This window comes from Aphelocoma coerulescens, chromosome 1 (assembly GCF_041296385.1).
Source record: "Aphelocoma coerulescens isolate FSJ_1873_10779 chromosome 1, UR_Acoe_1.0, whole genome shotgun sequence".
Taxonomy (NCBI): domain Eukaryota; kingdom Metazoa; phylum Chordata; class Aves; order Passeriformes; family Corvidae; genus Aphelocoma; species Aphelocoma coerulescens.
This window is the reverse complement of record NC_091013.1, coordinates 35,207,423-35,279,511: the sequence shown is the minus strand read 5'-3', so window position 1 is coordinate 35,279,511 and position 72,089 is coordinate 35,207,423. Positions and strand designations below refer to the sequence as shown.

Here is a 72,089-nt window from a genome sequence, read left to right as displayed (position 1 = left end):
CGCCGAGGCGGATCTCACGTTCTCCGGAAGGAAGACCTCGAAGGTGTCTGCAACGAAAGAAAAGCGCCCCTTTTATTTAAAAGCCCGAAGCCCCACCGCCCCTCCCTGCCGGCAGCGCCGAGCAGCCTCCGCAGGGCAAGGCTGGGTAGCACCGCGAATCACACCGGAGCCAGCGGCCACCGCCGGCAGCTGCCCCCGGCGGGCGGAGCCCGGGCGGCGGGGGACACCCCGGGAAGACGCCAGCAGGGAAAGCGGCCCTCGCCGATGCCAGGGTGACCCGCACCCTCGGCCGTCGGCTCCTACGCGTCCCCTGGCAGGCAGAGCCCCGCTCTGCGTCCCTCGCTCCCGCTCCCCGGACGGGGCTCCCCGCGCCCGCCTCACCCGCAGCCGCCGGGACGCGTCACCCCGCATGCGCCGCCGCCGCTTCCGCTTCCGCGCGGCGCGAGGCCCCGGCCACGGGAGCGCCTCGCGGCGGCGTGACAGCGCCGCCTGGCGGCGGGGCGGGAGGCGGCGGGGCGGGACGCGGGGCTCCTGCGCGCCCGGGAGCTCCGGCCGCAGGGACACAGCCGGCACCTAGGGACAGCTGGGGCACGGCAGGGCCGCGTCCCCCTTTCGCAGAATCACCTAGGTGGGAAAAGAGCCTCTGAGTCATCGAGTCCAGCCTATGACTGTACACCACCACGGTAACAGACCGTGCTACGTCCAGCCTTTCCTTAAACAGCTCCAGGGACAGTGACTGCACTGTTTCCCTGGGCAGTCCATTCCAATATCTAATCGCCCTTTCTGTGAAGAAATTCCTTCTGATATCCAGCCTAAACCTTCCGTGGCACATCTTGAGGCCTTTCCCTCTTGTCCTGTCGCTGGTTGCCTGGGAGAAGAGGCCAACCCCCACCTGGCTACAGCCTCCTTTCAGGTGGTTGTAGAGAGTGATAAGGTCACCCTGAGCCTCCTCTTCTCCAGGCTGAACAACCCCAGCTCCCTCAGCCGCTCCTCATAGGACATGCGCTCCATAGGACATGCGCTCCATAGGACATGCTTTCCCTCTGTCAGCCCAGCACGCAAGGGCACAGCCAAGGCCAGCCTGCCCCTGGAAGGCAGAGCAGAGGTGACTGTGGTCACCTGCCCCTATTCCACCATTTTAAAACAGGCACCAGGTCTAGCCTTGGATAGACTTCCACCATTTGAGAAACTGTGAGTGCAGTAACCTTCAGCAGCAGGCTGGATATCAATAATGGCTTTGAAGCACCATTGACCTCAGTGCAGGAGGTCACCATCAATCGAGCAGCTGCAGCAAGACTGCAGCTGTTGCACAGAGGTGCTATTTCACACCGCAGATGCTGGAAACTGCTGGCCCTACCCTGTTTCTGTTACGGTTAAGTAGTACTATAAACACAGAATCAGGAGCTACTGCTACCATACAACATTTTGAAACAGTGTGGGTTTTATATTCTGAGAGTCTCTGCATGTCTTGCCTTCTTTTACAAACTTGCCCTGGGGAGCACACAGAGCTAAGCCAGATATGTTTCAGATATGTTTTGAATCCTGTGCATAATGATAGCCCCACTGCTCAAGACTGAGCCAGAAATCAATATTCTATATTTTAAACTCAAGGACTAGAACAATGCTCTGAAAAGTTACAAAATACCAGCATTGAGGTTACTTGTGACAGGACATCAGCCGCAACTTTAAAAATTATCACAGACTATTTTTCTGGTATACTTGAAAGAATGGTTGCAAGTATTATATTTAATGATATCATAAGATAAATGGGCAAGAAGAAGTATTGATAATGTACACAACTTTTAAAAGATGTAATCAAGCATCAATACTGCAGTATAGAGAGGGTAAACTGTCTCTGCTGAAATGAACTCCTTTGCGTTGGGCAGGTATGTTATTCTCTTTTTTTTTTTTTTTTTTTTTTTTGTGAAATATCTAAATGGGTAAATGAAATGTCTCCCTTTGGCTTTCAGAGTCTGAAGTGATGGTCAGTAAACCAAGGATATGACACCAACGAGACAGAAGGATGAACCAGCAAAGTAAATGTCAGCGAGGGACAGTATCTGAGTGCAACTGTGAATGTAAATCTGTTTTTACTGTAAGACATTTATTTTCCCCAACTCTGCCAAATACATTGCGCTATTGACCTTAAAAACCATCTACCATGTCTAAAAGCTTGTACCTTTTTTTCTGAATTCAGTAGATAGTCTTATGGGAGATCTCACTTCTACCTATGAACTTTCTCATCCGTACCTTCACTAGTTAAAACACCAAATCCCACAAAAGTTCACTAGAGGGAGTGCTTGTTACTTACATATATAAAAGAGAGCTATTTATAAACACAATTAAAATAGGCTATAAACAGCAGATACTAGGTTTTGTATTCATGCCAGAATACAGATTATTCTTTCTTTCTTGGAAGAGGCTATAATCCTCCCAACTACACACGGTCCTATCTGTGTACTTCTGCTCTTCCTGAAATGCACTGTTTTCTTGAACTTAGTGGTCATTTGCAGAAATGCATGCAAGATGTTACGTGGGTGTTTACATAACATAAAACAACAACCCAGTATAATTCCATTTCCTTACTCTCCATCTTCCTTCCCCTCCAAAACACACCAAAGAAGAAGAAGAAAACCTATTCTTAGTGTAAAACTTAGCTGTATCTTTTGGAGAATGATTTATCTCCTGTGTTTATCTAAATCTTTTCTACTACTCCAGAAATTCTCCTGGTACATATCTTTTTGGAAACAGAGTATGTGACACCCTGTAGTTCCTTTGGATATGATTTTTGTTTTCTGTTGTCACTGAACAGAGGATATCTCTTTATTCTCTCCCACAGAGGGAAAGCTGAATGATTCACTGTGCAGTTGAACCGTTTATAAATGGAGTTTGAAAGTGGAGGCAGAAGCACAGAAGACTCTCTCAGATGAAAAGATTGCATGACTGTTGAAGAGACATTACAATGCTGGTTTTAGGCTCTAAATAGCCTCTCCCCACCAAGCAAAATTAATCCCTGAAGTGGGTAGGAACAGAGGAATGAACCTGAAATATATTGGTTTTTTTTCCATGGTAAGAAACAGCTCCACAAATAACTCCATTTCCTTTCATTAGCTCTGCTCTTAATTGTTTGGATTTTTCTGTGTGTCAGTGAAGTTTGTGGGTGTGACAGATCATCTGCCTTGGAAACAACACACAACATTAGAAGTAATACATATGCTAATGTAGGGCAACTTCAATTAACTAGAATTAACAATCACTTCCTAGGCCTGATTCTCTACAGGTCTGACTACTGCATTCTGCTCAAAGCAATAGAATATGAAAATATACAGATCCAGTTTTACGCTCTCTAACTCAGCCTTATGGCAGAGAATTAGCCTTGTTAGCACTGTGTAGGATGCAGAACAGATAATTTTCTACTAATTTATCCCTCTGCCCATGCCCACTGCCATCTATCTCACACTAAACAGAAATGGCAACATTTCTGCTTTTTGCTTTCATCGAGAATTGGCATCTGTTGTGGTATTGGCTTATGAACCACTTTATGGTAAAACTATAGTGTGCTGTAGCCTATAAAACATAAAAATTAGATTTAATTGCCAAGACACATTGTACTGTACTTGTTAGCATGATGTGTTTTCTAAAAATTTTTAGTACTCTGCTGTCAGATGCATTACTGGTTATTTTGGTTTTTACACAGGCATCCATGAGATGCTTTCCCATACTGACAGATTTCAAAAACTATCACTTAAAATAAATCAAAAAGTAAAAGATCTAGATTTTTTTTTCCTATTTTTTTTCCATTATCTGTTTAGGGGAAGATATTTGAATGGAATTGAAATTAACACTTGAAAATTAAGTATTTCCTCCACAGTATTACATTTTACAGGTTGATACCAATCATGAAAGCATCTCATGTTTTTTATGTACACTTTTTAAGTCCAAAAATTTTCTTAATAATTTATGGAGTGAAAAGCAAGAGCTGTTGGCCTTTCTGAAGCAGAAGAGAGCAGTGGGTTAATAACACTAACCTTCCTCAGCAGTATATTTCTCTTGACAGATTCTGGAAGATGCATTGCTAGTGCAACTGTTGACACCCTAAAGAGTTTGTTTTTTTAAAGAGGTAAAACTGCATTACTACAATTGAAGAATTACAATTCTGAGGAAGACAAGATCTTTTAAGCAGACAAGGTCCCCTTTGTAGGTTCAGCCTGTCCTGCCCACTATAAATTTCACCTAATCCAGAAAGACCAGAGATATTTTGGTCGATCTGACATAAGTATAAATGACTGGTATCAATTCCATGTTTCAGCAGCAATGTCTATAGCCCAGCCTTGCTTCCTGTTGGGGTTTTAGTTTTGTCCTAGTTTTTTTTCTGTTAGAGGAATTTTCTCCCATATGCATGTTGCTAGGGGACAAATGACTATACTTAAGAAAGACAAAAGCAGCCCGTTTTGGGGGGTGGGGTGGGCCTGGCTACTCTTTGTTTCACCTGGGCGTGTTGGGAGTTCGCTCTCAGCGTCTGGAGAGAGAAGCCGCGGAGAGAAGAGCTGCTGGTTCCCGTTTTCGGCGTCTTTCCTTTCTGCTGGAAATAACACCGGGATCCCAAGGCTGCCTTCCCTGCCCTGCTGGAGGCTGGGGCTGGGGCCGCCCTGCACCGCTGCTGTTTCGAGCCTTCGCTACGCTGTAGCCGTGCTCGCCCTGCCTGCCTGGAGCCCCGGGGGGTTCCCCTTTTGGATACATCTCGTCTGCCACCCGGGATTTGTGTTTGTGCCTGCCATTCCAGCCTGCTGTTCCGGGAGTCCAGGACCGGCTGACCAGCCGGGATTTGTGAAGTTTTTTTTTGTTCCATCCTTCCCCGGGATCCCAGGGCACCAAAGCAGCCGCGTGCTCCCCGAGCTCGCTCCGGAGCGCCCCCTGCAGCCGCGGGGGAACCATCGCACCTGCCCTGCTCACCGGGAGCCGCCAGCGCCCCTGCCGGCTGCGAGCGGAACTGCACCCGAGGGGAAAGGGCCTGACAGCCGAGAAGGCTGGGACTGGGTTTGTGATTGCTGTTACTGTCATAGTTGTTGTTTTGTTCGACTGGTTATATATCTATCTATCTATCTATCTAGTAAAGAACTGTTATTCCTATTTCCCACATCTTTGCCTAAAGACCCTTGATTTCAAAATCATAATAACTCAGAGGGAAAGGGGTTACATCTGCCACTTCAAGGGGGGCTTCTGCCTTCCTTAGCAGACACCTGTCTTTCAAACCGAGACACTTCCCAACACACTCATCAGGGATGTCAGGGGAATCAGTGGCAGAATGCTCTGCTGAGTTTTCACTCTTTTTGCTCCTGGCAACCTTTTTTTTCATTTTCCAGGGCCTGATTGTGAAATCTGAAAAGCTAAACAAAGGAAGGATGACCCAGCCAGGTCACATTTGATTTGCACATAACACTGCTCTTTTCATGCAGACAGATACTGTCAATATGTTCCAGAGTGTGCTGCCAGGGCTCATTAATTATGTCTTTAAAAATGTCTTCTAGTCATTCCTATTACCAGATATTGAGTTTGCAGATGCAGATTAAGAGAGCTGGAATAATCATTAGGTGGCCCAAATCTATGACAAAGTTTTATCAAAGTTTGTTTCTGGCCCATTATATATATCTATATCAGTATACGTGTATGTATATGAATATGTATATGTATACATACTTCTATAGCCATCACTATACATCAATCTATTTATACAAACATTCATATATGTATATATATGTAAACTGATTTTCTCCTAAGGTCCTTCTGCAGATGACAGAGACACTCAGGTTTGTGTAGGGAGAGTCCTCAGGTGTCTGGTGATTCTGTGCTAGAGAATGACAAGTCACCCAAGATTAATTTGCAAATATTCTCCTCCCTTCCCTCCCCAGGTCTATCAGCAGTTAAAGAGACAACTTAGGTATAAAAAAAAGACTGGGTTGTCAGAATGAAATTCTGAAAGTCATGTAGGTGCTTCATATGGCTAATATTGGAGAGCAAACAGCTTCCAGCCAGAGACTGAAAGCTTCCAAAAAGATTAGGTTGTTGAACTTTGAACTTGCCACAAATGAGCAGATATTCAGGTACTGTTGCCTGTTGTGTCACCTGGAAGCAGGAGAAAATATAAAAGTAAGGAGACATAAGGCTGGCTTAGTGACATCACCTTTAGGTGTAGTGTGGTTTGTTTTGACCTGCACCACAGGAAAGTCTGACCCATATCTGTGTAGAATTTACTTATTCTGTCCACATCTAGACACTCACATAAATCCTGGGAGTTTCCAGTATTATGGCTGCAAGACCCACAACATCACTTTGAGTTATTTTTCCTAATAGCGCAATGACTGGATGGAATAAGCATTTTTTCATTATTTCTATTTAACTTGCACTTCTCTATTCTGTTGACAGTAATATTATGGGCATGATGGGAAGAGAAGACAGAGGGAGAAGGGAGGTTGCCATATATTTCATGTCTTTGGGCAGTAGTTATCTCTGATATAATGACAGTCCTGTTTCAAGGATAAAGTGACAGTTTTCCACAAGCGGACAGAGAATAAAAAGATTTTATCAAGTAATTTTAAGTATAAAAGAAGTAATTAATTCTAACTTAACAGTGTATTTTCAGCTACTTACACTACAGTTTAATTGTTGTCTTACTTCTTATTTGGTATGAAATAACCACATGCTGCAAGCTTTGCACCAAAGGAAAAGTTATTTAGGTTGGTGCAAGGGGACCTAACTATGAGTCATAAGGTATGATTTAGAAAGGGAAAATGTCATGACTGCAAGATCCTTTGACCTATAAAAAGGGAAAGGCATCATGACAGCTAGATGGTTTTATCTGAAAGACTTTGTGGGCAAAGCTGCAAAGCCTAAAAACTTTTGTCTTTAGCTTCAATTTCCTGCTTTACCCTTTGCTGGTAAGCATACATGGGTATGTCCACTGGATTTCAGTGATATTTCTCTGTCTTCACAAGCTTGCTAGTATTCCAGAGAACTTTTTACCTCTTTTAGAAAGCTTTTGCTTAATGAGCTGAGGGATGGCATTTTTTAATGTTTCTTTCCTTCTATCCTTGCACCAGGGTCAGGGCAACTCCAATCACAAATATATGCTGTGCAGAGAATTGATTGAGAGCACTCTTGAGGAGGACTTGGTGGTGCAGGTGGATGAGAGGCTGGACATGGCCTGGCAATGTGAGTTTGCAGCCCAGAAAGCCAAACATATCCTGGGCTGCATCCAAAGCAGCATGGCAAGCAGGGCAAGGGAGGGGGTTCTGCCTCCCTACTCCACTCGCATGAGGTCCCACACAGAATATTGCATCCAGCTCTGGAGCCCTCAGCACAGGAAAGACATGGATCCATGGAATGGGTCCAAAGGTGGGCCATGAAGATGATCAGAATGCTGCAGCACCTCTCCCGTTGAAAGCAGGCTGAAAGAGTTGGAGTTGTTCAGCCTGAAGAAGAAAAGGCTTTGGGGAGACCTTATAACACCATCTAAAGGGGGCCAACATGAGAGGTGGAGAGGGACTTTGTACAGGGGCATGTAGTGATAGTTCAAGGGGGAATGGCTTTAAACTGAAAGAACGTAGGTTTAAATTAGGTATAAGGAAGAAATTCTTCACTGTAAGGGGAATGAGGCACTGAAATAGGTTGCCCAGAAAAGTTGTGGATGCCCCATCCCTTGGAATGTTCAAGGCCAGGTGGGATGGGGCTTTGAACACCCTGGCCTAGTGGAAGGTGTCCCTACCTATGGCAGCAGGTTGGAACTAAGTGGTCTTTAAGGTCCCTTCCTACCCAAACCATTCTGTGATCCTATGATGTGTTTAAATATTTTATGTATATATGGCACAATGGCCAAAATATTGTATATTGTGGATTATGGTATTATAAGAGGACTTAAATTCTATGACAGTGATTATCTACAAGTTTATTACCCTTCCCTAAAGAGCTGGACTACCCCAATTTTCTTTACAAATATGGGTATCACTCCTGTGATCTCAATCAATTTTTCAGGGACCATGGCTCTTTTTAAGCAAGCTCTTCTCATCAGAAGATTGCAGAGAAGTATAGTTTTAGGCAAACAATTGCAGTTGCCCTGACTCTCAGCTCATCTCCTTTTTTGCACTCAGCTTTCTTTCACTGGCATTCTGGCATGTTCTTACTAAAATAGTGAGTTTAGGGATATGGCAGCACATCAGTTGGAGGATAAAGCAGCATGCTGGTAAGTTAAACTCTCAAGGCCTGCCAAGTCCAAGTTCATGGCAGCTGATAGTGACTATACAGTGCACAGAAAAAGCAATTTGATAGTTGAACTGTTTGTCCAACAGACTGAAACTGAATTTCTCTCCCTGTAAAAACTTCTTTATAAAGACTTTCTAGCTAAAAGAATTAAGCATGGTTGTGGTTAAATTTTAAGTGTGAAGCTATTGCTTCGTATAGGCACATCTGCATAGAGGAATTCAAACACCTCAGGTAAGGTTTTAAAAAGTCAGTTGGGAGAAGCTTAAATTACTCAAGGCTGAAGTCAAGTACAGATCTGAGGTCTTCATTTCAGCTCTCTGCAGGAGATGAGTGCTGAATCTCTCTCTCTCCTGAGGATCAAACAGTTGATTTTTTTGTTAAGGTCCTTTCAGTGAGAGGTTCACAGAACCTTCATGATTCATCAGCTTCTTCAGGTGAGGTAGGAAGCCTAACCTCATTTTCCATTTCAGCCCAGAGGGAAACAAGCCCACAACCAAAATTGTCAGGGCACATTTTTCCGACATAGTCAAAACAGGATGTTCTTAACACAGAAGCCACTGTTATGAACCTGAGGTGTTTGATTTCTAGCAAGCTTTACTTTTCAGTCCAGGCTCTGGGCACCAGAAAGGTGGTAGTGTTTGTTAACTGATGAGTTTAAAAGATAAAGGAAATTTGGGTTAGCACCTAAATTGTCGAGTATGCAAAATTTGTTGTGATGTCTGTTGTTCAGCCAGCAGTTACTGACATTGGAGCATGAATCTAGTGAGGGATATTCTACAACCTGTGTGAAGATGAGGTCTAAGTCCATGTGATGTTACTTGTAAGAAGTACTTGGGGAGATTTTCATTTGTATACACAGTGTTTTTCAATTATTTTCACATTGTCATAAACTCTTTAATGTATTTTATTTCAGATAAAAGTCCGGGTGTCCTGCTGAGCTCAGTGATGTCAAAGACAGCCACATCTGCTGATCTGTGCGTGAAGCACTTCCTATGAGCCCTTTCCCATGCAGAAGACCAATGCCAGTCAGCCAGCTCCAGCCTGGCTGACCTAATTGATTTTGTCTGTGGCCATGGGGAGCCTAGCCCCATGCCTTCGCCTCCCCAGACAGAGTCAGGCAGAAGCCACTACCTCAGGTTAAATGTTATCAGCTGCACAGATTTGTTTGGCCTCTCTGCTGGAGATTAAATACCACAAGTAGAAGAAGGAAAAATGAGTATTTGTTTACACCTCTGCTGCCCTCATGCACAGCCCAACTTGTTTAACTGTGGGAGCTGGGGCACATGCTGCACTTTAGTCTGCTGCAGCCAACACTTGTAAGTGCACTAAAGTGTACACAGGGCAATTGAGGTCAATGCTTCTGCATGTGACTTTGGGTTCTGCACTGCTGCCAGATTCAAAATCACATTAATTAAGTTGAGCACTAAAGTAGGTCTGAGAAACAGCAGAAAGACAAATCTTACATTGTTCTTTCTCCATCTCCCTCTCACAACTTCTCTATGCAGGAAGTTGGCTGCAAATTTTGGTGTTTCACTAAAGCAAATAAAATTTCTTGTATAGAGCAGCAGTCTTTAGAAAGGCTTCTGTACACAGAACATGTTTCTCTTTTTGTTGACCTCCATCTATAATCTAAAAACCACAAGGGTTCAAGCAGTGTGTTCCAGACTAACTAGGCTCGCACAGCAACAGGTGAAAAGAGGTGTATCTGAGTTATGATAAAACGAGAATCATAGAATATCCTGAGTTGGAAGGGACCCACAAGGGTCATCAAAGTCCAACTCCTCCACAAGCCTCAAGAGTCACACCTTGTGCCTGAGAGCATTGTCCAAAGGCTTCCTGAACTCTGGCAGGCTTGGTGCTGAGACTGCTTCCCTGGGGAGCCTGTGCCAGCGCTCCACTGAAGAGTGATGAAATACAGGCAAAACACAAAGGATGCGTAGATAGCTATAGTATAAAATTTAGCTTATATAGATAATGGCCAAGAAAGAAGACAAATATTAATATTCAGAACTGAAGTTTCACCTTGAAGGTCACTAACAGCAGAACAGCCTAATACAGGAAAAATGGAATGTAACTTAAATTGAGTGACTAAACTTCAAGAGGGGTGAGGAGTGCTAAACTTGGGTGCTGTAGCATAGACTCTAGCCCAATGAAATACTTGCAAGTAAAACACTTCTATTACTAATTCAGAACTGCACTGATTATGGGAAATTATTATTAGCACCACTATTTTTACCAGGTATTTCTAATTTTTATCGCAAATAATACACCTAAAACTAACATTGAGGTTTTGACTCTATATTAAGAACTCTGAATATGTACTGGTTTTAATCATCAGGCTTTCTGACTTCTGCTTTTTGGAAAGCCCCAGCTTACTTCTCACTTCTGATTCTTTTCACCTCTGATGCTTTCAGGTTCTTCTATTTCTTATTTGTGTGAACAAGGGCATGCTGGATGTGGAAATTTTTTTTTCATTTTTACTAATTTTATGAAGGCTGCATGTATATTACTACTCCAATCTGTTTTGCTTCTATCTTCTACTGCTTAATATATGACATTTCCTTAGAGAAGCTCTTGGTAAATGATCAATCTGCTAAGAAGCAAATGAATAGCTGAGGTATTAATTTCTTTCAGCATCCCAGCTAGACCTCGAAGAAGACAGCCTGTTCCCAATCTGAGACATTTGCACCAGTCAGAAAGGATTCTTACCTGATCTGTTCAGCATGGGGACTACTACCAGTGCAGACAGGTTCTCTGGTTTAATAAACAAGGAAAACAAATGCAAAAACTATCATTAGGAAAAAGCTTTAACATAGAAATGGATTTTACAGGGGTGACAGAGGTTTGCTAAGGACCCTGTAGGCATTGCTGGCATTACCTAATGTGATGTCTTTGCCAGTTGTCTCCAAAACAGGGTGTCTGTACCCCAAGGAGTGCGAAAGACAATTCAGTGGAGTGCAAGAGGAATATATTTTTGTACCATTAACAAATAAAATAAAAATATGATTTTTTAAAGTAGTGTTTCTTTCATCTTTACCTCATCCATTTTAGTTTCTATTTCTTGTAGGTTTTATAATGTACGTAATACATTAATACAATAGTGCATCTATATAACTTATTTATAAATAAACATACATATATTGAAGGGTTGTGCTTGAAATTTTTTTACTTGGGATACATGATCAAAGAAGTTTGGTGACCTGTGTCATATTGGAACCATCCTGCCCTGGTCGCTTGTCTGATCAGCTGCAGAGCATGAGCCTCAGTACAGATTAGAACATTAAGTAGCACTATTGAAACAGATTACCTGTTTTTTCCACTATGGAAAATTAATCTTATGGTTGAGTGACAGACCAGGCTGCTAATACGGAGACAACATATTGCTTCCCTCCTACTCATCTCCATCTTCTTCTTGGATATTACTTAATATTTTAAGAAATTCTTTGCAGTTCTCCTTTCTTTAAAAGGAAGGTACATATACATTGGAATTTCAGTGCTGCAAACCATATGTCAGTTCTGGAAAAATACCTCTGGTGATGACTCCAGCATTTGTGATACAAGGTGAGTGAAACAGCCGTACAGTGCTCCCTGAGTAACGGGTTCATCATCCAAATACAGGTTTTTGAACTGGAATATTTTAGCAAATATTCTAAAATAGCTTTGTCAGTGACTAAAAGAAATGAAAAGAGGAAATAGGTGTACTAGTATAACAAATGTTTGTATTGGCATCCTACAGCAGAAATGCATTCAGTGAGAAAAGACTGAAGAAGTTCAATGTATGTTAAAAAATCAGGTAAGACAATAATTTATTTCTTTATTTAGAATTGATAAAGTCATTAGGAGCAGAAGTAACCCCTTCTACAGTTTGCTTGACTGACAGGACTAAATAAATTGTGGTAGTATTTGTTCAGTATCTGTAGTTGAAAAGATTGAGTTTGTCTAGACTGGAGAAGAGGAATATTTGGAGGGCTTATGCAGGAAGGAGCTGTGTTCAGGGTGAGCTAAACAAGAGTTCCAGGCTCCAGACTGAGTAAAGAATCACATCTGGAAGATTTTTTTTTTCTTTTTTCTCATTTATAGGTGGCATTTGAACAAATTGCCTCAAAAACTTATACTTTCCATCATTCTGTCTAAGAAAATGTTGGATAAACATTTAATATTAGAAATTGAGCTAATTCTGCCATAGGGAAAGGATATGGAGAAATAAGACCCCATGCAGCCCTATTTGTTTTGTGAAACTGTGGCTGCTATTTCTTACATTGTTTTGAGTTATACAAGGCTAAATCTGGGTTTTGGTCTACCTTTGCTCCATCTGTCAGTGAAACAAATTCCAGAAGAGTAAACCCCTGCCCCCCCAACAAATATTTGATCTATAAATTACCCAAAGTCGCATGGATTGTAAGTGATGTGGTTTTATTTTGCTATATTGATTGTGTAATTATGTAAAGCTCTACTGTAACAAGCCACATTTTCTTGAAAGTGTCTGTATGGAATTCAGGCTTGACCACGGTTAAATAAAGTTGTGAAAGAATGCCTGTTTAAGGCAACAGTTCTTTTTTGAAAACAGAGTTTCATTGTTAGAACTACCGATCTAGTTAATTCATTTAGCTAACTATGTATTTTTGCCCTTGCTCAATTGTGTAATTCCACTTGTGTTTTATCATGCCAAGTACTTTGCATACATAAATCCATCTCAGGAAAAGGCTGAAGTTTTCAGAACTGCTTTCTTAATTTAAGAGCCCAAGACAGATTTTGCCTTCTGAAGTCACTTAGGCTTCATAACGAAACATTTTCCTCAGCGTCTCTTTCCAAATACCTGCTAGTGTGAAACGTGGGTGGGGTGCCTACAACACCAGAAGTGAGTAGGATGAGGACTGTGTGGCCAAAACCCAAACCTCAGAGAGCTGCTCATTTTATTTTGTTTGTTCTTCATGGGTTTGCTGCTGGGGGAGGGGCTGTTCTTGTCCACCTGCATGCACATGAATTCAACAAGCTGCTAAGAGGGAAAGTCAAATTGGGGTGATGACAACAAGGGAAGGTGGATGAGATGTGGATGCTGGAGGGACGGTGAAGTACAGGGAGATGACCTGTATTGGTGTTAACACACCATGGTCAACTGGTTAATGTGGGGAGAAAATTGACTTTTCTGTGGAAAGTTTTCACTGTCCTGGACAGACATCTGTGACTTTGAATGCTGTGAAGACGATATTGAATTAATACTCACTGCATGCAGAGCTTATGAATACTCAGATTGACAACATACAGAGCTTTTCAAGGATTTCAGATAAAGAAATCAACTATAACTTGGCAAATGGTTCTTTCCACAGAGAAAGGCTAATACAGAAGTGGTTTTTTTGGTGGCTGTTTTTCTTGTAAAAGAGTTAATGTGAAAAACTCTGGTTTCTGTCTTCCCTCCACTGTTTTCCTCACAGGACAGTTACTTGATAATTTAGGAGAAACCCCAGGGAGCCAGTGAAAAAGTCCAATGGTTTTCACTGTTTTTTATATGACTTTTTTTAGAAGGATAACATGTTATGTAAGGAAATGGATACCTTCTGTAAAAACTCCCATTAGAGGAGTAAAGCAGAGCTTGAAGTCTTGTAGATTCTGCTCTCCACTTCTGTTTGATATGATGCCAGAGCCAGTGAGTTCACATCATATCCTATCCTTGTACCTCTCTGCTGAAAGGGTAAGTCCTAATGAGAAATGTCCAAAATACTTCCTGTTCTGTTCAGCTGTGCTCTTTTGACCATGTGCTTGCATCTTCATGCACACACAGAGTAGGTGTATTCTGGGGGTTTTCCCTCAATTTTTTATTTAGGAAATTACTGGAACCTGTAAAACCAGGTATGTTCACAAATGACAGTAGCTCTGACGTGAGCAAAAGAGCATCCTTTGTGCTTCCACTGTTCCATAAGCGGCTGTGAGGGTGGGCTGCCCCACAGGAACAAGCCAGGAGCCAAGAGTGGCCATGAGGCTGGCGGGGCCATGCCCTCCTGTGCCAGGTCAATGCATCAGTGCCCAGCAAGGGAGCAGAGATAAGACAGGGATGGTGATCATGGCCAGCCCAGAGCCCTGCAAACATCTGGAAGGCCCTAGTGATGGGGCAGGTGCGAGGCCCAGTGGGGGCAGTAGGTGATGGCCAGCAGGTACAGGCTGGGCACAGACTGTGGTGTAGCTCAGGAAAGGGCCATGGCTGAGGATCTGGTCATGGATGCAGTTCCCAAGAAAATGGGAGCTGTAAAGCTACCCCAGTGGTACTCTTGGCTCTTTCTGCCCTAAGCCTTTCACAGCAGCGTGAACCCAGCCAGGCTGCAGAGCCAGGGCAGCACTCAGGGCCTGGGAGATTGGGGGCTCAGCAGCAGAGCTGGACTGAATTTTTCTTGGATCATTGAGAAATGCTGTTGTATTACCTGAAGAGTTTTCTTGGAAGCATATCACATTATCAGCAAAGTCTCTGGGTTCCAAACAGAGCTCTCTGGGTCCTGGAGCATGGGGCCAGCAGCATAAAAAAGCTTTAAGGTCCAGCAATGGCCAGCGCGGCCACGGCCTGAGGAGCCTGTGCTGGGGACAGAAGCTTCAAGGTGTTTGTGCAGCAGGCAAGGGGCATACTCAGTAGCTCAATAAAATCCTTGGGGGTTTGAAACTTTCAGAAACATCAACCTCCTGGAAGAAGGGCACCACCCAAGGTGTGTTTCCTCAGAGGAAACATCATAATTTCTTGAAATCTTTGGTTTGTGAGAAATGAAGGGGAAAAAGGATATCATTGTGTATATAGTTTTGTTCTGACTCAGACCAAACCCAAATTTTAAGAGCACTTGAACTTCCCAGAAACCTCAGAACCCTTTCTGATCATCTCAGAATGAAGGCTTGCTCTGCCACTCACCATTTTTTTCTCTAAAACAAAAAAAAAAGTTGATTTCTGCACGAGTCCTTTTCAGGAAGCACGTTGTTCTCTTGTGGTTGTAGCTGAACTTTACAGCACCGAATATATATTAAAAAAAAGACTTTCGCAGTAGAGAAAAGAGAGGACTCTAAAGCTGTAATGAGGCAGGGAAAATTGGAGCAAGGTAAAAGCCTTGAATGCTGAGATCACTCTTATTTACATTTACTTCATACAGCCACAAAGATAATGACTTTTTTATTGTGGTATGGACTTACTGGTACTGGTATCAGGTGGGGATAAAGGCAGCCAGTTTTAAGATCTCTCTCTCCAGACAGTGGTTAGACCATAACAGAAATGTTAGTAGATAACAGTGTGGCTTATTTATATTTCAGTACAAAGTTTCAATGTGCTACCTGATATTTCCATGTGAAAAAATATTGCTATGGATATAACAGTCATGAGCATGTGAATGAGCCTCATATCACTTGTTTTAGATGTTAAAGTCTCTTTCCAGGCAGTGATGGAGCTCAAGTTACAATCAGGTAAAAGATCTAATATAAACAGTGCAAGGCTTCTCAGTTTCTCATCAGAGAAGCTTTTTGATGCTTTGTATATTTATCCCTACCTCACCATGCACAGGCAAGTGTAGGGATATTATTTGGATGAAATCTTGTGGAGTAGCAGCTGCATTGCCAAAACCACATCAGTATAAAAGTCTTAATGGATTCCAGGAACTGGTCTCTATAGTCTGTCTGACCCCTCCTAAATAGCTTTGACTTCAGGCAGTTTGCCACAGGGATGGGGTTCTAGCCTCAGCTGGATACAACAAAGTAAAAATTAACATCATCTTGTTCCTGGTGATATCCTACAGGGAGGAAACAGAGCTTTGTTGACAGTGTAAGTGCAGTTTCACTTATGGATTGAGATTGTAGCCATGCCATAACATGAAAGCCAATAGATTTGACTTTCTATGCCCTCATGTTCATATGTACAGTGGAAACTCTCTTTTCCACTGTACCTGATAGGAAATAAGTCCTGCCTTAAATACGTTGGTCAAACGTTGAGCTTGTTAAATTGCGATGTGTCCTTTCTTTAAACAGCTTGAAACTGGTTCTGTGCCAGTGAAGCTGCTCAGAGATAAAGATGTCTTGATGTTTTTAACTGTTGGGTGTTTAACTGTCTTGGTAGTAAATCAAAGTCCTGGCTGCAATTTAGAGACAAGTCATGAGCTAGCTGTAGAGGTCAAAGACCCCATTGCTAAGGCACAAGGATGGGAAAAGGGAAGCACTGAATAATTCACAATCCAGGACTTCTGTTTTTCCTGCCTTCTTGTACAGGTGATACAAAGTCCATTTTTCAAATTCTGTTTGTGAAGCATGTGAAAAAATGCTCATGGTCCTTACCAATGTAGAACACCTAGCAAAAGGAAATGCAAAAGGAAGTACAAATGCTATTTTTTGCCTTGTGTTGTATGTATGAGTTTAAAGTTCAGCATAAAATCAGCATGAAGCCACGGCATTGAGATGAAAAGTCTTGAGGCTCCTGGTCTCAGTCAGAGTAAAAAAAGTCCCTTTTTTCAGAGGTGTTTCGGGTGTTTTATTACTATCACTAGAACAGTAGTATGGGAATGAGCTTTCAGTTACAACCCTCCACTTGGGGCTCAGAAACCAGACAATTCAGTCATACAAAAAAGCCATGGCACTAAACATATTCTTCCTTCCCTGCCTTGGTAGTAATTCCCTGGAAGTGAACAGGGGTTTTCAGCAGGTGCCACTGCCCCAGCCTCAGAAATCCAAAACTGAGTCAGCAGCACCTCTTGCTATGACTCCACTCAACCTGAGGCAGCCCTTGAACCAGCTGAGATGAGTGTGTTGCCTCTCTGTCCCTGAATCTCAGGCACCTTCCTCCAAGGATCTCCTCTGATGTGAAGCCAAGCCAGCTGCACTGAACCCTGGGCCCTGTAGTGTCCCAGGAGCTCTGAGGTAGGTGCAAGTGTTTTGCTTTCAGCATCTGGAAACTCTGTCACTCCTCAGCTGGGGATTTAGGGTCCTCCTTCAAAATGGCTCTGTGCATGTTATTACAGTATTTTGCATGACTGCGGATCCCTTGCAGCATTTCTGAATTGGACTGACTCCCTCTGAAGCTGTTCTTTGGGCAGTACTGAACTTTGAGAACTGTACTGTTGGCCATTGCTTCTTGGACTTTAAGATTTTTCATATAATTTTTTTAAAGCTTTTTGAATTATACTTCAGGGCTATCTGGGTGAAACTATCTGGACTTGTCAGTTTTTTTGCTCACTTCCTCTCGTTTGCATCAAATCTCCAAACAACCAAAGAACTCCCCCAAAGTGAGATGCATTGAGAATACTTTCTCACCTTCTGCCTATACTTCACTATTTATCTCCTGCCTTCAAAATTACCAGATTTTCCTGCTGCTTGTGGGTCCTCAGCCCTGAGGATCAGCTGTATCCAGAAAGGGATGCCAGACACTTGGGAGGAATGAGTCAAATGGAAAAGGAAGTCAAATGCTTGGTATAGATGAGTAAACAGTCCTATTGGGGAGTTCAGGAAGGAGATGGAAGGCCAAGGATTGAAGATAACCTTTTTGGTTTTGAAAAAAAGGTTGTTAAGGTGGGAGGAGGGGGAAGGAGAGGAAGAGTGGAAGGAGAGGAAGAGGGGAAGGGCATCCTAGTAAAAGTAATTGTGAGTTCAAGTGGAAGAAAGAGAGTGTATTACTGGATGTCAGAGCTCTCCTCCTCCTCTGGGACTGCAGATATACATATTTCTATCCCAAGCTGTGTTCTATCAGTCTTGATACCTGCTGACCAAACCCAAAACTTTTCCATTATTGTTACACCTGTGTTCCTGCTCATGGCTGATAAGCGCAAGCTTTTCAACTCAGAATCATCAACTGAAACTTTTATTTCAGGTCTGAATACATGTTCACCAATACTGAGGGAAGGAAAAGTACATGGAGATGGTGTCAAAAGGTTATTAATTATATCAATAATTTCTTTCTTGTTCTTTCCTTCATGATTACTTTACATTGTTTCTTGAAAAACAGAATACAGCTCCAAAGAGCAGGGCAGAAACAGATTTGCAAGAATTATTTCTTAGGGTTGATTTCTGCATTTTAAAAAACCAACCAAACAAAAAAATCAAAAACAAAACAAACAAACAACAACAACAACAACAAAAAAAAAAAAAAAAAAAAAAAAAAAAACAGAAACAAACAAACCAAAACCCAAACAAAACAAAAAGGCAAACCAGACCCAATCAAAAACAACAACAAAACCAAACCAAAACAAAAAACCCCCTCACATTTGTAGAGTATGGAGGAGCCGAGGTCCTGCTGGAGGTACCACGGTGAAGCAGGGATGGCAACTCCTGTGCTTCCATGGCACCACCTGGTGGGAGCTGTTTGTCCCTGCAGCTTCCAAATCCCTCCCATGTGATGGCAATTCCCCAGCGAGTTTTTTGCGTTTTGCCTGCACTTGGTCTTTCAGCGGAGCCCAGATACACCCGCACCCCAACCCATGATCGGGCACAGCCAATTCTTCTAAACTTTGTCCCAGTGATCCTCTCTTCTCCAGGTATCAGAAGGATGGGGCACAGGTGAGGTCAAGTGAACTCCAGGCTCGTCCCCTTGCAAATTGAGACCGAATATCTGTAGATACTGAGCCAAAACTGTGCCTAGTCTTGTGTGCAGACACAAAAGAAATGGAATTGTGAGGCTGGGAGTTCATTAATGAAGGTCCTGCTTCAATGAGCAGTATCAACAAAGCCTGCTTTTATAGCATGTATGATTGACATTAGTAGTCCTTTGCATCCATACAGGCAAGGAGAGCCGAGGTAGGCTAGAAATAGCCATCCTCCGACTGAGGTCAAGGGAAGAGGAGGAATATGGTTATGTACTTAAAGAGCAAACTTTCTCACAGTGTTTGTGCAGGGGGAGAGTGGTTTTCATCCTCTTATCTCCTAGTTTCCACAATTTGACATTCCAAGCTACTTTCAAAAGTGTAATTTTACATATAATGAGTGCTCACTTTCCTTTTGGCTTTTCCTGTTGTTCTGGAAACATTTAGCTTGCAGTCTATATCTCTGTGCTGCAGCTGCCACAATATCCTCCAGAGAAGGATTCTCCTACATCTTGCAGCAGCAGCATGACATGTCATGGGCTTCTTCCACCAGGGCGTATTCCACACTGTTGATGATGATGGATTTTTTCATTTCACTGGAGGGAAATCTTTTGTGGATAAATGAAAGTAGTTTAGGTTCAACTCCATATCACCTCAAATCCTTTTTTAAATTGCATTAATTGGTTCTTTTTAATTATAACTTGAACTTTCTTCTTCACCTTTTTTTTGCTCTTAAGACAAAGTTTTCCATCCCCATAGTTGCAGGAAAAGGTTTCAAAATATGTATCTCAGTGGATGACAACCCACAAAGTAATTATTTAAGAAATAAATAATAAATAAATAAATAATTTAAAACCATCTCTTAGTATTTATCACATCTAGGATTTCTAGATGCATGAGACTGGCTGTAGGACTTCCAGGTAAAAGTGTGAAGGAATAAAAAAGCGTTACTTTCTGGTCCCATTCTCTAATTCTGCCACATTTAATTTGAAAGATCTCTACACATAGCTAGCAATATTATAGATTTAATCTGCTAGAGCATCAGCTGCAGATGGTAATAACTCAGACTCTTGTTTCCATTGTTCTAATGTGTACACCCACAAAAATGTCATATAACTTTATGCGAAATGGGGGTGGGAGAAAGAAAATCACTTTTTTACTCATCTGTTATCATATTTCATCTAAGCTTCAGTCTAAAATAGTTTAGTTTAATAGACTGAGTATATCAAGGCTTGTTTTGGGAACCTACATCCTGAATATAAGCTCAGCAATGGCTGTAATGAGTTTAACTCATTAAAAAACCTGTAAGTTAAGACTTGCCTTTGTGGAGTAAGTCACAGAGGATGGGATTCAGCTCATGTGAATTAAACAGTCTAAAATGGAAGAGTCTGGATTAATCTTGAAAACTGGGGAGTGAGAGACACTTTTATCTAGACACTTCTTTCTAGAAAACAGATTTAATTTCTTGCCAAGGAGGAAGTGGAGGAGAGGGGGAGAGGAGGGAGGCAGGTCCCTGCTGGTGATCAAAGTTTTCTAGTTTCTGTTGTATCTGACAGTCAAAGCAGGGCCCAGACAGGTCCTTGAAGACATGCAGGCTCTCCAAGTCACAGTCTCAGCTGCCCTGAGAGAGGCACGCTTCAGTTTGGCACTGGGCTCATGGGGCAGCAGCTTGAAAATATATTCTGTGGGACAGAGCCCCACATTCCATCCAGTCAGAGCCTGTTGAAGGGATAAAAGCTGGGGAGTGTGTGGATAAAAAGAAAAGTCTTGGAAGTCAGCTAATTTGATTTTCCTGAAGCTGGCCAACAACAGAGGAACACTGCAGACACCTGGAGCAGCATCTGGCTTGGCTTTCCCTCCTGCTGTGTCCCTTCCCTTCCCTGGGACAGCATCTGTTTGCTCCTGCCTTGTTGTGGCAGGAACAGGAGGATGTTTGTGGTGCCAGCTGTTGCTGTAGGGAAGGGCAGCATAGCTCATCTCAAAAGTGGGGGGCTAGGAAGTTCTGCACAGAAGGAGGATCTTGCTGCAGGTGGGAGCAATGTTTCAGGGTTTGATGCTCATGAAGGTCCATGCTTTTGTACAGGGTGTCAGTCAAGGCTTCTACATGTCTGATTAGCCTACTGAATAATTAAATTTAATTGTATTCAGTGTAGCTCAATGAGTTGCAATTAGTGATGCACTAGCCTTATTTTTAATCGTGTTTGCTCACATTTCTCCTTTCTAAATGTTGGTATTCCCTAATGCTTCCTCATTAGGACGTGCAAATTAAATGTGTCATAAAATTGCTGATTTCAAAAACACATTTCATTTTTCTCCATTGTTACAAAACACAATAGATGGAGCTGAAACCTGCAGGAAGTATCCCTTATCATCCATGGCCATGGGCTCGTTAAAGACTCAGCCTCTCATATTTCCAGGTACGTTTCTAAGAACAGAGATTACAAACAGATCACTACATACATTAATGAAAGCTGAGGTAGCCTCTCATCTCTGTGTATGGAAGTTGAGAAAGAAGGTCAATAATGTATCCACATCTGAGGGGAAGCAGGAGAAATCTGCAGGACAGAAAATCCAGGACAAACTAGTTCATGCATTGGGAACTGGGGAAACACAAAATATTTTGGTCTTGTGGAAGCTTACATATGCTCAGAGATTTGAAAATCTACCTGCTGTCTAGCTGCCACTGTAAGTTCAAAAATCAAAATCCTTACATTTCCCATCAAGGCCTTAAATTAAGGTTAAAGATACATCAAGATTCGATGTGGAAAAAGAAATCAAACCTGAGAAAAGTTTGTTTCATATTTTAGCCTTTTCACAAAGCCATAGTGCCTGACTACAGGAAACAAAGAACTTCTTAAATATTTTCTTTTTCACTTTTCTCATTTGGCTTCTAGCCACTTCTTAGGAGTTTGGTTAGTGCTGAATTGGTCAATGAGAACCAAAGAAAATGCTGCTGGAGATGCTTTTGGACTGAATTTTTGCTCCCAGTCAGCCAAACAGGCTTGTCCTGCATCCCCAAAAGTGTCCAGGTCATGTAGGAGAAGCAGCAGCTTATAGTGGGCCAGCAGGTTGGCCACCTTAACTGGCGTAGCTATTGCTGCTTTCTGTGTCTACATTAGAGCTACAAAAATATGTTGAACAAGCCAAGTGACCTCAGCCACTCCTCACACAGCCTACCCTCGAGGCCCTTCACCATCTTCATTGCTCTCCTTTGGACACTTTATAATAGCTTTATATCTTTCTTCTATTGTGGTGCCCAGTAGTTAGTTGAGGACACCTGTGTTCATGGCTTCAGGAGCTCAGCATCATGGCAGAAGTCACCAGGATACACCATTACCTGTCTTCTCTCATGCTGGTCCAAGACTCCCTCTACACCTCACTAACCTTGCAGCAGCAGGAGCTGTGGCAGGTGAAAATGAGAATTTCTGAGGTAGCAAGTGGGTCCTCTTTGGAGGATGGATGAAAAAAGTGAAAACCCAAATAATGCACAGGGAGGAAACCCAGGGAGGGATGGAGGGAATTTCACCGCATTCACACAGGGATGGTGCTTTTCAATCTCCAAATCCTTATCTCTCTCCTCCAGTTTTTGTTGTGGCAAACTGTGGGGTGAGGAGCAGCAAGCAGTGACCCTGCACACCTTCCCAGGGGTGATGGCAATCACAGGAAAATGAGCAGTTGGGTGGTGTAAAAGCAGAGGCTGCCTTTAAGCTGATTGCCCATCTCTGCTCTTGAGAACGACACCTCCAGCACAGAGCAAGGCAGGTGCCACAAAGCTATTCCCAGCACAGTGCTAGCATGTGCTTCCCCACCAGAGAGAGAAAGAATAACTTGACTGGGGGTAAAAACGTGCATTAAAGGAAACATTTATCTGGTGGAACAGATATTTTGGGTGCCTAAGAGAACACAGTCTTGTGATGCATTATGTACCAATACCTAAATTGCTATTGCAACTAGGAGACATATTAAATACTGCAGAAAATAACTGTTAAAAAACTTCATGGGTGAAAATGTATATTCTTTTCTGAGATGAAAATGAAGAAGTGAAAAGGTTTCTGCTCTGTAAGGGTGCTTGTTCCTTAAAAACATGTAATATATAAATTTTAAAAAGAAATAAAATAGGGGGGTTATTCTTTACTCATTTGGCTTTCTTCCATTAAAAAAAAAAGGGGGGGGGAAAGAAGGACTTTCTTTTTTTACCTTGTAAAGCAATTTGAGTAGAGGTCACCAAATCCATCCTGCAACTGTAGCATTAGGTACCAAAACAGAGGAGATGCCCAAGACCAAAAGCTGCACACTGCCCTGCCAGCCCTCTGCTTGCTCATTCTCCTGCCAGCCCAGACTTCTGGCAGGATCTTGTAGCTGCCTGATGCCTTGGGCTCCCTTTGTGAAATTCCCCTGTAAACTGACCAGCAGCCCTTCGTTTTACAGCACAAGTGCCTGCATTGCCTGCTGTCCCCAGGAAAGAGCCAGGTCCTCAGCCCCGCTCTCTGTCACCTTGCAGGTCTTGCCTTCTGCAGAAGGAGGTGATGCTCCAGCTCAGGCTGCACACAGAAGCCTCAGGCACTGCCCAAGAACTGGTCACTTGACCAATTGAAATGTTTGATTACAACCATCTCAGGTGTTCAAATCTGCTCCTCTGGTGTGCACATTCTTCAACTCTTTAATTTAGTAAGACACATCACACTTTTCAGTGCAGGAATGACAGACAGCAGCTCACTTTGATGTGTTTGTTGCCCTGACCTACATTTCCTGAAGAAACACTGCTTACATTAAAGATGCTGCTTTTTCACAGGTCTCTGTGCTCTCTCCCTGCTCACTAGCAATGGCATCACAATTATTCAAAAACTTCTCACTTCCCCTTGTACACAGTTCAGGGAAACCAAAAAGCACACTGGTGCTTTTGACTTTGTTTTGTGTGGGATTTTTATGATGTGCTATATGCCTGAAACAGTGATAATAATAATCCAGTTAGCCTATATTGCCAAACTGAAGAGTTCGTTTGGGGTTGTATAAGCTGTTGTTGGCATTTAACAGTCTCCACTTTGATCCTGCTGTTGTTACTGTGCTGCAAAGAGTTTCAATGAAAGGCACAAACGAAGATCTGCAGATACCTTCCTGAGACATGCATTGGAAATGAAGATATGCTGAGAACTTCCCAAGAAAAGAATTACAAAACTGAAAATACATTTAATCTGGAATAGATGCACATTTCATGGTTTTTTTGGGACCTGAAAAGACTGCTACTTTAGAGCTCAGCTTGCAAAAAAGACAGCAAACTGCTCTCTGCCAGAACAATTGCAACTTCTTTTGAAGACAATTATCACAAAATAGCTCACTATGAATAGTAAGAAAAGAACTGATCTTCCTTGGCATCAGCATACTCCAGCATATGAATGTCTCTGAATTAAAAATGCAAGGTGTACATTAGTGCAGGGGCTCTGCACCCTGCTGGACTACAGTTCTTGAGCTTAAAAAAATTCTTCCAAAGCTTCTTTCCCTTTTGCATTGCTAAAGGAAATGACTCAAGACAATGCAATAAACATTCAGTCATGCAGCAAAGAAATATCTGGACTGAGAGCAAAATACATTGTTGCCTGGGTCAAGGGTAAGTGCAGATGAGTTGACAGAGCCTGCAGTTAAAAACTGAATGGCAGAAAGATCCACAGATTATCTTTAATCTGTCTACCTACATTTAGTTTCCTCTTTGCAATCAGTATTTGCGCTGTTGATGCATTGAGTGTTAACACATTGTGTGTACATTTCCTAATGGTGTTTGTGCTTTATCAGCCATTTCTGGCCACAGCCCATCATGTCATGTACCCCCAAGTATCTGAACTGTAGGGCAAAGCATGGCACAGCAGAAAATCAAACTGCTGCTCTGCATCTCTCCTCCCTCCAGGCACTGGCCTTACAGCCTCACCTGCTGCCCAAGGTTTGGTCCAGGTCCATGACTGCTGCCAGGGAGCCTCAGCCACAAAAGCAGCTCCATAGGGCCGCAGCTGTGCCCTATGGGAGCCCGAGTGGAGCTGCAGCTGGAGCACTGTGGGCATCCAAGCCAGCAGGTTTACATATGAGTCTGCCACTCCTCTGGAAACCTGCAGCTGAAAGGACACCTGTCACCCCAAGTGCCCCAGACAGCTCCTCCCCAGCTGCCTGGGCACTCCTACAAAACCACAAAACCTTCCCAAGCCGTGCTGCTTACTTCCTCACTTCTTTCCCCTCCCCACTGCCCTTCCATCACAAGAGCCATAAGCAAGGAGGCTTTTGCCTGAGTCACCTCGAACTACATGCCCTTGTGTGGGACCATTTTGAATGCACAGCTTTGCAAGCAGAGGCAATGAGGATGTCAGGAGTGAGGCTGTAGCCCCATGAGGATGTCAGGAAGACTGGAATCATTCAAGGAGCTGCCATGGTTTTATTTACACCTTAGCAGAGCTGGGAACATAATTTGACCCTCACTTTTTTTATGTGATGATCCTCCAGAGTAATTACAAGACTAAAAGTACAAGACTGAGGCATTTGTCATAGGAACAGAATCCAGATTCCTGATTTAAACTGCAACACAGAGCCCATTGGAAATATGCACGACCTAACCTCCCCGTCTCACACACCCCATTCCCGTTCTGCAAGAAATACCAAAAAATTTTCTTGTATCTTGCTGAAAAGATTTCTAAGCAAATGTGTGTCTGGAAAAATCAAGAGCTTTTCTGGGTGTAACAGCCATACAATAAATGATTAATGAGCAGTAAGATCATCTGGAGTTTTTTATTTTCCTCTCTTCTTTTTCTTAAAAAGAAGGGGAAAAACAGATTTTTTTTTGAGACACAGGTGACACCTTTAAGCAGTGGGGCATGATAATTTAAGAAATTGGGTGGAGTGCTTCCTTCCTGTAATCTGTTTGTAATCGGTACAAAGTTAGAGCCAAATAGGATGTCTTATGCAACGTCTGAAAAAGAACATTTTAACAGTTAAAAAAAGAAAGAAATGTTTTCCCACATCCTTGGTGGGCCTAATTCTGACTCCTCTTAAAGACGCAGATGACAGCCCCCTGTCTTGGTAGGTGGAATTGCTGGTGCTGGCCAGCTGGTAACTCTTCCACCTGTAGTTTTCTCTTCTTGTTCAGTAGGCAGGCTTGCTTCTTGCACACCTTGTTTTGGGGGTAGAAGTAGATGTGTCTTCAAGAGATTTTTGGTTGCAGTCAAGACCTGACAGCATCTGCTTGCCTAAACATGGGTGAATACATTTTCCCAGCAGCTGTGATGGGGACAAAGGGGAAAAAAGCGCAACCGAAACCTGCAGGGATCTCACCATCCTGTATGCAACAGCCACAGCCTCCTTTTTCAACACCCTCTGCTTGAGAGCAGATGGCCATATTTCAGTTTGTCACATCTACATCTGGGCAACAAAACAAAAAACACCCACTTTTCAAATAGCTTCAAAAAAACCCTTGAAACACTTTAGTTGATAAAACAAAAAGCAAAAACAAACCCAGAGCATTTTAAAAGTATTTTTTTTAACCAGAGAAGATACTTTGCTTCCCTAGGTATTGAATTTTCCAGGAGCTGACCATTTATCTGACAGCTTTGTCCAAGAGTTAGACAGAGTGGTTACAAGGATCTAGAAAGCTGGTCAGCCTGAAGAAAGGCTTTCCCACTTGCATGTCCTTCTTTTGGTGTTGGACTAGGTGATTTTTAAAGGTCCCTTCCAACCCAAACCTTGTATTATATCAATGGCCTTGGTTAATCAGGGAACAGGCAGACAGGAAGAAATGGTTTCCTGTCAGCCACTCAAGTGTCTGGGCTGGCTATTGAGGTCTGGAAGGAAAAAAGTCTTGTGGGTAAGGGACCAAACAGCCTTGGTACTGGGCACTAAAACCGGAGAACAGGGGAACAAAGTGCTTCCCATTGTAAGAGATCAGGTTTGTGACCACTTGAGGAACCTGGTTGTGCATAAGACTATGGGACCTGATGAGAGGCATCCCAGAGTCCTGAGGGAATTGGCCAATGTAGTTGCCAAGCCACTCTCTATGATATTCCAAAAGTCATGACAATCAGGTGAATTTCCTGGTAACTGGAAAAGGGAAAACATTATACCCATCTTTAGAAAAGTTAGAAAGGACTGTGGGAACTACAGACCTGTGAGCCTCATTCCTGTGCCTGGGAAGATCATGGAACAGATCCTCCCAGAGCAGACACATGGAGGATGGGGAAGTGACTCAGGACAGTCTGCACAGCTTCACCAGAGGCAAGTTCTGCCTGAATAACCAAGTGGCCTTTGACAGTAGTGACTACAGCAGTGGACAAGGGAAGAGATATTGTCTGTCTGGACTTCTGTAAGGCCTCTGGCATGGTCCCTCCCAACATCGTTTCTCTCTAAGCTGGAGAGAGATGGACTCGAGGGGTGGATTGTTCAGTGGAGTAGGAATTGTCTGGAGAACACGTCGTGTCCCTCGTAACACAGCTTTGGACCAAAGCCTTGCCCACACTGATTTCAGTTGGTCAGTCCCTAGGTGTTTCAAGGCATGATCCCAGAAACTGAGACCCAAGAATATGTCTACTTTGGTTGAGGTGGTTTTACCAGCATCACCTAAGAACTATGGGGCAGAGAGCCAAGACAGAGTTCAGTTCTGGGGTAACACTCAATTCCTTCTACAATAGAGAGTAGAGGGGCCACTGCTTTCTGCAGGACCACAGAGATTTGTCTCTTGAGCTGACCCGCACTTTAGGAGGGCTTTAGAGCAGTGGGGGTGTGGCCATGTCTGCCTGTTCTTACGGGCTCAGCTCAAACAGGTGCCTGGAAAATGGCAACAACTGACTACATTTTCTCCCAACCCAAGTTACATTGGGTAAATTTCTGATCACTCTGCTCGTCTGTCTGAGAGAAAGTTCCCTCTGTGAAATGCAGTAACCTGATAGACCAAGGTCTTGGATCCTGCCTCCTTCCAACACTTCTCCCACAGAATTAACACCTGAGGTTCTCAGTCCTGAGTCTGGGCCTTAGGCTGAAATTCAGATGCATTTTTTTTAAAATGACAAATGACAAACAGAATTGGACTTTACATGACTGGTGGAAAAATACCTCCAATAACTACACACTAGGTAAGAAATTCTGATCCCTGCACTTTTTTTTTTCTCCTCCTTTACAATGACTGGAAAATTAAGGGAGACTCATTTATGTAGGGATAACATCCTACATAAATGAAATAAAAATAAGAGTGAGGGGAAGTCAGTTTTAAAGGCTGACTGAGTATCAGGATTATCAAACTGAAATCTGCCTTGTAAGGGTTAGTCAGACCAGCAGTCTGTCAGCAAACATGCAATTTTCTGAACTATTTCAAAAGCAGTTAAAGGTTTTCTCAAAGCTGAGTCAATTCAAGCTCAAGCTTTAGCTGCTTCGTGCTATGCAGGTAGATTTATTCAGACTCAGCTTTTGAACCACCACAATGGAGACAGTGATCAAAACAGCAATGACAGAGTGACTAGAACCTTAAAAACCCCAACATGGTGAGGATCAGGGAAAAAAATTTCATTAATTTCTAGTAGATCAAGAAATGTGTACTTTATTTTGTGCTGATTAAATTTTCAATTTCAGTCCAGATGTGTTTTTTCATTTGGGATTTTTTTTTTCTAAAAATGTTTCTAGGGAATTTGGGGACAGCTAGATTCACAGGAGTGCTGTGAGGTGGCAGCTACAGACCTGAAAGCAGAGCTCTGGTGTTTCACAAAGTGGGGTTTTGTTTCAGCTGCAGGAAACTATACACCTCTTGGTTCTCGATCTAAGCATCATCTCCCTCATAGGAACAGTCACCAGACCACAGATTTATTCTGCACTGAGAGTAGCTCAATATTTTGTACAACATTGATGAGGAAAGACAAATGGTGCATCTGAACTTGCACTCTGATTCATGCCACAATGCACTGATGACCCTGGTTATTCCTGATTTGCAGTCTGTGCCCCCTGCTTCATCCTACCTAAGGGCATTCCCCCCTTCTCTCTGCTCCCTTTCTTCTCCATCCCCCTTGCACATCAGAGAGTATTAACTCTGCTCTGCCATCTGTCATCACTCTCCCTCTATTCCTTCCCAGACTTTTTCTCGCCCCTTGCTTGCAATAAGGTCTCACTCACCTGAACCTTTGTTGCAAGAAACACATATGCCAGGAGTCTATTTTGGAGAATCCCTCCAGTTTTGCGGAGAAACCAAGGTGCAAGTGTGAGTGTGTTTGGAGGGGAAGGAGATGTTGAGACTCTGAAAGTCTTGAGACAGTTTGGTTCAGGGGTGTGACTAGGACACTCACCTCAGTGTAAAAAGTAAGGAGTTTCCCTGGCTGTGGTAGGACAGATCTAGTTGGAGAGATCGTGGCCCCAAAAGACTCTGCAGTCCAGTGAATGAAATGGTCCCCCATAGGATGGAAGGCCCATCTCAGACAAAGCAAAGACCCATATCATGTACTACTACCATTGCCACTGAATTATGTAGCAGCACTCATTTCCTGTGGCAGAAATTTCCTATACTGAAATGAAAATCTGTCAGTTTGAAAACACTGACATGAATTTTTTTGCTTTGAATTTTTTTCCCATTCATTTGCTCTTGGGCGATATTACATGAACCTGCAATTTGGGGGTTGAATAACTGACAGACAAAATGTTTTGACCCTTGAAGGCTGTGGCATTGGTCAAGGAACCAGGTAACATCTCATGTGCAAGGAAAAACTGTTAGGTACGTTTTCTTTCCCACCATACCACCCCTCCATGGGCCTAGAATATCTGTAATGAATCTAGCTAGAAGTAGTTGGTCAAGATCATCTGCTTATTCTCTAAGAGCTGATAGCAATGTCTCCTTTCTGGAGAGCTCCACTGCTGATTTCACATTAGCGCTAAAATGAACTATCAGTGATAACTGAGGACTGGAGTTTCTTCAGATGTGTAATGGCATCATAGCACACAGGTCAACAGCACTGGGCAAAAATGAGTTTTGCCACCTGGACGATGAGCACCAAAGTCATGTATTCTGTCTGCCATGTATTCTGTCTTTCCTAACATTGTTGGCATCACAACTCGGTTCTGAGGGCGGGTGGGTGTTACACAGATTGGAGATAAACAGATTGGTTGTGAGTCAGGGGTCTCATTCTTTTCACTGCTTTCCTGCCTGCTGTTCATCCCTCAGAAAAGCTCACCTTGCTATGGGACAAGTCATGCCATGGTTATCTCACCTGCCTAGAACGGACCAAGCACCTGAGCCCTGGAGATCTGCTCAAGACTTCCTGGTGCTGGGTGACAGAGAAGCAGAAGCTCTCAGAAAACTCTTCTCCTTTCCTTCACCTTTGCTACTATACAGGATGGATGTCAGCAGACCCTCTTTCCTCCCTCTCTATTCTGCTTGTCTTCCTTCCACAGCTGAGGTCTCCTTTGCTCCTGCCACCTTCTCTCACTTCCATACAGATTTACCCTTCCACCTTCTCACTCCCAAATCACAGGACTTCTTTTTTGAGGTTGCCCACTGTCACAATCCCATATCACTGTACTTACAGACCTCTGACCACCACCTGTGCAAGCTGCTGATCTCTTTGTCTCCCAGTGCATCTAAAGCGGAGCTCCAGCCAGAGCTGCACAGCTCAGCTCAAGCTGAGATGAAGAACCCTTTGGAAAGGTGAAATGACAGCTTGCATCTCTCTTGTTTTCATGTCCCAGCTAACATTGTGCCATGTCCTCCTGTGGTTAGACCTTCCTCTGCTCATGTAATGACCGGCTAGGTCCATCAGAGAGACCCCAAAGCAGGTCCTGTAGGTAGCCTGCAATTCTGCATTCCTCCAGACCCTCCTCAACTGCAGAAGAGAATCTAGTGTTTGCTTCTCTGGGAATAACATTGCTGTTAATGAATGATCGCATTCAGCCTTAGTGCAGCTGCCCAAACCCGTTTATTTTTTCACCATTTTTTATGCAAAGAGTTGGTATGGCCTGAGGCTGGGTAGCCCTCAGGGCCTCGTGCAAATCAGATCCCCATCTGCATCTGCTTCCTCTGGGCTCCAGGAACCAGAGCCACATTCAGGTCAACCTCAAGGCTGTTGCAGATTGACCCTAGAGGAAAACCTCTGCACTGGAGAGATACTGAGGAGCTTTCTAACATCACTTAAAAAAAAAAAAAAGTCTGAAATGTCACCAGGCTAGTCTAAAATATGTTACACAAAAGTCATGTCCCTGTCTCCCAGGAGAACACAGTTGAACTGCAGATTCTTTACCAACAAAGCCAGGAACCCAAATGCTCATAGACTGCTTGAGACAGCCCCAGGGAAGACTCTCAAAGTGAACTCCGGAGCTGCTGAGCTGAGTGAGAAGCTATATGTGGACACCACCCAAAGGAAACACATCTATAAAAATGCACACCACTGCTCATAATCATTCTGAAAGACACAACCAGTCTTCAGAGTGATGCTTTCTTACCACCTAATTGCTTTCTGAGGAAATTTTAGCATGGCCAAATGAATGTCATCAAATTGATTACCTTGTAGACACAGTAGTTATTATTATAATTTAATTATTAAATAATCTTCTTTTCATAATAATATGTTATGATATGCCACAGTATATTGTGCTGCAGCATTAATTATTGCATGTGCTCATTATAATATTCCAAAACTGTAGAATTTCATGTTTTTTTACCAAAAGTACATGCTGGATCTTTTCATTCTGAAAGTTTCTTTCCCCAGTTTTAGAGGGGTAAGCTTCTTTAAAAATGGGAGTGAATTAAAAGTTGCAAAATTTTAAATATTTATAGCCTTTAGGATCAAAAAGTGGAAAATAAAGAGCTCTATGTCTAGCCTGCTATATTTGAACTGAAAATATTTTTATTAAAAAAAAAACAACCAAAGAAGCAAAGCAAATCTCATTTTTACAAGGAGATTTTGGGGGATCTGATTCAATATATTTTGTAGTTTTTGAGCCTATGAGACTGAAACTCCTTCCTGTTTACCTGTGGGCTCATGGTGAGAAGACTGACAGTTGGGTTTCAATTTTTTATATGTGGAAGTGAGAGAAGTTTAAAGCAAGAACTTGAGTCTCTGTCCTGCAACCATGTTCAAAGTAAAACGCCCTGGTGTTTCTGCATATGAAGCTGTATCATCAATAGCCATAGCTTGAGGAGCCACACAGATGTTTTGGCCTCCATTCCAAGAAAGCAACTAAGCACCTGCTCTGACCAAGGATCTTGAGTATCTTTATTGTTTTTGTGGTAGTCTGTAAAAGGATAAACTTCAGGTGCAGACCAGCCTCATCAGGGTCGTGTGGGAGCGTGCCTCTTGAGGTGTTGTTACTGGAAAAAATCACTGGGAAGTCAAAGGTAAAACTTAACTTGAAGAGAATAAGGATTTTATTTGTAGTTTTTATAAAATCTTGATTGCATAAAAAAGTCATGCAAGCCTATGTATCTATATATAGCAGAAGGAACTCTTATTTGGATGGTAAAACTCCCAGATAAACAATCTTGCAAAGGTCTGTTTCTTTCCACTGCCTATATTCAAGAGTGCCTTGAATGATGGGCTCTGGTGTAGACATCTGCAGTGCAAATGCCAAGAGCTAGGTAAGACAACTCCATCCCTGTCCCAGGAAACCCCAACACAGAGTCTCTCCACGGGCTCAGAAGCAGAGGTGCCACCTTGGGTTCTGTGTGGAGGTGTCCACTCCCCAGAAGTAGCCTGTGCTCCTGTGGGGCACAGGCCTTTAACAGCTTTCAGGCTAGTGGATGTTTATAAGCTCAGTCTCAGAAATGCCTTTTAGTCAAACAGATACATTTAGGCAAGGGAAACAGGTTTTCAGGCACAGGGGGGTTTTATGTGCAGAGGACTAACTCCTGATGCTCCAGGATGCCTGACTTTCAGCTGGAGACCCTTTGTGTATAAAAGTATCATACACTATACGTACATCAAATGCTTGTCCAGGCTGCAATGGATGCCATGCCTTCAAATAACCTAGGTTTTTTACCTTGCTCTCTTGGGCACCACAACACTGAAATCATGTTGAGAATATTGCTCCATTGCTCTAAACCTCTTCTATAAATGAGAGTTGGGAGGTCAAGCCATTACTCAGTCATTTCTAGACTTCATTACATAAGCATCACTCAGCAGTAAAATGTACTTGGTCACAATTATGCAGAAGACACTGCAGTTTTTCTCTTCCTCTGAGGTTATCAGAGTCTTCTCCTCTGGCCACCTGCATATTCTCACTGTGAAACAGAAATCATGTGTAGGGTAGAGCATTAGCTACAAAACTGCAGTGGAACTGTACTTGAAAGACTTCGAAGTGAGGAAGGAGTTAATCATTGCAAAATAGTCATTTCCTGAGCCCTCTGGTTGGATGAGTAAAAACTTTCAACTATTTCTATTTCTTCTGTGTCATTTAAGAGGCTTTCAAGGTGCACTGTACCTCTCAGACCAGGTAAGGAGTACAGCTTTTCACTTCTTCATTGTTTATTCACAATAGTTTTTCAGAGGAGCCAGAGTCAGTACAAGACTGATTTTTTCTCCCTCCTATTATTTACATCTGAAGGGAGAACAAAGTTCATTGCAGTCCAAGAAGTACATGTGTCTCTTTGTGCCAGATGACTGTGAGCTGTAGAAATAAAGGAAGAACTGTATGGCTTAATAATAGAGCAAAGATAATGAAGAAATTACTTTGCATATATTTAGAAGTCAGAATTATTACAGCAAATACTGCAGTAAAAGAGAAAGAAAACTCATTGCTAGTTCTAGGGAGTTCACTCTGCAAAACCACTATCAAAAAAAGGAGTTCTCAGGTGCACAGTTTGCTTTAGTGAGGAGAGTAGTAAAAATCATAGTGTTTCTTCAACTCTGTTTTTAAAAAGAGGAAGAATGAGCTTCTATGTATTGGGGGACAGAAAAATCAAACCCAGATAATTTTGGACCAGTTTTGGTTGTAAATCTGGACGTGATATCTATCTTTATCTATTGCAGTCATGTACTGTACTCATCCTGAGACTGCTCCGGAGGTTTGCAGCAGTCCAGCACACACACAGAAGTGACTGTGGAACCATATCATAAAATGATATAATTTCATCAGGGTCTTTTGATGTATAAAAACTGAACTCAGACAGACAGGCACCAGAAGGAAGTCCTGTAACACAGTGCACTTTTGCATACGGCATTTATTGCCTCTTAATAGACAGGGAGAGAGACTATTTGTGTGAAAAACTTTTGTTTTGTTTAATAGTTCCGAAACAAGAATAAAATAGCCATCAGTGGGGTAGATATTGTAATAATGTGCTGTCATCGGGCCACATACAGAAAGGGAAATTGTATGTGCTGTGCTGATTGCTGAGTGAAATCATACACTAATATGGCATTTGTGGGTTTTTTAAGACTTGGGTTTTTTGGCATTTGTGAGTTTTTAAGTCTTTGCTTGTAATCAGTTTTAATGTTTGGACATTGACTCCTTGAATGTTGGTATAAACACTTTCTGGATTTTAAACATAGTGGTTGGAAGAATCTAGGTAGGACTTTTAACAGCATGGGTTTGATTCAGACACAAAATTTCCATCCACATTGGGGCTTCATACTTAAATCATTTCCACCTTACTTGTGAGATTGCTGTTACAGCAGCAACTGGACCTCTGTAATGAATTTCACCCTCAACAGACTCAATGAGCCACTTGAAGTTTTGTCACTGCACCTACAGATGGAGAAGGAATTCAGATGAATCCCAGCTGGTGCCAGATTTGTGCCCTGGTTTTTGCAGCTCCCCAGCACAGGCAATCTGATCAAGAATCCTAGTCTTCCCCTGCAAACAGATGTGTCAGTTTAGACACAACCAGAGAGCATGTCACCATTCTGCTAGGGCAGAGGCTGTGGCATGGGTAGAAGCATTTGCATCAGCCGAACATCTTCTCAGTTTCAACATCAATGCCAAGCAATTTGCTGTTCCTTACAGGTCTGTGTGGCCTCAGTTGGTAAATACTTGCAGCCTATGCCATAGTTTGCTGGAGGAGAGCTGGCCAAAGTGTGCCTACCATCCTCCAGTCACATTTCTCAGTAACTGCATAGGCACGGCTCAAGGCAAAGTGCTCAGCAGCTTTGTGTGGGAAGAGCAAGGTGAACCCAGGCATCCCCTGTCACCAACCAGCATCTTACCCACTGCTTCTGCCTCCAGTTTTTAGCATCCCTTCAGGCACATTTATTGAAAATGTGTATTCACCTTCTGTCTTGCAGTGTGGGTTTGGGTTCAACTCAGATGCATCTGCCTGTGCAGATAATTTTGCTTTCACTGATGACTGTAAGTGCAGAAAAGGCCAGCTTAGGTAATTTAAAATGTTTGCTCTCAGTGCTCTCTTTCAGCATCAGTATCTTCGTTTGATGTGGGGAAAGGGTGCTCTCCTTGTCTCTCTGTCGCAGGGCAGCAGACGTTATGTGCAGCGGTTATGTGTAAGAGCACTGAAAACAAACAAATACTAGAAAGGTCTTTCCTTGTATGGTAGGTTTGGTCTGCCACAGTAACTGCTGCGTTCTGGACAAGTGGCCAGAGGGGAAAACCCAGACACAACTCAGCCACAAACAAGTTATCTTGTGGTAGACTCCTCTTTCCTGCTCAAAAATAAAGACACACCAAGACTGCGTGCTGGTGTTTTGCACATGTATTGCCACTTAAAAACTTTACTTCACATTTGCATAGTTTCCAGATAAAAAGTTGTTTTGAAACAGAAGTTCAGGGGGCTTCACTGCTGACAACTAATGTTTGCAAAGCTTTCAGCTGGACAGAAGGGAGGTTTTCTTATCAGGCATATTTATTGACACTGTTCCCATGCTCTTCACAGAGTGCAGAAGGAGCTTGAAAATGTAGCTCTCCTCTGAAAAATGACATTACAGAAATGACATTACAGTCTGGATCTTGACTACTGCTTCCAGAATTCCTGGATGAAATGAGCTCTATTGATAATTAAATGTCTGTGGGATTGTTGTTTTGGCTTGATTATTCTTACTGCCAGCTCTCAAATGGGAAAGTCAAACTGGTGTTCCTCTTGGGCTTACTATTTATATACAGGAAACCTGAGAGGGACTCAGCCTGAGAGCTAAGGTTGTTATTTAAAATAGGTTTAAAGTGGGTAATATAATCCAATTTTTTGCCTAAATTAGGTGCTAATCAATAAGAAATATCCCACAGGATTAATTTTCTACATCTTTGAATCTGGTAGTGTCAGTTTGATCCAGTCACTTTTCATATATTTCTGATTGGAAGCCTTCTGTTCTTATGGAAATTTTCCATTGGCAATCTTATTTTTCAGTGCTGACGAATATTTAACTAAAGTTAAATACTCAGAGAAAGAGGGAGAGAAATCTGTGTATGCTTCGTGCAACAGCTCAGTATTTCAATACTGGGTTTTAGCTCTTATTGATATCCTAACACAGAGATTCTGCCTTTTTGTGCACAGAGTGATGAGGGTCCAAGAGTTGTACAGGCTGGGGCCAGGGATCTGTAAGCTTGGTCATCAAGAGCTGCACATTTTTGTCACATTTTCACACTACTGCATGAGAAATTCAAGCTTAGCAGCTAGTGAATTGAAAATTCTCGCTCTCCCAACTGCTGACTAAGACTTGAAATAAGAACAGAAATTACACCTTGGTACGGTTGTGAAGAAGAAGCTAGGGCTATTTACTGTGAGATACACTGTACCTGATTGACATCTGCAAAAATGAGAAGGTAAAATAGAAAACCAACAAGAAGTATGTGCTCTTTTCTCTTCTCTTCATCTTCAGGTATCTGTATTCTGAAACTTTAGTAGTCCTGCACAGGTATGTTTTACAGCTAGTGAACCATATATTTAAGGCTATGAAAGAAAATGTTATCAGTGCTTGTCACTGAATTATCTTTAGATACGTTCCTTTTTTTTTTAGTTTTCTTTTGATTCTTAAAAGATTTCTTTTTTGTTCCTTTCTGCAGCTCTTACTCATAGAGGAAATCTGATCTGCTGCAGCACGGAAACATCAGCGGTGAGATGGCGAGACAAATTCCTTAGGGAGCTGCCTGTAAGTCTGGTCAACATTTAAGATGAAAAGTTTTGCATTTTCTTTGGCAGGATGTTGCATGCAGAGTTTAGCTGTATGAGGCAATTGCTGAGGCAATAAGGGAACATTGAGGAACACAAACCTCTGCTTTGAGTAGGTAAGCACAAAGGCAGAAATAATCTTGTTAAGACTTTTTCTTTCTCCCCTAGCCCTCTCCCCCCTCCTCCCCCTTCTAAAAAACATCACTGGTCTTTGAAACTTGCTAAATGATGCCCGATTGAAGTCCTGTTCTCCCAGAATCCTAGATACACAGTCCCGAAGTAGATGAGGTCAGAAGGTGGTTGGTATTGGGACGGCAGTTGACAGAAGGAAGACAGACCTTGGGTTACATGCTGCTGATGATTAAAGTGGATTTGTAGAGGACAGCAGGATGTGATTCTTTCAGCTCTTTCCCTCAAATACTCTGGAGAAATCCCTGAAATATCCAGGTCTCAGAAACATAATTCTTGGAGGCAGCACGGGCGTGTCGGCACCCTCTAGTGGGCTACACAGAAAATGCTTTTACCCAGCAGTAGCTTTCCACTTCATTCGCTGGGACCAGTCATATCCCGATCTTTAGCGTATTTGACACACCTGTAATAACTGTTCTCAGCCTCTGTAACCTGATGGCTGCATCCAAACTTCTTTTTTGGGATGTTCTTTTCTCTGTCAAAACTCCTGAACTATACAAGAAGCTTATTGTGGCTCAGAGTTGTTTGAGGGAGCATTAATTTGTGAGAGATAAAACTGTGCCAGAACTGTAACAGCCCAAGCAATTGAATTTCATGGTCTGAGCACTGTTCTGACAGTGTTAAATTTACTAATATTGACATACTTTATCTGTAGTAAAGTCCCCCTTGTGCAGGTGGTATATTCCTCAGAGTCCTAATTGTAAATATCACAGAATAATACTTCAGCACAAAAAAATCAATGAACAACCTGTTTAGTGGGAGACCATTTCCTGTCTCATTGTTCAGCTCTCATCTGCTTGCTGCTGGAGAACACACGCTGACTGAGACGCAGAACTACAGGAAAAAGCAAAGCAGCCTTGTGATTTTAGCAACTGAGCGATGTTCTGGGAAATACGATTTTGCCACTGATTCTACCTGAACGTAGATGCTGAGAAAAGCTTTTGTGATGCTGATAAAAGGTCACCTTCTTAAGAAAAAGATACATGTGAACTGCCTGAAATGGAGCTAGGATGGAACTTCAGGTCTTCAGCTCCAAACAGGGACAATTCTGTTGCAGCCTGTGACTGCTGGCGAGTTATACAATAGTAGTTACTTCTTATAACACAAGATAGCAGTACTTAAAGATACTTAGAGACAAATACAGAGAAGATATCCATTAGCAATTATAGAACAAATGGATTTTGACAGGACTGAGAGAGCTGGTCTGGTGCCACTGAGGAGAATGCTTAAAGCACATCAGTGAAATTATGTTTCTTCTTTACAAATACAAGTGCTTGTTTTTCAAAAGGTCAAACAGTAGGAAATAGTGCAACCCCTTCTATAGAGTACTCTCCTAGGAGAAAGAGCATGCACACTCAGCTCTGTCTTTGGAAAGTATTTAAAGGCTTATCCACCTCCTTCCTGGCTAGGTAGTATGCTAGAACTATGGTCTGGGCTGAATTGCACCCAGCCAGTAGAAGCTGGAAGAGCAAGCAAAAGAGGACAAAAAAAGTCAGAAGCCTGAAATACCATTCAGCTAGAAGGCCAAAGATCTTATCTCTAGTCTCGTCTTCAGAGACACTGTTTCACACTAATCACTGGGTAACTCCAAAGGCCAAACTAAAGAGTAGATTCTAGGCCGTGTCCACTTATTTGATGGCTGCTTCTGTCACTAGACTAGAGAATCTATTGCCCTCCTTCATGGTGTTTTCGTCTTTCCCTGAGTTGTTGTACTGATAATTTTTTTGTGTGCATCTCTGATGTGAAAGATGGGCAGTACCCAGAAGCTTTGTGGCTAAAGCAATCTCCAGCTCAGATAAGAAGTCCCATGGAGACAGCTTAAGGCATCTATTTCCTGGAATTAACCACTACTTTATCATTCAGACAGGCCAGGAAAGTGTTTTTCTTCCATCAACCACCTTAAAAGATTGTAGCAAATTAAATTTAGTCCCTAGAAAGAAAAGGCAACTGGGAATTTTAACAAAAGGAGCTCTGGCAAAGAGGTTCAAGGCTCAGGTCTCACTGTAGTTTCCCTGTGAGAGTGAGTAGGTTCTGTGAGACTATTTTTTCCTCAATTTTTCATGGTTTTAAGGCTCATCCTTTGTCTGCACTGGATGATCTATGTGTGTGGCATGCGAAGAGTGCTGACTTCACACTGTTCCTTATCATTTTGCTGACTAGTTCAGATCCCATTCTGAGACACCTAAGCCTTCACTGGTGTCTTCATCCTTCCACCCATGTGATGCTTATCTTACAGCACTTGAAATTCTGTTTCAGATCTAGCTTCAAGGAATTAAGCTTTCAGAAACAGGCACCAACTCTGAACTCCTAATTTTCAAATGCTTATGAAAAGATATCTGGATCTGACTTGCAGAGTATCGATTACTCACAAATCCAGGTATGGTCAATAGAAATGTGGCTTTGAAACACTAACATTTTATTTAATGCCAAATGCTCTTAGAAATCACATCCTGGGCAACTCAGGGCCTCCATTCCTCACTTTCCTCTTCATAATATGGGGTTAAATAATCTTCCTATTAGAAGACAGCTGCAAATAAGAAATTTACAGGTCTTCCTGAAGCACTTTGATGCTACAAAACTGGATGCCATAAAAAAGCCACAAAATCAGTTGTTTTTTTAGTATTTAGGACAAGAGTTTGAACAGTGCATTGTACATATGGAATAGTGTCATTCATTGAACAATCATGAGAAAAAACTCTAAATTTTTCTGATAGGGTATTTTGCCTTTGGAAAATTGCTGGGAAGGCATTGGTTTCAACAGAGATCAAGTGGAAAAGGGCAGACTTAAACATGTCCATTTTCCAGCCTGTGTCTTGTAGAGTTTCTTGGCAGGTGGGCTGATTTCCTGTCTTCAGCTTGCTGACTTCCACCATTTCACTAGTAGGATTGTTCAACTGAAAAGCAGCCAGGGGAACCTGCTGATGAAATTCTGGCTCCCAAGCTCTTCAGCTGTTTATTTGTTCAGACTTCTAGAACAGTAACCTTCCTGAGATAAATGGGCATTGTGAGCATTTCAACACGGAAGGAAAAGACAACACATTTTCATAAGGGACACCTTCCATCCCCCTCAATCACATGTCTCTGCAAAGCTGGTGATCTCAGTCACACAGTGTTTAAATCCTCAGTGCACTGATCCTCAGTGGCTGTTGGGGTCTTTAGAAATGCATAGTTACTCAAAATGTTTGCAACCTATCCATGATTGCAGCTAACAGAAGTTGGCTGCTAGCATGTGAACATGAGACTAACAGAAGCAAGATCAAGCCCTTAAGCTGGACTAAACTCTGCCTTGCACGTTGCATACAACATCTTCTTATTAGTCCAATTTGTGACCTAAATCTGTATATCCCTGTTAAAGAAAATCACTGGAACCCACTCTTTCACGTGAAGATGTGTCTTCTTGGTCACAGATTTCTCCCATGGGGGATAAACATACCTTTAACATCTCTAAGAGGACGAAGAATGAAGTTTCCTTTTACGTGTCTGGCTTTTGCAACCTCAACAATTCTCAGCAGATACACAATCTTAAAACCTGGTCTTAGTGGATAAAATGGCCTCACAAAATCATTACAGAGTTCTTTTATGGTTAAATGCATGTTATATGTTTGACATTTAAAACCATAAATACTTGGGAAAGTTATTTTTGAAAATGAAATGAAATGAAATGTTTTCCACCAACAGCTCTTCTCTGAGAAACTAACAGGACATGGCATGGTTTTACATGTTATAGTAGGCTGATAGGTTTGTGTAACTCACATGTCTATTTCTGCTAAAGTTTGTGGGTTGAATACAGAATTACCCCCACGAGAGGGGCAGAGATCATAGCCAATATGGATATCAATAACATAAATGGTTGATCTGCCCTGGGCTTGGAAATGGTTACCTTGATTCTCAGTGCCTCCCAGTTTTTGCTGCTGCAGTAATGCAAAAACCAACTGCAAACTCTCACAGCAGTGCCTGGAAATCACTTTGTTATACAAAAGTGATTTGTTATACATGTGGGGAACACCAGCATGTGGAAAGACTATTGCTATGACAGTTAGCAGCAGGAGAGCAGAGAGAGAAATTGTATTACAGAAAAATCACTTCCTTTGGTTGTGCCAATTCTTCTGACTGCCCTAACTTGTCTTTGGGACTACTGTAGTCATGAGTGTAGAAGGAAAAATAAGTGGTCAGAAACAGAACTATTTAGGCTGGAAAAGACCCTCAAGGTCATTGAGTCCAACCCTTAATCCAGCACTGCCAAGTCTGCCACTAACCTATGTCCCCAAGTGCCCCATCTGTACATCTTTTAAATACCTCCAGGAATGGTGACTCCACCATTCCCCTGGGCAGCCTGTTCCAATGCCTGACAACCCTTTCAGTAAAGGAATTTTTCTATTATTCAATCTAAACGTCCCCTGGTGCAACTTGAGACCATTTCCTTTTTTCAGTTGTTACCTGGGAGAAGAGACGGAGCCCCATCTGGGTCCAACCTCCTTTCAAGTGGTTGTAGAGAATGATAAAGTCCCCCCTTTTCTTCAGACTCAACAGCCTCAGCACCCTCAGCTGTTCTTAGTAAGACTTGTGCTCCAGACCCCTCACCAGCTCCATTGGTCCTTCTCTGTACACTCTCCAGCACCTCAATGTCTTTCTTGCAGTAAGGGGCCCAAAACTGAAAATCTTTGCCATCTTCAAAAGGGCATGTGGTCACCTGGAGATTTGACTTCCTCAAGTTTGGAGTAAAAACCTCAGTGTTGCAGCTTGCCATTCCCAACTATTTCATTGTTCACACTACTATGCTACAAGAGCTGTAAACGCTCCCCTGTCCCCACCTGCTACAGCAAAGTAACAAATTTTACACCTTCTATATATGTTCAGCCCAAACTTTTCTAGTAAATCTGAAGAAAATAAGTAGGGGTTTCTTCACAAAGAACAGGCCAGAAATTCAAAGCATGCCAGGTGTTTGAAACAAAACCATGCTTATATATTAAAGATGTTTTGGTGTCCACCTGTGGGCTCAAGAGAACTGAACGCTAAATGCTTTCACTTCTTCAATGGAAGATAAATGTATGGTCCATTCATAAAAATGGGTCTGTCACATGTTGGGTCAAGCAGGATTTGGTGTAGGATTTGCAGACTGATATTTGTATCCACATGAAATACTTTGTCTTCTATTCTGAGCTGCACTTTCCTTGCTTTGACCCCAGACTGAAAAAAGGGATGGGTGAAAGGCATTTTCAACAGTTAGGATGAGACGGTGACACTGCCCCATAAGCAGAGATAACCCCAACATGTGTGGATCCAGTGGCTCTGGGGACAGTAGAAAACACTAGTCTATTTTCTTACTGTGACTTATAATGGATTAATAGATAATGAATATTGTCCTTATTGCTATTGCACACATCTGCAAACTTCTCCTGAGTTATTTTGGCCATTACACACATAAAACCATAGGCAGTTGCACTTATCAGAGAAAGGAACAGAAAAACATTAGGTGGAATTATAAATGTCTGAATTCCAGGCTTTTATCCAGTTGGCCAAATAATTTATGCAATGCTCAGAAACTTAGTTAATCTCGAGACTTTCACCCTTTATCAGCCAATTCACATTTATTGAGGGAGAGAGAAGTACAGACTCATATATATAGACCAAAGATCCTTTTCAAACAAAGCTGGACAACAGCTGGGCTCAGTAGTTCTTTGGGTTGCATTTAAATTCTTGCTTCTATGTTAACGATAAAGTGAACAGGTGAAAGTGTTTGATACCTGTTCTGGCTGACAGCTATGCAGGACTGCCACATTCCCTTCTGGATTCTCCCATATCACATCCCTCCCCTAGACATGAGGCTGGATGCTCACCCACACACTTCATTTGTCTGATAATAAAGTGTGTTGAAATACCAGAGTCTTTCACTTCTAAGTCCAAGCAGCCCACTCCTGTTTCTGTGAGTAGCATTCATTGACTGACTCATAGAAAGAATTGCCTACTCCAGCATCTCAGTGCAGATGGATATCTCCATTATCCCCACTGTGCTCCACAGAGCCCCAGCCCTCACCTTTCATTTCTGCAGCCCAATGTCATTGTGCCCTTTTACTTTCTTCTGGGAGAAAGACAATAGATTCAGGTTGAGCTTTCTGCGTGGACATTAATGTCTCAATGCTCATCTCCTCCTCCAGAGAAATGTGCTGTAGAGACTTGTGGGGGTTTATTTCCTTTTTTGAGATCTGAGCCAAAGCTTAAGTCTCTTGATGTGTAGCCATCAAAGGCATTGAAGATAATAAATAACTCACAGTAGTGCTGGTAAATAAACATCTTGCAGACTGTTGCTCACTGCCTTATTGTTTCATGCACAGTGTTAAATGGGATTATATAGAAGCAGAAAGTTAAGTTTGCAGCAATTAAACTTCTAAATAGCTCTGAACATTGAGATTAAATGTTTTCAATTTTGTATATTTATTTTATATTTATTTTATTCACATTTATTTCACTTATTAAATTAACTAGTCCTAAACCATCCCTAATCTAAATCCTTTCCACAACCACTCACATTGGTGAGAAATTATGCCATAAATTTTGGCAAAGCCCTACATACAGACAGTTGCAAATTACAACACTTTTTTGAATATAGCTGCAAGGCATTGACTTAAGCATTAATTTTTTTTATATGTTGGGGCTACAAAGATTGCATTGCTGCTGAATCACTACTGTCAATAATGAAAAATGAAAAGAGTATTGCCCCAGTGGAGAAACAGCCAAATATGATACAACTTTTAAAAGCCAGCCGAGCATTCTCAGATCAGAATTACAGAGTATGTAAACGTTCTTTTCAAATCAGTTTGTGTTTTTATTTTTTACACTGACAGTCCAGCTGTCCTTTGTGGCAAACCCCACAAAGGGTTTTAATGTGCCTGCTCTGTTTTATATACTTTTGACCCACTTGATCTCAAATTAAATAGCTAGATAGAAAAAATGGTTCTACCCTACACTGGAAGGGTTTAGAAACCAACCTCTCTTCTCCTTATTAGAAATAATCCCTTCAACTTCATGTTTCGGTCTGGGTGGGTGAGAAAACTGTGCTTGTTTTTTTGGCTAAGAAGTGTAGTGTTCCAATTTCTGAAGTTCTTGTTGCATTTTCCACTAGTTATGAACACCCACAACCCCAGGAATAACAACAAAACCTGCTTAGTTTGGGGCTCTTCTGTGTTGTTTATACACCATTTTAAATGTTATCAAGTCTTTCTTAACTCTTTTCTTTGCTTAAAAGCAGATTGTTTCAACCACTACTTCCTTATTTCTCCTCCCTTCCTCTTAACTCTTTAATAGAGAATCTCTACTTGTGCTTTTCTTTTTCAAGTACAGTCTATGAATAAGCAGATCTGTGCATCTTCCCAACCAACTGGGAGTATGAAAGCCAAGCTATCTTTAGGGTAGATTTTCATCAGAACAGCAAGATAGAGTTGAAGAGTTGACAACATTTTGCAAGGAGTGGGGGAGAGGTGGTGTCAGGCTCTTACCACTGAGAATCTTATAGTCTTCTCATTCATCCTTCTAACAGAGTTTTCTTTTGACAGCCTGCATCACAGAAAGCATTGTATTGTCACCACACAACATTGAAAATGACCTGATCATCTGTTGCTTTCCTCAAACCCTGTCCTTCAGTGATGCACCCACATACCCACAGATAGGAGTTAGTCATGCCAGCAATGACAGGATGTCACAAGAGATAGCTGAGGTCTCGTGCTGGGACAAGAAAGTGTGTGTAAGCTCCTCCATGTATGTCCTGTGAGCCTCGTTCTGTTAAAAAAACATTGTATTGGTGCTACTCTGAGGCCAACCTGAGGCATGTTGTAGCTCCATGAGCACAGCTTTCATCCTCACTGGAGTCCTTTTCTCTGGTCTGGCTTCCTAGGTATTTCCCTGTGTAATTGCCCCCCTTGGCAGGAAAAAGTAGTCAGTGTAAGTACAGGATCTTTATACTGTTCTTCTCCCATTCCAGACAGGAAGGGGAATATGTAAAGGGTCTTAGCAAGACATAGAGCAAGTAGATACCTAGATCCCTGTAGGCTGAAGCTCGTCACCATGACACCATCCGCCTAAACAATCCAGGAAATCAGGAATGTTTATTCAACAAGAAAGAGCCCTACTTCACCCCTGATTGGGGGGGGGGGGGGGGGGGAAGATACATGAACTTTCAGCCAGGTGATTTGCAGTGAAGGCATCACACCCACCTGCCAAACTCACCCTCACACACTTCCACAAGTACCTTATATCTGCCTGGGAGAATGGTGCAAAAAATGTGGAGTTGGGCCAGGTAGCTTTTCTACGCTGAATGTCTTCCCTAGTCTGCTGGGACAGGATATCTGTTCTCAAGGAGTTTAGCAAGACATTTTATCTCCATGATCTCAAAGACTGACTGAGTGACAATACATTATGGAGACCTGCCAGGGTTGTTGACCTAGAGAAAAGCAATTGGGACTGCTATAAAAGCAGTAAAGGCAAGTATTGTTATTTGACTGCCACTGGTTCTTACAACAGAGGATGAAGACCATCCATCCAGGGTGGGACTGTGCTCACCAATGAATGATTTAGCTAGGAGCACAGGAGATTCTTCTGCAAAAGGGGCATAAACCCAGAAGGCAGAGCAAATCAATTGTGCATTTGTGACTCACATCATATGCCTAGCATCAGGCCTCTGCATGTTCATATGCCTGACCTACTTGCTGGGATCCACTCCAACCCTACACTGAAGGAGAAAATCTTCATCACAGGTGGAATTTCCAGTTTCTGACCTTTATGCTACCACTGAAAAAGGCTTTAGGAGCCTAAATACTCTTTTGTTGTCATTAAGTGCTGAAATTCAAGACTGAGGTCTTCAGTTGCTCAGCTTCTGCGAAAGGTGCCATTATCAAAATTATGAACCCCAGTCACTAAGTCCTCAGAAGCCCATATATACTAATACCCAGCTCAGGCTGAAGGCCTGAAATAAACCACAGTTGTGGAGTGGGGGGAATTCTGTTCCTTGAGCTGCATCAGCTGGAGGACCCAGTACACCATAAATAGCCAAAACACTTATTGGAGACTTACTGGAGTACATCCTGTGTGGGATACAGCCAGAAGCAAGGCGTCAATGCCATGTGCCCTTCAATTCTGTGGATACTTAGGGCACTCCCTTCAGACTATGGATGTTTAGCTGGCCTGATTGGAACCAAGCATTCTTGCAGAAATGGATTGACCATAATGTTATTTACCTACAACTTGTCTTTACTCCTGCCACTGAATTTGTTTCAGTTTGCCTGGTACCACTGGGATATAAATTCCATGGGTGAGAGAAACAAACTGTAGTGTTTGTTTAGCACTTGAGAGGAGAAGACATCCAAAATGCAGCTCCTACTTAAATGTAATTTATATATTTTAGAGGAAGTAACAAATAGAAAGTCTTATTGCTTGGTGACACATGTAGATTTAAATCTCATCACTCTGAAGAGAGAAATAAATTCTAATCTCCCACATCCTCACTGTGTGATATTAAGGAAGTGGGAATAGTATTCTTGTTGCTGGTTTGGATACTTCTGGGTTTTATGAGATAAGATGGATGCAAACATCTCACCGCAGCAGAAATTTCAGTGGTAATACATGGTTGTATCTAGAGGTCTCCTTGAAACCCTCCACAAAGTGCCAAAAAGCTGAAGCTTTCTCAGAGACTGAGGTGTTTCTGTCTAGCTTTCTTGCTGCTCAGTGTCCTGGTTTTCTGTATCTCATGGTAAAAGGCCTAATTGTGAGCTGATGAGGTGGGGACATCTCAGATGGGGCCACGGAGACTCCTGGGCAGGTAGAAACTTATGTTTCTACAACCTGAGGCAGAGTAGGTGTAGATGGCGGTGCACTGGGCTCTCTCTGTGGATTTATATTCTGTATTAACTCCTCTAGGTACTTGCTGCTCTCCTTTTTTTTTTTTTTTTTTTTTTTTGGGTGATTGAGCAAATCTAACCACAATCTCTTTTTACACCCAGTTTCTAAAGAAAGTCTTTTACCTGGTTTTCAGCTGAACTGTGTCTTCACTAGTGACAAGAACAAGATATCAGAAATCCAGTATACAAAATAATACAGTGATTCTGTAATATGAGGTATTCAATCATTTGAGAGCCAGAAAACCTTATTGTACCTTGCAGTTTGTGGGTATTTTTACTCTTGGGATATTATTACATTATTATAATTCATCAGAAAAAGAAATCCACTACCTCTAAAGAAAGACTTTTTTTAATTTTGATAATGAATTCAGGAAGTCTCATTATTTGGATAACATCAGTTAAAGTACAAGGAAGTGCTCAATTTCAAAAGCCACTTAAAATGTTCTCCTTATAACTCTTGTAGTATTTCCAAAGACACTAATATTCCTTGAACCATCAGCAGCAAGGTAACTGAGTTGTGCAAAAATATTAGTATTATTTAAAGAAAAAATTCTATCAGAGTTGGAAACTGACTTTTCAGAAGGCATCGAGCAAGTGAAAGAGAAAGCACTGCAATTGAAGATGTTCTGCTTATCATCCTCAAGAACACACCTACAGTCTTGTCAACTCTTGTCAATCCAGTCAACCCTCAGAAGCGACCTGATTCTTAATCATCTACCTCTTGTAATTGCAAGGTGGCTTTTTCACAAAGAGATACAAAGAAGTCATTAACATTTTCATCTCCTTATTGACATGACTCTCTGCAGGAGTGATAATGAGGAATCTCTTTGTGACTGTTGTCTTCAGTCCACTTCATCCCAGCAGTTTGGAAGTGCCCTTGGAGTGCCAGATCCTTTTACACAGGCATGTTCAATAATGTGGCTCCTTACTCTGATCTAGAAAGTCATATTGCTTTGGATGCAGTGCCATTGTGGGGAGGCCACTGACATACTGGTCAAAGTATTGTTGTTACATTCTCATTGACAGTTTTTGCAGCAGGAGACAAGTTTGCATTTGCTTTTGCTTTTGCAGAAGGGTGCAGGGAAACTAGTCAGGAATGCCACTACTATGGACTGACTCCTAAAATATTTGGATGTCTAATTCCTTTTGAGGGCTTAAGCCAAAATTAGCATATTTTCCAAATATTGTTTTGCATCAGGTGTGTAAAGAAATGAGAAAAAAACCAGCAAAACCTACTATTAATACAAACAGCAATGGCAATGAGTTGGCATGTGATGCAGCCTAAAAAAAGGAGACTGGTATAAGCACATGTTCAGACTAAAATGAACTGTCTTGTGATTAGTATGACCATTTCAAAATATTTCCTGTTGTGATTGTATAATCTTTAAAAAGAAAGGATAGGTTTGAGCTGGTGAATTGCTAGGTGTCTTCTCTTTCTACTGGTCTTGGTGAAAAAAAAGGGATAGATTTATTTTGCATTAAAGAAACAGGTAAACAAAACTAAATGAAAAGCCTTGAGGGTTTTGTGTAGGTTAGTTTACATCATGCTGTAACAGAATGCTCTAAAAACTATCAGCCCACGCAGTACAAACACAAGTAACTTTTACATGTAATTTGTAGTACATCTGAGAAGCATCTAAAGAGATGGTGTGGGAGTGGAGGGAGGGCTGAACGGAAGAAACTGCTTTTGAAAGTTGTTTTTTTGTGTGTGCAATTTTTTTTAAAGAGTTTCAGAGAATTGAAAGAGGAACCTACACTGAGCAGCTAGGCCTAACTTGTAAAAAACTTTCCCCACATCATGTGGTGAAACATATTTTATCGCTGCACTCTTATCTTTAGTATGTTGGCACTATGGTTTGTTCACCTGCATGGATAGATGGATGGGGCTAGAAGGGATTGTGAGAATTTATTTTGCCTTTCCAGACTCTTTTATGAAAATGTAATGTACAACCTTTATTAAACCACAATCCTCAAGAAAATTTATTTATTTTAAATCTTAAAACTCTCCTTTCCTTTTCTTTCTTTCTCTCTCTCTGTATATTTGTATGATGATAAGACAATGTAAGACAGAAATACACAGAGAAGAAGAAAGGAAACAAAATTTGCTCTCCTGAAATGTACATTGCCTTTAGGTTTTTATAAAAGTCTTTCTGAGATGTTAAAATTAAAAGGACTCAGGCCTGTTTCCTTCAGTTCCCTGAAAGAGCTTCGAAACACTGGCATTTTCCATCATTTGCTTGCCAAACCACATTAAACCTCACCGCAGGCTGTAGTGCTCAGTGACTGTCACAAGCACGGGTGACTTCATCTCACATGCCCCACCAGGCCTCTCCACTGCCAAGCTGATGCCACACGCAGATGCTGGCTGGACACCATGTGCACGTGCAGAAAGTGTGCCCAGGTTCCAGGGCATTTCAGCAGGGCTGGGGAGGGCATAGTCTTGGCAGCTCTTGGTGGGAAAACCCCGAGATGGCTGCAAGCCCCTGAACTTCTCATGAGCAAGCACAGCCAATGAGTCCCGAAACAGAGCTGGGAACTAAGTAATAGTGAAAAATAGATAACCTCCACTATTCTCAGAAAGAGAAGTGAGAAAGTAGTTGGTGCTGATCTTCCTTCACCATGAGCTGGGGAGCAGGCTGCACTTTCAAAAGCACCATCCTGTCTCTACTCCCAGGTAGCTGAGGGCATCCTTGGGGTTTCAGAAGAGAAGGAGGCTGCTGTGGTGGCTGGGATCACATCTCAGCCACTGCCAAAGCATCAGGTGTCTGCCAGCAAAGGAGCTTCCAGAGGCAATTCTCCTTCATGATCTACGGCACTACAAGACACTGAAAAACAGAACCAAAACCTTTTGATAGGGAACTCCTCATGAGAGCCCAAGTTTCAAGCTTGCCTTTTGCTAACAAGTTTCAATTAAGCAGTTGAAGTTGTAGAAATTTATTTGCAATAGTCAATAGGTCAAAGCTCTTTGTTGTCTCAGTCAGGAAGGAGACCCCAGGTCAGTGCTCCTGCTGCTGTGGAGACTCAGGGTGACAGAGGCCTGAGCTGAGAGCTGCTAATTCTCATCTTGTGAGGAGCTCCCCGCTGGACCTTGAACAGCTGGCTTCCACAAGGAATCACACTTGATGTGCCTGAAGACACACATCACACCACAGTACATTTTCCTAGTTTGATTAGGGGTACTTGAAAGGCTTTATTTCCATATTGTTTGGTGCTGATTTTTCTATCCCAAGAACACTGCTGCCACATTTACCATCCTCGTTATGTGATTGATGATGCAGTCCTCCAGTCACAGCCTTCAGCCCACGAATATTCTGTTGTGTGTTGATGCAGCTGAATTGTTTACTGGATGTGACACAAAGCTCCCAGTAATACAACAGTACCGATCGTCCAATTGCATGGCCTGTTTTGGCAGGGCTGTAGCAGTGTGTGCCTTGGCCATACCATTCCTAACAATCACTTTCTTTCATCAGACTCCTCAGATGCCTAAATTAGGTCAGATTCCCAGCTGAAAACCAGGGCAATCAGCCTCAGCATTTTTACACTTTTGATTTAACTGGTTTTTTTATGTGTCTGGGTTTTTTTGTGGCTCACTGTTTTGTATGATGTGCTTTACATACGTCACATGTAGAAACTGTTTGTCTGGTTCCTTCTTGGGCTTTATTAACACCTTCTCCTGTCCTTTTTACTAAGACTGCAGGGAATTTAATAACATTCCCACCACTAAATACGTGTCATCCTGAACTATACGCTTTTCTGTGACAGTTGGCTCTCTCTAATTTTTAGTTTAAAAACCATAACCTTAATTTTTAGTAACAGAAACCTTGCCCTATTTTAGTTTAGGTCAAACCATATTTTTCTGATGGCACCATCTGCACTAAACATTTCTTTTATTCTTAAGTGCACCTATACCATTTTTCTATGCATCTGTTGTCAAGTTACACACTGAAACTACAGGAATGTGGTAATATTTCAGACCACACCACTTAGAGATCTCTAGGGCTCCTAGCAGCCCAAATTTTGTCTCCAAAGAACTGTCTCCCACTGCTCTACTGTTATACATATCTTATTGGAGCATAACTGTACCAGTCATCAAAATTGCCTTAGAGCAGCCTAGCTCACAACCTGTTTCTAGGGGTGTTCCCCAGGGGTCAGTACTGCGTACAATCTTGTTCAATTTATTCATCCATGAGCTGGATGAAGGGACAGACTGTGCAGCCTCAGCAAGTTTGATGGTGATACAGAACTGGGAGGAGTGGCTGATATACCAGGGTGCTGTACTGTCAGTCTGCAAGACCTGGACAGGCTGGACTGATGGACAGAGAGGAACCTAATGAAGTTTAACAAAGGCAGATGCAGGGTCCTGCACCTGGGGAGGAATCAACACATGCACAAGCACAGGCTGGGGGCTGATCTGCTGGGGAGCAGCTCTGTGGAGAAGGACCTGGATGCCCTGATGGACAACAAATTGTCCATGAGCCATCAGTGTGTCCTTGGGGCCAAGAAGGCCGATGGTACCCTGGGGTGCCTTAGGAAAAGCATTGCCAGCAGGTCGAGGGAGGTGATCCTGCCCTTCTCATCTGCCCTGGTGAGGTGCAACTGGGGTGCTGTGTTCACATGCAGACAACTCATGGCAGAGACAAAGAAGGGTGTAAGGAGGTAATACATTGATTGCAGTATAGTATGTCCCATGGTATAATAATGAAGATACACTTTCTCACATGGTAACCAGGAGCTGGTTTGCAAAACTTCATCCAAGAGGGGTATGCAACCTCCTTTGCTTGTATGAGTGCAATCAAATACACAGAGTGACTGATGAGATATGGATCCACACCTCTGCTTTCATTGCAAGAACGTGTTTGTTTCCCCATATGCTTAAAGATAGCAGATCACAAGATATATGTAATAGAAGTGATTATGAGATACAGAGTGTTGGCAAATGGAATACACAAAACTAGCTCTAGTAAGTTGGGGCTAAATGCCAAGGTCATAAAAATTATAATTAAGACACTAACTTTTAGTGCACAGTTAATAAATAACACCCTTTAAAGCCCAGTGTATTCAGCAGCACTTCTTCTCAAGACAGAAAGATTCCAATAATGATTTGCGTAACAGCCAAAATAAAGACATCTCAAGACATTTTGCTAGCAATAAAGAGGAACTCAAGTAATGCCAGTAAGAAGCTGTTCTAATGGATTTTGGAGACTCACTCCCCCACAAAAAACAGCTGCAGAACATGTTTGACTTCTGACATTACTTCATAGGTAGCGTTCATTATAATAATGTATTGGCATATATCTGACTATAGTGAGGGCACTTACATACTTCTCCAAGCAGAAAGAGTATCTTAGACAAGGATAGAATCCAATTTCTCTCTTATTTTCACATTTAAGTTATTTAAGTGCAGAGAGGACTGGAGAGGAAGACCAAACCCTGAATACCATGGCACTTGCAGTCAGCTTCAGCTGAAAAGCTGAACTTTGACTTGCTGTCTCACCTTCACTCAAGGATATTGAGAGGAATGAAGCAGATGTGGTTTCAGGGTGCTATTCCTGTTGTATCTCTTTGTATTAGTGTGACAGCTCAAGTAGTCACAAAGAAACTGGATTAAAGGTGAAGCTTTTCTTAGAAATATTTTCCCTTTTTTCCCCTTTTTATAATCTCTACTTCTTGTATATTACCAGTCATACCTCTAACTGGTATCACATTGCCAAGCTGAGGAGAAGTCAAGAAAAACATGTTAAGTGGTAGGTCAGGGAGAAAGTAATAATACTGTTGGCTCCTTGCTCCTCCTTTCTGTGCATATACGACACTGCTTTTAAAAGTAGGTCATATATGCTCCTGTAGGCTGCTGTTTCTGAGGTTCCCGATACCTGTGCACTGTGCCTTTGGGTAGATGAGCTCTGCACTGTTCAGGCACTTGTGAATCCATACTGTGTCCTGTGCCAGCCACAACCAGCACAGCTGCAGTTATTGATGCTCAGCTTAAGCTGTGAGCTTTTGCAGAGAAGCCAATTTTCAGTCCTTTCAGCAGGTGAACAAAGTGAGTTTGCACAAGCTTGGAAACAATGATCTTGCTCCTACCTATGGAACATAGAGCTCCAAGGTGCTGTGCATACAACACACAGAGCTGCCTCAGACTTCACTGTGAGCTGCATGAATACCAGACTTACAGGTCTGCTCCTAAGATAAAAGTATCCTGGTCATGCCACTGGGCCTCCATAGATTATATGATCATAATCAAAAGGCAGAATCAGCCATGGTACCCCATGATGTAGCTTAAATACTACTGAATGTTGATGGCAATGTTGAAAAAATGAAGAAACTTTTTCTAGCAGAGAACCACAACCACTTGTACGTGACCATATACGTGAGCAACTGAACATCACTCCGGAAAAATACAGCTCAGACATAGCTCAGTAGTACAATTCAGGGTTCACATTCTGAGCAGTAAAAGAAACTGGCAAAAGAAAGACCTATGACTGTGCAAGATTTCTCATGGAGATGACCTGAGGTGAGCTCTAACCACCAGTCCCTTCCGGCCAAGCTGGAAAGGAAGCATAGTCTAAAGTGCTGGGAAATGAGCTCACGTTTCCCACTGCCTTGGATCGCAAACATTGCTGCCTCCTAGTCCTTTGACAGCCCAGGCCCACCTCTCCTCCTGAAATATATGCAGTCACCTATTTTCAGTGGGAATTGACAAGAGGTACAGGCGAATGGCTGAACGCAATATCAGTTCCAGTCATACCAAAGTGCCTCCAGCAGCCCATTTTTGGGTCAAAGCCTTCCAGTAAGAGGTACAGTTTGACAGGAAGCGAGGCTCATTCTTTCTGTATATCTTACTCCTCTTGCCCTTTCAGGAGCACAGAATAAGATATGCAAGAAAGCTGCACAGTGCACATCAGTTTAGCTCCTACAGAGCCCCTGGTCTCGTATTTTTCAGCCAAGACTGTTTTCACTAGTGCTGAGGTGAGAATTACTCCAAACTGACATGAGAGTCAGGAGAATGCCTAGGCTGCAGGAGTTCACTGCCAGAACATTGCAGAAGGCACCTGGGGAGAGAGCAGAGTGGTCAGTCTAGTATGTGGCCTGCCAGTAAGGGCTAAATGATATGTGCTGAGCAAGGACTACAGCAGGACCAGAAGAAGACAAAATAATTTTTATTCTGAGTCCTTATGATCACGTAAAACTGACTGTAGGTTTCAACACACAGGTGGAAGAAGATGGATACAGGTAAAACAATTCATTTGATCCTATTCTGTTCCAATTCATTTTCACACAGAAGCTGACCTGGTCATTTAAAAGTACCAGCTGAGTGATTCAAGTGTGAAAGGGGTCAATTATGTTTTAGTGAACTAGTCTAGATTTTGACAGAATCTAGGCAATTATGGGTCTCCAGGAAATTGGGATCTGAATCAACAGGATGTTTAAAACAGGCTGGAATCAGCTTCAAACACCTGCATTTACTGTGGAAGTGACTATGTTTGCAAATATTGCAGTCACTGGAGATCCACCCAGCGAAGTAAACACTTTCCAACTCAACCTAAAATAGATACTTAGATTTCTATGAATGATAAATCCATAGCTGTAGCAAAGACCAGGCAGGAAAGCCCACCTATACCCAAATCCTGCCACTTAGTACTACTGCTGTGGAAAGAGTTTTGCATTTTCATATAGATCTTACTTAATAGGAGGAACAATAATTCATCCTGTAATTTTACAAGTCATCAGTTGTTATGGATCCAGCACAGGCTTTTTGAGACACATCTATTTATCTAGGAGGTAGAAAGATGTTTTGAATGTACTGAGACCAACTAGTGGAAGCAGTGGAAGAAGGCCCATCTAAAGACAGCTTACATGCTCAACCAAGTTATTTGATACATCCCTAAAAATATTGCTTCCAATTTCTGGCCCCAGTACATTATATGGATGTTAGAATTGCTCTACATTTTTTGCTCAAAATATTTCCCAAATACCACACCAAATTATCCTTTCAGGTATACCTGCAAAACTTGGTGGCCTGTCCTGTGTATGAGCTCCATCATAAGCTGAATCGACCAGCAGCTACAGACCTTCATATCCTTAGTGCAAGTATGAGAAAAAACAACATCTGAGGTTCTTTCCTTTTTTTTTCTTCTTCCTTTTATTTTTTTTTTTTTAATCTCTAAAGATAATCTTCAAGAGCACACAGGCAACTCTACCTCAATCCCTTTGTGGACTGAACAGGAGAGGAAACACTTGCAGAGAGCTTCACAGAAACGAGAGATGAAAAGATAGAAAGTACAGATTTCAAATAGAATATATATATACACATATGCTTATACATGTGTATATTTATATATATTTGCTTGCTGTAAAATGCCAGTTGGACCATACAGATTCAGTGTAAGACCACCAAGTTTCTGAAGATTGAGGAATTCTCTCTTAGGAATCTGTCATATTGCCTACCACAAATGCCTTGTGACAATAAACTATTAAATTCTTTTCCTGGAATTTGAGGTCAGAAGGGAAATGATCAACTACACTTTTCCTCTGACTCTCACAACAGCTATGTGAGGCAATTACTTGTAGAGGGAAGTAGTTACTGACCAGAAGTCATTCTCTGTCAATCCTGGATACAGATAGTATTTAAAAATTTAAAGTTATAAAGGAAATCAGTTCATGTGTTATTTAAATTTCAATTAGATCAGGTATTTCTGTGGTCAAAGTTCTATAAAAACATGTCTCTTCACCATCTTGCCAGAAGTCAAGGCCAAGGTACCTGCAGGAGGGCCCTCTGGCACAGGATAACTCCACACTATGCAGGATGTCTGCCAGAGTAGTTAAAAGGAGGTTTACAAGCTGGCTGTTCATGGCCATGCACCATCTGACAAACACTGCAGTCCATTTAAGTGAAGGTTCCCTGCCAGGAATCAGCAGTTTCAGGAACTGCTTGCATGGCTCTTCCTCCCTGTGCAAGACATCATTGTTTCACCTAGAGGCAAGTTACCTTGTGCTGTTGGGAAATACGAGTACGTATAGGGGCAGTGATCACAGAGGACTCTGTGTCCTATAGAACGAATTCCTGAGCTCTTATGTTGAACTCTTCTGTTGCCTTAGCTTTGCTAATCTCGTTTAAAATATCAGTCTTCAAAAAATTGAGCTTAAAAAGTCTGCTTATGTAGGAAAGACCAACATATATGTTATATTCTAGCAATTAGCCCCTACACTGGAACCTCTTTAAATCCCATTTAAGATGCTTACTCTGGCTGAAATTTAAACCAGCCTAAAAAATCTATCAGTAGAGTTACACAGCTTGGGTTTCAACTGACCTAAGGTTTTGCTCATAGCATTTTTATAAGCTGACTTGCACACTGATAAAGAAAACTGCAAACTGCTTTATTTTGTAATCTAACTAGCACTTGAACTGTAAAATCATACTTTAGATGCTGAGAGTTGTCAATACTGGCCCACAGACTTACTATTTCCAAGAACCTGACTACTGCAGAAATAAACTTTTAAAGACCACATTGATGAGTTTCGCTCTGAACTGGCTTATTGACACAGATGACAGTGGCTGTGTTTATGCAAATCATACCTAAATTAGGGTGAATGTTGCTAACACCAGCACAGAATCCTGACTTTGCTGATTTATAGTTAGAAAAGGTGAAGATTCAAGTGAACTAAAATTCAACTATCAGCAAAACTGCATAGTCCAGGACAGATACAGGAAATCTGAAAGTAGATTTGTACAGTTAATTTTACTACTTAGGTAGTTCTGAAGATTCAGTGCAGTATTTGCTTGTGGAGTTTCTTTGCCTTTCATCTGTATATTTAAAATTCACAGTAAGAATTTTCTGGTTCAATCTTGGAAACTGCCTGCTTGCACTCTGTCAGGCTGGAGAACAGAAGCACTCCCTAGTAGGCAGAAATGACAGCATTATTTTTCTTCACTTTTGAATAAAGTGTTTTTTCTCTACAGTGATACAGCTAACATGCTCTAACAGGTGGAGGTATGCACCCCTCCACTACATGAAAGCTGGTAATGCTCCTATATTTTCCTGCTGAAAAAATAGAGGGGTTTTTACCTCTCAATGTGAAACCCTTGTGGAGAGAAGACACTCTTGTCTTACCTTGCCCTGACTGTTTGAGGTCAGAGCTATAACCACCATAGGGTTTGCTTTGTCTGGGTGTACTGAGATAAAGACTGACATTTGTCTCTGAAAGAGTTTTTGATTAATATAATGATTATAGTGTAACTTTTTCATTGTAAAAAATATGCCAACTTTTGCAGTGAAGGTATACATATGGTTTACTTATGTCCTTTATCTGAGTCATCTATGGCATGGAAGGCCAGGAATATCAGAGCTGGTTGGATGCTCTCAGTTTTGTTTTGTTTTGGTTTTTTTGCTCGGTAATACTTGCACACACAAGCTCACAGAGGTTAGAAGTGTCATTTCCCAAATGTATTTCTTCTTAAAAGAAGGTAAGCTACAACACCGAATAATGCCTGTGTGATAACATAACTACAGGCTTGGCAACAGTTTCTGACCTTTGTAATAATGATACTCAGAACAAAACCATAGGAAAACAATTGGCTAGATGAACAAGAAAGCCCAAATACAAAGAAATTTCTTAAAAGACTTAGGTTCACATCTTCACTAAGTGAACCAAGATCTTGGCTTTTAGAGATGTAGAGATGTAACCCTGCAAGCTAAAATTTGCATGAAAGTTTATTGCAAGTGTGAGAAAGAACCATCAAGACAAAACTTGCAGCCTCTTTCGGTAAGGCCCACGTTCAGTTTAGGAAACATTCAATCGGGGATGAACTCATTTACATTCCTCAGTTTGGTGAACTTGAACATTTGCAGAAGTGTTTCTCTGAATCGCATGAATGATGCTTTAGGAACTGTACTTGAGAAGTGTTACAAAAGGGCACTTTTTCTTCTTGTTCCTCATATTAAAACCCCTTACTCTGTCTAAATATCAAAGTGTTTGTCACTTTTCCCACAGCTCAAGATTACTGACTCTTGGCTCCTTGCCTTCCTGACTCCTTCTTCTCCTCATACTCAGTCTACAATAGAAATTAAGCATTTGTTTTATGTGCTTTTACTCACTTCACTCATCTCAGTAGTAATTCAGACAGTCCAGGAGGGGTTGAAAACCCAGCAGGAGCTCTGTACTGAGAATCCGTAAGTTTTCTCCAGTTTTATCTACAGTTAGGTAGACATAAACTATCTTAATCCTTTAGCTCTTGTTACTGCTTTGTAATAGTATTAAACTGAGTAAGTAAAAAAAACCAATAAAAATATTCTAAAAAGCAGTCTTTTAAGAAAAAACAAAATACATTCTTCAGCTACACTTGGATTGATGAAAAACAATTAATAGGATTTTTCTAAGTGCTTACAATAAAATCTGTGCTTTCACTTTGCTTCATTCTGAATCTATTTGTAATTGAGTTGAAATAGCATTTCAGCTTATTTTTCCTGTAATCTGAAGCATGCTATCCTACGCTCTTCAGTTAGAAGGGTGTCTTTCTAAAAGCGTAACAATATCAAAGAGTTTATTCCATAAGAACTTTTTTCCCTATGCAATAGTGCTTTGACAGGTAGTGAACCAAAAATTATGAAACACAATAGATTTTGAAAGGCTTTCTGCTGCATGATATATTTTGAGATTTATTTTTCCATCTCAAATCACAAAACAGATCTCAAAAGTTTTTATAAATTGGCAATTCCCATTTTAACTTTGTTCATGGGCTTTTCAGTCTTTTTCACAGGTGCACTTGACATTGACAACAGGAAGATAATAGATGTAAGAGAGAAAACACATCAGTTTAATTTAGCAGTTCTCTAAAAATAGAGACATCTCTACAGTTACCCTTCCATCGCAAAGAAATAACATAGATATCTTGTGATTTTTTACTGTTTGATTTTTAGTACACCCTTTAATGTTTTATTTACCATCTTTTGTCAATTGAAGGGAAAGAAATCACTATTCCTGTCAGAAAAGTGTTAAGCAACTATCACCTTAGCTTATGGTTACAGCTTGGATGAAAATCTGATGCCACTGAATTTCCAACTGAGTTTTCTGTGCCGAGTGCCATGAGCCAGTGAGTACAGAGTAGTGAAAAAATCCTACATAGATTTAGTGAGTATTACTCCAGAGGTTGTTTAGTACTTAATATGAGACTAATATACATCCATCCACTAAATATTTCAGAAATAAGGCAAGCAGAATAGCTTAACGTTTCTCCTTCTATGTCAGAAGCTTGAGGACTGATGTAAATGTTAATAACACTGGATCATGTCACTTGAAGAATCCTTATTGAGTTTTTGTTTCAGTCTATCTTTATGTCCATTGGTCTGTCATATTTTAAATATAGCTCTCCCAAAAACAAAGCAAAACCATGTATTTCCAACAGGGAAATTTATGTAACAGAACTATATTTTTACAGATTATGCATATGAAACCATATCTTACGGTGGATGTTTTAAAATCCATGCAAGCTTCACTGATTCAAATTGTGTTTGAAACCTGAAATTGAAAGGAAACAACTCATAAAAAGTAAGAGAACTCTAACTCTAAACCTCTAAAGAGAGCTTCTTTTCTCTCTTGATGTATTACATTTTCAAATTAAACCACACGAGATAGACAGAGATTGTGGGTGCAGTGAGGGAAGGACACAAAATTAACCTGAACAAGATGAAAATGTAAACACAGCATTGACTAAACCCCAATAGATGCAGCAATGGGAGCAGTAAAGTACATTGAAATGGTACATTGTGGTTCCAGCAGCTTAACCTGGTGTCGTGGTTTCACCCCAGCCAGCAGCCAAGCCCCACACAGTTGCTTGCTCAGCCCCTACTAGGCAGGATTGGGGAGAGATTGAAAGGGTAAAAGGAAGACAACTTGTGGGTTGAGACAAAGACAATTTAAAAGGGAAAGCAAAAGCCGTGCACACAAGCAAAGCAGAACAAGGAATGAATTTGCTGTTTCCCATGGGTTGACAGGTGTTCAGCCATCTCCAGGAAAGCAGGGTCCCATCACATGAAAGGGTTACTTGGGAAGACAAACACCATCACTCCAAATGGTCCCCCCTTCCTCCTTCTTCCGTCTACTTTATATACTGGTAATGATCTTGTATAGTATGGAATATCCCTTTGGTCAGTTTGGGTCACCTGTCTGTCTGTGTCTCCTCTCACTCTCTCATGTACCCCCAAATTTCTTGCCAGCATGGCACTACAAAAAGCAGTGTGGTGGCTCTGTGTAAGCCCTGCTCAGCAATAACAAAAATATCTCTCTATTGTCAACTCTGTGTTCAGCAAAAATCCAAAACATAGTCTCATATCAGCCACTGTGAAGAAAATTATCCCAGCCAAACCCCACACTGCTAGACATTTAAAAAGCAAATTATTACAAGTAAGTGTGAATCAGAGCAGAAATTTCATCTAGTCCAGGCTTTCCTGACAAGAAATTACGGCTTAGAGCCTGAGAGAACCTGGCAAAAGGAAAGACAAAATTGTAAGGAGGATTTTCTGTACTCCACATTTCCCCGAGGGACTAACTGACCTCAAGAATGGCATGTGACATCAGTCTTGTGTGCTTTGCATGCCCCCTTCTCCCCTGCAGAAGACTCTAAAGGAACCACCACAGCATTCTTCTTTTGCTCATTGTGATGGACATCTTTATTACTGAAAACCATGTCAAGGAGACCTGGGTAGGTCTTTTTGGAGAACTCTTGTAGGCACATAACCACAAAGTCTGGTGTCCTTCAACTTCAATTCAAGAGGTGCCTACATCTGGAGGTACTTATGTTTTACTGACAGTAGCGTTCCACGAGTGCATAAAATTTGCCTTTAGCCAGGCCACGAATGCTGACACTGCTTTGCATTCAGCAGTACCTATGAGTGCATTTTTTATCTCCTTCTTATCAAGATGTACTCTCAGAAAAAGCAAGTACAGAAGAAAATACATTTGAGATTAACACAAACTAAAATGTAAGACATATTAGATAGCTTTATGACCAGTGCGACAGATTTAATGGAAATTTTCACCTATACTCCTACCTCCCCAAGTACCTGTAATTTCTATAGGAGTAGTATCTAGGGGCCTGTGACAGCAAATACCTTTCACTTGCAAAGGTATGTTATTAGAGCTCTGTGAATACTCTGATATAGACAACAATTTTCTGTTTGTTTTGAGAAGTACTGAGTTGTTAGGCACAAAGGGGTGCTACTTGAGAAGGATTTTTGAGGCAACAGACTTAATGAATAAGTATTTGCTATGGTAAGATACAGACAGATGAGTTGAAATAGAAAGCATTAAGGCTTTTTCCCCAAGAGTTATGTGACAGTGAGAGCTTTTTCAAGTTAGCCTGAAAAATGAAGAATTAGTTTAATTCTTGATATAGCTCCCCTGAGAAGAACTGAATTTCATTTGCAACAGATTTGGCTCAAAGTGCTTTTTGCAATTGTGCCCATTTGATGATCACTTCAGTACTTCGCTCTGTGTCATGTTCATGATATATGTACATCTCTGACATCTTTGCAATTCCTATTTTCTTTTTCCTTTTTCTAGGCTTCCAATAACTCAGCTGGAAGCAACATTAGTCAATAACACTTTCTTGATACTGACTCTCAGCACTTCTGAATATTTTTAGCTGACATTTGAAGTACTATGTCACAAGATCAGATCAAGAAAGAACCTCAATAAGCCCCCACTGAGCAGCTTGCTGCTGTAGCTGTACCTTTTTCTGGATTTGCACTTGGGTTTTTCTGAGTTGATTATCTCTTTACTGCACTGCAGCCTCCAGTAGAGACTTCACATTTGCCAGGTCTCAGGAACCACCAATGGTTCAGAAAGTTTTTCAGTAAAAGCCTCTCTCAGAAAGCACAGTGTTTGGCAGAATAGTTATTTCCAGCTATAGAGTTTCCCAGCACCAGGGGCTGGGCTCTTTGAGGGACTGACCAGCTACACTGCTCATGGTCTATGACCACACAAATTAAAGGTCTTTTTCAACAAGATATGATGTAAAGTGACACCAACTGACACCTCTGTTTTTTAATCTAACCTCCTACAGCAGGGCTGTCTTGCAACAAGACCCTTGGAATGAACAGTGCAAGTGATGGGAGGTCACAAGTGGGAGTGTGCCTGAACCCACTCTCTGCCTGGTATTAAACAGCAGAGATGTGCCCACAGTTATCGTCTGACTTGGCCTGGCACCTCTTCAGCCCTTACTGCAACTCTTCACAGAACCTACTGCAGATCTCTCCTTTGCCTTTCTGGGCATTCGTTGCCATTTCTTCACTTTTTCAACACTACTTTTGTGAAACTGCCTCTCTGTACTTGCAGCTTAACGAAAGCAATGTAGCACACACGAAAGCTACACATGTAGCACATTGAGGCGTGGGTTCTTTCCTGCAGCTGCTGAATGCTACTACGCTGCTTGAAATAAATAGGCTAAACCATGAGCTATTGCATCTGCCAAGAAAGATCTGTGTAAACCAGACAGTGAAAGCATGGGTCTGCTTTGCAGACTGCAAAACTGAAACTAATTTTGCAGAATTACAGATGATGCAAATAAGACAGCTGCAAACAGAACGTTTTTAAATAACTTACATTTTGCAGAAACTGAAGCTCAATAGTTTTTCTTCTTGGTAGAAGGAAGCTTCTCCAGCCTGTAAACCAGTCCAGGCAACTGCAATCTGTCCCTGGTTCTCATGGTTTCTTTCCTTATATTGTTTATATTATAAATATAGCAAGAGTCACTGCATGCATGTTCTCCTTTCCCTAAGCTGAAAACAAATGAAAAAAATTTTTAATCCAGCCCTTACTTGAAATGGATCACTCTTTAGTTGTGGGGGGGGAAGGTCAGAAGATATTGTGCACTACAGAAACCAAGGTCATGACATCTAGAGTAGATACGATGGATTTAGCTCATGAAGAATCTATGGACTAGTGACCACATGCAGACATCAACTGAATTTCAACTTGTGATATGTGATTTTCTTTATGTTACAGTAAAATAGGAGGTGTGATAATGAATAGACTGCAGAGCAGTCTGGATAGGAGGGATTGATGGGCCAAGGTCAATGGTGTGAGGTTCAATAAGGCAAAATGCCAAGTCCTGCACTTGGGTCACAAGAACCCCAAGCAGTACTACAGGTTTGGGGCAGAGTGGCTGGGAAGCTGCCCAGTGAAAAAGAACCTGGGGGTGCTGGTTAACAGCAATCAGTGCTATGATTTAATTGACATGTGCTGTTTGCTCAAAGGCTGGACTCCATGATCTTGGAGGTCTTTTCCAACCTTAATAATTCTATGATTCTAAGTATCAGAAAACCATTCAGCAGGGGAAAGGTAGCTGTTCCGAGATAGGAAGAAGTGAGACTGGTAAAATATTATGATGATTTGGAGGGAGGCAAGAATTTTCAGAAAGTAATTTTAATGGATTCAGTGCATTCAGAGACAATCTGTCAAACTAAAGAATTTTTGTTAGTTGATTAATAGAGGACTTATGTTCTTAATTTCTGTTTTGACATTTTGTTTTTCTCACTTGACATTTCTCCTCTAGGTTTTCAAGCCAAGTTTTCATGATACGATCCAGCTGGCTTACAGGGATCAACAACCCACTTGTGAATAATGGTTAAAAACGAATCCCACCTGGACATTTTGACGCTGGCAATGCTCCAGAATAAAACTGTCTCCATCACCCTCCCAGTTGTGTATACAGTGGTGGCTCTAATCAGCATCCCTGGCAACTTGTTCTCCCTTTGGGTGCTCTGCAGTCACATCAAACCGAAAACACCTTCTGTTATCTTCATGATCAACTTAAGCATCACAGACCTTATGCTGGCCTGCTGTTTTCCCTTCCAGATTATTTATCACATCCAAAACAATGACTGGACATTTGGCAAGACTCTTTGCAGCCTTGTGACAGTGATGTTCTACTCCAACATGTATTCTTCCATACTGACCATGACCTTTATCAGCATGGAGCGGTACATGGGTGTGGTACACCCCTTGAAGCTGATCAAGTGGAGAAGAAAAAGGTATGCCTTGGCTGCCTGCCTAGCTATGTGGATTTCCTTGCTACTAGCCTTCTACCCACTAGAAACTACAGATCTGACCTATGAAGTGAAAGAATTAGGGATTATAACCTGTTTTGATGTCCTAAAATGGGATATGCTGCCCACCTTTGCAGCTTGGGTAGCCTTTCTCCTCACTTTATTCATTTTGCTCTTCCTGATCCCTTTTATTGTAACAGTTGGATGCTACATTGGTATCATTAGGAAGCTAATTCAGACATCAAGCAGATATGGTAATAGGCAGAAGACTAGATCCATATACCTGGCAACAATTGTCCTTCTGGTGTTCATCACTTGCTTCGCCCCCAATAACTTCATCCTACTTGCACATATGATCAGCCGCCTATTTTACAACAGCAGTTTGTACCCTGCCTACAAGCTCACCTTGTGCCTCAGTTGCCTCAACAACTGCATAGACCCCTTCATTTATTATTTTGCATCAAAAGAATTTTACCAGAAATTCATGCAATTGTTTTGCCCTACGGTGCTGCTCAGCGACAGCTTGGAAAACAGAAGGGAAAGTTTATTCTCTGGCAGGACCATGTCAGTCAGATCAATGTCAAGTGGACCTATGGATGGGTTAGAGGGAGTAAAGGTCAATTTGCAAAGGCAGGAAAGTGTTTTTTAGCTTTAGATATTCCCAGAAGAAAGACACCTGTGAAACTCATGAGTAGACACAGATGACATTTCCTTTTGAATGGCCATGCTCAAAATACCTTGCTCCAGTGACAGAACTCAAGCTATACTTAAATTGCACTTCAGCATTTTCTGATTAGAAATGGAAGTCCTAAAGGAACTGAGTTTATTCAAGAAGGCACTGAAGCAAATCCAACAGGGTTAGCCTGGAAATAGCCTTGCTGCATAAGACCAAGGGATAGGTTTAGAACAAAAGTTACTCTCAGGTTGTATGATAGTTAACCAAAGACTTATGACTCTCAGTGAATGTGAAATACTACTGTACATGAATTAGAGCATACACCAAAGCTGGTTTGGGAGTTGTTTTTCTAAGAAATGTGCTAATCTTTGGGGGTTTTTTTACTATATTTCTTTCTCTCTTGTTGTATTTCTATAAAAGAAAGAATAAAAGTAGCATGGCATTTACCATTAATGCATAATGCACAGCCACTGTGAATTCACCACAATACTCACCCAACTGCTTATCAGAGTCAAACACTGACACTTGAAAAGGTTAGGTTGACTCATATTATTTATTTCAATTCTATACAGCAAAACATCTCATGCAATGAAAGGAAAGCTACAACTAACAACGTTTGCAAATACTTCTGCATTTTTTGAAGTTATTAATTTCTCAGGACTGTGGTGAGCATCTTTTTTTAAGGAAACAGACTTTCCCACATTAACCTGTTACAGTACCAATGCTGCTTGTATGTGGTTAGTATCAAGTGGACATTTTCACCAATTCACTGTTGGTTATGCATAGAAGAACCATCCCCTCAGCAGACTTTAGCTTTACACAGTGCCTGGGGAGTGAGCTTTCCTTCCTTACAGAGATGGTTTGGATTATAAACCAGATTTTCAGCTGGATAAATGAAAATTCAACCACAGACTGGAGAGTGATTCTGTGCCAGCAGAAACCAGCTGAAAACTTTTCATGATGGCCAGGTGTCAGAAACTGACTTCTTTCAGGCAGGCAAAAAGAAAGAAGAAAAGAAAGAAAATAAGACTTGAGAATGGGAGCTGTACCAAACATCCTGAAAAAAAGCTATGGCAGGTAGATTGAGCAGTCGCGTATTTGGAACCCTTCTCTGAAATATCTTTCTACAGCTTGTTTGCATATTCCACGCCATGTGTAATTCTTTTCACCTCTCAACAAATGCCTGTGTGCTTGGAAAGAGAAGTGCTACAGAAGTTGTACTGGGAATAGACAAAAGCAAAGCTTTTCTTGTAGTACTTACAGCTCTTTACCTACATTTGACCTTCATGGACAGAGGAGAGCCACAAACCACCTGAGAACACCGGGCAAGTTCCCCTCACAAGCAAGGCAAAGCTATACCATATTTTGCTGTGCTGCAACTCCATCCAACACTGAGGAGGAAGCTGTCTGCAGCATTGTGGATAGTTGGTTCAGACATCACATGCTGCAATGATTCCTGAGCTCCTGTGCCTAAGTAATAGGCAACAGCCAAGGCCCTTAAAATCTGCCATTTTTCTTTGGGTATCTCATGATTAAAATATAATTTTCCACCACTAATTACCATGACTTTCTTCACAATAGAGGGTGGAAAACCACAACATGCACAGTGAGATATTTGAATGTCCTATCTTCTGCTAAAGTATTGTCAGTTTTTTGGAGCAGAATAAATGTGAGTGGACCTAGGACTACCGTTTACAAGGCAACGTGAACATTCAATGCTTCGTGGCATTTCACAGTGTTAGTTTTAATTGATCTGCACATTTTCTGTGTACAAGGCCAACCTTAGTGATATGTAACCCACCTAAACTCTCCCACCAATTTGCCTGGAAGCTACCTTTCACTATTCACTTTCACATGATTCCAGCTTTCTCACTATCACAATAGTTTAGTTGCTTTCTGCATTTTGTTGTGGCAGAATTTTTTTTGAAGTTTCTACTGAAATCTCTCTCATTTCTCTTTTTTTAACATGGAAATATTTTTACATTGAAAGCCTTTTTTTGTCCTACATCTAATGCAGACTTTGTTTTATCTTGAACATGGTCCTCAAGTGCATAGTCCCTCCTAAATTATGCTGCAAAGTGCCTGAACTGTAACTGACACAAAATAGAGCCAAAGGGGCAGAAACCTTGCACTTTGGACATCAACTGCTATATTTAAAAAAATAGTTAATTGTTCCTTTTTCAGGAGAAAAAAGATGCTCACAGCTGACTGAAAATATTCCCTCCAGCCTCATGCAGCTCTTCATAACCCTTCATCTCTCTTCTGACAATGTTTAGAAAGGAACAGGAAGGATGCCTCATTCAAGTACACTTCATGCCATTTCACTAACTAGCCTCTAGTTAGCTCAGATTCCTCTTAGGGTCAGTAGCATTGCTCCTTGAGAAAGGAATATAAAAATGAACCCAGCAACAGCAATCCTTCGAGTCTGATGGTGTATACTGTGAAGCCTTGGAGAATTTTTATTAGAAAGATGAGAAAAAATTATTATTAAAAGTGGCCCATCATACTGTTCTTTAATCCTGGAAATATATTCTTCTGGGACATCATAAGAATAATGACTTCTACCCTCCCTGATCAGTGGGTGTGAGTTGACATCCATATATATAAACATATAAATATATACACATATATGTACATTGCAATTTGTGAGGTTATTGAGAAATTCATGTCCAAACTACCCTCAGTTTGGGGAATATGAGCCCTGGGCAGCTTGCTTACTTGTAAGCATTACTGTGTAGCTAATGTAATTTTATTGAAAAGACAAGATATAAAGGCTTCTGTTTATTTTTGGGGTTGGGAGGGGAGTTTGTGTTTTGTTTTGTTTTTTAATTAACGTATAGAAATTTAATCTATAAATGCGCTTGAACTTTTTTGTACATATAATGATAATAATTAAAAAAACAGAAAAAAGAACATGATTTAAGATTCATTCCCTCGTTTTTACCTGCCATGTGTGAAAAACTTCCAAACATAGAAGAGGGCAGGGAAATCAAGTAACGAAATAAAATTAGACTGTTTCTAATTGTTATTGTGGGGTATTTTTCAGGTTTTTTCACGTTTGTTTATATATATATTAGAAGTTCACATATAGCCCCTTCACATAAATTTTAAAAGTATCAATACTTTAATGAGATGTTGGCTAACTTGAATCCTTCTCCTTGCCCAATAGGTGCACCAATACAATTTTTAAATTTCTATGCATTTCTGAAGTAGCCTAGCCCTCAGAGCCTGTCCCACGCCCAGCCTGGAGCCTGTCCCACCCCTCCCTGGAGGAGGGCCTTGGAGGAAACTGGGAAGGGACAGTCAGAATCAGTAGTCATGGAATCAAAGAATCATAGAATATCTCAAGTTGGAAGGGACCCACAAGGATTATTGAGTCCAACTCCCGGCCCTGCACAGCACCATCTCCAACAGTCACATCACGTACCTGAGAGCATTGTCCAAACACTTCTTGAACTCTGTCAGGCTGATGCTGTGATCACTTCCCTGGGGAGCTGTTCCAGTGCCCAACCACCCTCCGAGTGAAGAATATTTTCCTAATACCCAACCTAAACCTCCCCTGACACAACTTCAGGCCAATCCCTTGGGTCCTATTCTTGGTCATCAGAGAGATCAGTGCCTGCTCCTCTTCCCCTCACAAGGAAGTTGGAACTGCAATGAGGTCTCCCCTCAGTCTTCTCCAGGCTGAAGAGACCAAGTGATCTCAGCTACTCCTCATACAGCTTCCCCTCTACACCCTTCAACATCTTTGTAGCCCTCCTCTGGATATTCTCTAAGAACTTTGTGTCTCTCTTATATTGTGGCACCCAGGACACAAGGTAAGGCCACACCAGCACAGAGAAAAGCAGGACAATCACCTCCCTCAACCGACTGGCGACGCTGTGCTGTCATAAATGTTCCCTAGACCAACTATATTCCATTTTGGTTCCGTGTCTGTTTGGCTACATATATGCTGATACATGAGAGGGACAGAGATTATCCTGAAGTTAACTCATCATTTTTTGCAGTTCAAAGTGTTTAAAATAACATGAGGTCTACATTGATACCCACAAGGGTGTTGTTTCTCTAAGGTGACAGTTAGGGTATATGCTGCATACCCAAAGGTGGGAAGGATAGCACGAACATTTGTGTGTGAAATTCAGTTTTGGTGAGTGTGAAATAATGCACACAGGGAAATCCAGTCAGAGCTTTGTATAAAATGATGTTGCTTGTCAGAGACCACTATGAATCATAATCCATAATTCCATTCATCAGATCAGCATCATAGAAATCCATGGCTCACCCACACCTGGTTTACTCTGTGCACTTCTGGCCTCTGTCGCAGATAGGACCAACAAGGACTGGAAAAGATCGAGGCAAGAGCATATGGTATGATCTAAGATATTAATTTAAAATCTTAGAAGTAAAATAGTTTAAGACTCTTCATCTCAGAAAAGAGACGGTATAAGGTAGGTAGGAAAGAGACCTACAAAATCCTCAGTGAAGTACAACAGCTGACTTGGATGAGTTACACTGCCTTTGCCCAAGCAACACTTGGTGAACAACATATTAAGCTAATGAAATCTCAGCTTAAATCCAGAAAAAGTTAGTATCTCTTCTTACAACACATAGTATAATTAAAAAACACTTTGCCAAGAATGTTGTGGATGCACATAGTACACCATCCCAGAGGGACTGGAAAAGAACATGAAAAAGAAATCCACTGTAGGTTACTAAACAGGCAAACCACCACACGCCCAGGAAAACCCCAAGGATTAAAATCATCAAAGGCTGGAGGAGTACTAAGAAAAAGTCATAATATGTGATTGCCCTGCTCTCCCTTCTCTTGGAATGCCAGTGTTTGAGGCAGGACACCATAAGCAAGACAGCCTCTTGGCTCCATTCTGCTCCATCTCACACTCCCAGTTAAGGCCTGCCAGAACCACCTTGGAGCCTGGCCTCTTCCACCCTGCCTGCTGGAGTACTGCTAGTGGGAATTCAGCCTGCTACCATCTTGGAAGAGGCTATTCCACAGTCAGGGGAGCCTGGGGGCACAAGCTTGATCATCTGTCACTTAGCCCATTAGACAGAACCACAGGATGGCTGAGGCTGGAAGAGACCTCTGGAGGTCACCATGTCCAACCCCCCTAACCAAGTGATCTCTCACGTTCAGGTAAAGATGAACTTGTGTTTTGCCCTTCAACAAATCTCTGCAGGTGCTTGTAACAATTAATCAATTTTGCTTCAAAACACATAATTATTAATTTAATTTGTGACATATTTTCTCACCTCTGGTCTCATTTTTTCCATCACCTATCTCTCTCAAAGGCTGCTGCTGTTGGAGCTGACAAGCAGCAGACCTCCTTGTCCACTTGGGGCAGGGCAATTCGCTGTTGCTGGTTTTTTTTAACCCCTCAGGCAGCAACCTAGTCTACTCTTTAAAGCTCACAGCTGCATTAGTGAAGAGTGCAATTCTCTGGCATGAATTGTCACAAATACATTGGCAAACACACTCTAGAGTACTTTTTCTGAAAAAAAAAGGTAACCAAATCTTTTTCAATGACCTGACAAGTTCCTCTAGAAAAGCTAATTTAAGATGCCATGACCTGACAAAGTCCATTAAAATAATCAGTTTTATTGGTAAAATTTTTAGATGTATCTAAAGCCACAATTCTTTTAACAGCCCCAAACGAAAATTCTAATGGAAAATGATTCTCACAGAATGAGTAGGATATAAGCCTTGGTTATTGTACTTAGTAATTAAATCCATCCTGAAAAAAACCAGGAAACTTTTATAGGAATAAATGTACTTTCCTCATTTATGCTGCAGGTCATAGTCTCAGAAGGAGTTATTGAGAGCAAAATTTAAGTAATACTATTAATTTTGATATATCTGGATTACTTTCATTCTGGATTAAGTTTTTGCAAGTGTTTTCTTCTTGAATCTACAAAGTGGAATTATGGAGTGCATAATAGAGCATAATGCTTAGTTGAAATATCTTTTTTAGAGCTTTCTTTTTTATTTGACAAAAAAACCCCAACCCTGCATAACTGAAGTCTGGACTGCTACTGAACTCCTGGTCTTTCATGACTCAGTTGCAAATCTTCTAGTATTTTTCCTTAAAGTCTAAACAGCTGGAATATGTTATCAAATGAGGAGACTCTCAAGCCTCTTTAATTATAAAACAAGATGTTCAGAGCTGCCAGACAGATTACCTTTCTAGCTTTTAGCATAAATAAATACCTCAACTCCCTTCTTGACTGTCTTAGCTCATGATGATGTCTTGCAGTCAGTCTTTTTCTTCTGCAGAAATTTTCAGCACAGGGACGCTGATGGTTCTCTTTCCCCAGTTTCTGCACCACTGCCCACATGACCTGGCTCTGGCATGCCCCAATTTGCAGAAAGAAAAGTGCATGTTGTCCTATTGAGAGCTACCCAGGCTAATTGTCCTTTGGAGCTTTTCCAAGTATGTTCCACAATCTTAACTGTTGTTGTTGGGTATGGTGAAGTAACAGAAAAATGGAGAAGTGTTTTATTGAGTGCCTTAAATCTGAGGAAATGTAAAGGTTTTTCTCTCCTCTGCTGTGTACCTGAGCAGCTTTATCAAAGGAGAAAGGACAACAGACTTACATGAAGTATAAACAGATTCAAGCTAGAGATGGGAGAGGGGTTAGAGAAATAACTTCTGTGGCAGCTGGGCAGAGAAATACTTTAAGTAACAGCAGAGGGACACAGGAAGCTGGTTTTTGCAACAGGCTATCTACAGTTAGAGAATGTCTGTAAATAGTTTTCTTCATAAACAGCCACTTTCATTTTAGAAACATGGGGCCTTTTCAGCAGAAAAGCTGGAAGCAGCAGTAAAACTCCAGATCTTTGCTGTAAGGAAAGGAATGTGATTAACAGACAAATAAACACTATCGAGATACAGAACCAACATCTCACAGAGTGACTCAAACCTCTGGAAATGTGGGCTTGCCGTGCACAAAGGGCATCACGTACCTGATCAAGGGTTACCCTAAGCATCTTATTGCTTGGCAGCATTCATGATGACTGTCTCCTTTGTTTCCTAAACAAACATAATACCTGCTTTGGTTTTTGGTTGCATTCAGACGTCTAGATGTCGATAGATCTCTGTGTTATCATAGACACACACTACAAAAGCAATGTTGGTATCCCACAAATGTTACCATCTTCATCTTTACAGCTGCCTTTGGATTTTGCCATCTTCATGCTTGTAACAGTAGGTTACAATAATATTCCTGGGGATCCCAGCAAGCACCTAAATAGGCTGCAGGTCTTGTTACCTCCCCAAACTCACATGGCTTCAGAAAATAAAGGAAAATATATAAGTTAATAAGTTAATGTATAAGTTAGAGCCTCTTCCCATCATTTACCTCTACAAAGCGTCTGTCCACCTTCTCAATTAGAAACTCTCTATGGAGTGCAATGGCTTTTTCTCTCTAAAAATGTTTCAGCACCACAACACCTCT

At 41.6% G+C, this 72,089-nt stretch overlaps 2 protein-coding genes across 6 annotated transcripts in view; one reads left to right on the top strand and one right to left on the bottom strand.

The window, feature by feature from the left end:
- Positions 1-441, bottom strand: part of AKAP17A (A-kinase anchoring protein 17A) — an 8,008-nt gene extending 7,567 nt beyond the window's left edge. The window contains exons 1-2 of one of the 4 annotated variants that reach the window (XM_069007024.1): positions 382-441; positions 1-47 (exon numbers count right to left, since the gene is read on the bottom strand). The exon at positions 1-47 is cut by the window's left edge and continues 1,167 nt beyond it. The gene's annotated coding sequence lies outside the window, so the exon portion shown is untranslated. The other 3 variants (XM_069007033.1, XM_069007040.1, XM_069007047.1) reach the window with 3 other exon arrangements.
- A 32,726-nt stretch (positions 442-33,167) lies between these two features.
- On the top strand, positions 33,168-67,607 carry P2RY8 (P2Y receptor family member 8). Of its 2 annotated transcripts, XM_069029259.1 has the most exons (4): positions 33,178-33,206; positions 36,720-36,769; positions 36,856-36,941; positions 63,451-67,607. In XM_069029259.1, exon 4 carries the CDS (start codon positions 63,519-63,521, stop codon positions 64,590-64,592), a length of 1,074 nt encoding a protein of 357 aa, XP_068885360.1. In that variant the 5' UTR covers positions 33,178-33,206; positions 36,720-36,769; positions 36,856-36,941; positions 63,451-63,518; the 3' UTR covers positions 64,593-67,607. The 2 variants fall into 2 exon arrangements, with proteins under 2 accessions (XP_068885366.1, XP_068885360.1); XM_069029265.1 differs by lacking the exon at positions 36,856-36,941 and having other exon boundaries at positions 33,168-33,206; positions 36,720-36,805.
- Positions 67,608-72,089: the final 4,482 nt, after the last annotated feature.

Bases quoted from the DNA above. Each gene is read 5' to 3' on its own strand.
- P2RY8 (XM_069029265.1), top strand. From the start codon at position 63,519: ATGGTTAAAAACGAATCCCACCTGGACATTTTGACGCTGGCAATGCTC.